The following is a 72,089-nucleotide window of genomic DNA, read 5'->3' as shown; positions in this document are numbered from 1 at the left end:
GTCCTCTTGTTTCCATCTCCAATTTCTGGAAAATTCTTTGTATGATTCCATATTTGCTCTCTCTCTCTCTTTTTTTTCTTCTTAAAAAATCCATCAATCCTACTCCTGTTAAATACCCAAACTCCTCAATCTAGCATTGGGGACCTTTAAAAGTGGATCCCAATAAGAAACAGTTCAAAACTACCTCCTTCACCTTGTAGGGGAATGTCTCAGTGTGATACCGACCCAGGAATCCCAACTTCCCATGGTGCTTCAGGGGTCTCCATAAGACATTTCCAAAGGAAGTCATGCTGCCTAATAGACACCTCCATGACATCTCCCTCCATGTTCCCAGAATGGTAAGGTTCCATCATGACTCAGAGAAGGCAAGGGAAATTTCCAAATTATCCCCCCCCCCCCAATATTTTAAACCAAATCAACCACTTTTCCCTTAAATATTTTTTTAAAGATTTTATTTATTTGAGAGTTAGAATTATAGACAGTGAGAGGGATAGACAGAAAGAAAGGTCTTCCTTCCATTGGTTCACTCCTCAAATGGCCGCAATGGCCGGAGCTGCACCAATCCAAAGCCAGGAGCTAGAAGATTCTTCCCAGTCTCCCACGTGGGTGCAGGGGCCCAAGCACTTGGGCCATCTTATACTGCTTTCCCAGGCCATAGCAAAGAGCTGGATTGGAAGAGGAGCAGCTGGGAGTAGAACTGGCGCCCATATGGGATGCCGGCACCGCAGGTGGAGGATTAGTCTACTGCACCACAGCTCTGGCCCCCCTTAAATATTTTTTAACCTTTTCTTCTGATGATGGAACTTGTGCACAACCAAGAAATTCTGATTTTTTTGGTTGGACTCAGAGAACAAGCATCTGTATGTGTCCCTCAAAGCCATCATACACTAGGGGGTTCAGCTGGCACAGTAGAGTTCAGTGATGGGCAGTGTTTCCAACTTTGGTCCTGTTGCCTGTAGGGCCAACATAATTCCATGTTGTGGGGATGGTGCTGTGCAATGCAGGATATTTGGTCACATCTCTGGCCTGCACCTAGGGAATGCCAGTAGCAGCCTTCACTTGTGATCAACAAAGAAACCACCGGACGTGGCCAAATATTTACTGAGGAAGCATAATCTCCCTCCCCCTACCACCTCCACCCCTACTGTGAACCACTGAGCAAGCTGAATGAATCAGGGTGACTGAATAATGAATGAAGACAAACTGAGATACAAATTCTTGTTCTGTATTTCACTGCCTGTGTGGTCTTCTTCTTAGACTTAATTCTTGTGAATCTCGGTTTCCTTTTGTGTACAATGGGATCAGTGATGTTGTTGCCAGGGACTGGGGGAAACCAACTAGGACGTCCATAGGTAAGCTTGTGATGTCAAGTTCAAGGCAGCCATGGTTCTCATTTGGGTCCACATGTCAAGTACCTCCTCCTGAATGAGCCTGTGGGGGTTCAGGACATGGACAGGGTGTTCTCATTTCCCCATTGGGAAGGATAGAGAGTTGAAATTCTCTTCCAGCTACACATCATATTATTAATGCCAGGCAACTCTTTCCTAATAAAACCCCAAACAATGTAAACACTAGTATAGCTTTCAATTTGTAGTCAGATTAGATGCCAGGGGCGTGTGGTTCCATTTTATTTTATTTTATTTTTAAAGTTAAATCTTCACAGTGGATTTGAAAGCAAGCTATTTTTTGCCTCTCTGGAGAAGTGTAAGTTTTGGAAAGCAAGTTTCCCTGGAATGCTTCAGTTTCAATCAGTGTAAATGGAAGAGGAAAAACACACATTCACACACACACACACCAAACAAACAAAAAAAGGTGGTTAAGTCACATGGTAGAGTTTCTGGAGCTGGATTCATTCTCTCATGTAGAAAGTGCCCTACAGAGTGAAGGATGCATGGAAAGGAGACCTCCAGTCAGTTATTCCAAAAGTGATTTTATGTCCTCGGAAAGGCAGATGGGTGTTTATATTCAGAGTCTTTCTTTTATTTTTTTTTAAGATTTATTTATTTATTTGAGCAGTAGAGTTACAGACAGAGAGTGAGAGACAGATAGAGAGATCTTTCGTCTGCTGATTCACTCCCCAAATGGCTGCAATGGCCGGAGCTGGGCTCATCCAAAGCCAGGAGCCAGGAGCTTTTTCCACCTCTCCCACATGGGTGCAGGGGCTCAAGCACTTATGTTCCACTGCCTTCCCAGGCTGTTAGCAGGGAGCCCGGTAGGAAGTGGGCTTGAAATGGCGCCCATATGGGATGCTGGTACCACAAGCAGAGGATTAACCTGCTACGCCAGTGCCAGCCCCTATATTCAGGCTCTTTGAGCATTATGTTTTAACATCACACACTGCCAATGTTGCATCTCCAAAGTCACTCCAGGAAAAAGTCCTACTGAGGAGGAAGACATAATACTGCCCCAGCCTCCCTTGCTGTGAGGTGCAGAATTGACAGCAGAGAGCTCCCCCCATACCCACTGAGTGTCTCCTCTTGGACCCTAGGGCTCTGGAATTAAATAGTCAAGTTTTCTATCCCTGGGGGACCACAGCCTGCCAGGGAGAGAACCCAAGCCTGCTCTTCCGCTTTCCTGTGATGAGGAATTCGGGCTGCTCGGAGTGGGGAAGTGGCTCTCCTTCCTGTCTCTGGGGACAGCCGAGCTCTGAGCTCTACCAGGGCCCAGGGACCTGACCCAGGGGAGCCTGAAGCCAAATTCTGTGTCTGTAAATCGGAGAAGCTGAAAGAGGGGATGGGGGGCCAGGGCGTGAGCTGACAATGGTTTACAGCTATTGTCACTGTCCAGGGAAAGGTGCTAACATAAGGGGTGGCCCAGGGGAATAGACTGCCCCAAGGCTGGTCTCACCAACAGTGCCGAAACAGCAGCCTGGAGGACTTTGGCTTCCCTTGAAAGCTCACCTGTCATCCAAGGACATGCACTTCAGTCACTACTTCCCAGACACCTGTCGAGCACTGTTCTATGTGTGGACTGAAGGCTTCTTTCCAGTCTTCATTCTCCCTGGCCCTACTGAGACCTTGAATTCTTCGATCTCCCTGACCATCTTGTGCAGAGGACTCCTTCAACCTGCGTCATTCAGCCAAGACCTCCCATGGGGCAGTTGGCAGCCCCCAGCTCCCAGGAAATCTCTGTTTGGAACCCCACCTCCCATCATCCTGCCCCTGAGCACTTTTCCTGTGCTGTCTACACTTGGAAGCCCCTGATTCTCCAGCAGACAGTGGTGCCTCGGCTTCCCCTCCCACTGTGCACCCTTCTTACACTGTTGCCAGGTTGACCTATGGTTTTCCTGTTCCAGCGTGTCTCCATGAGACTAGGAGCACCTGGAGGCAGGGGCTGTGATGGACCCAGCAAAGCAAGTGCTTGGTGAACGATTTTCACTGATTAGGGGTCTGGAAGGAAGAATTGTGCCATGAGGAGGGCATCTTATACTTGCCAATGAGCACATGCCAGTGTATGAACTTGCAGATTTGTGAAATTGATGTTGTTGCATGCAAACTCTGACAACTCCGAGCTGCTTTTTGGTGACAAGGAGGCCCATACAAAGGTGGCCAGCATCCCCTCCCTCTCTCTCATCCTTGTGAAATGCCACTGGAGCATTCACCAAGCCCATGGTTAACAGCTTGCCACTCACCAACAGGAATTGGTGAGTGACAGAGAGAGCAAAAAGGAAAGGGTCAGCTAGGGAAAACAGCCCCAGGCTAAGAGGAGCCCTCTCTGCTGTCCCATAGCAAGGATGGGAAAATTGATTGATCAGCTGAGAGTCCCAGGGCAGCCAGCTGGGAGGTTGACAACAAGTGGAGTCATGTGCTGGCAATGCCTGCCAATGGTGCTCGACCCAGAGGTGGAATCCACTGGGCAGGAGGAAAGAAGAGGTCTTTTCATCCACGCCTTGGCAGAACATTCAGAGAAATTGATTGGGGGAAGCTCATTGGTTCCGCTTGCACTGAACGCCAACCAAGAAGGACAAGAATCAGCTTTTGCAAGGCAGACTTCTTCAGAGAGGTTTGCTGCCCCCTCAGTGCCACGCCTCTGCGTGCATTGGACAATGCTTATTTATGACAGTTCTTAGATGTGAGGCTGGAGAAAGTCTCTAGCTAGCACAAAGAAGGCACACAGATGTTTTCTGGATTCACCACATGGTATGAAAATGAAAGATGCTTATCCACAGCTAACACCTATGTATCATTTGGTATGTGTCAAGCAATCTACTAAGTGCTTTGCATTATCAACTCATTTAATCTCATCAAAAGAAAAATTACAGCAAATTTAGTTTAAAGATCTTAATTGTATTTCTTTGTGATCCCAGAATTGAGTAATAGTTCATTTTGTAAAATGGAATGTTCCAATGAGCTGAGCAGAGGAAGCTGGTTTTACAGACAGGGAAGAACTGAAGAAAACAGAAACAAAGAAGAAAAAGTCATTTCAAAATTAATTTCCTTGTATGGTAAGTACAGAGAGATAGAACAACAGAAAAATAATGATTAACATCAAGTGGCTTTTTTTGTGAAGATTAAAGCAGAGGAAGACCTCATTATCATAAAACTGACCCATTTGGGAAACTTGGCTGTTATCGCTCTCTCCTAATATCTTGGAAGGTCAGATGACAACTTAGTTTTAGTTTGGTTATGTAGAACATTGGCATGAGTGACTCCATTTTGAATTTTAGCCTGGTCTTTTGGGGTTCAGGGCAAGAGCTTGGTCCAAAAGAATGACCACCTACAATTTTGATTCAAGAAGATTCAAAATATCTCCATGATATTTTGATATCAATATATCTCAATAACTCAGTCTTCAAAACAGACACTATCTTGCAGGTGAGGAAATGGTGGCATAGTGCATTTGCGTTCACCTAGCCCGCCAGTGGAAGAATCAGGATTTGAACCCAAGAAATCTGCCGCAGATTCCACACAGTCACTGCCCCGTGCTTTCTCATGTGCACGATAGAAATAAGGCTATAATTTTAAAAACTGGGGATCAGGTACTATTTTCCAAATTCCTCCTCAGGAAAGGCTTGATCAAGTGACTGTCAGGTGAGCCCATGTTCAGGATTGATACAGCTTGTGAGTGTGTTTCCCTCTTTGAGGGTAAAATTGGTTCCCCTTTTCCGTGGACCTTCTCACTCCTATCACCTGGAGTCAACACTGCCTTTGTGTTAGGGTCTTTATTATTAACTTTTGAAAATTGGCAGCCTGCTAATGCATTTGTTCATAATTCACTCTAAACACCAGATCATTTATGAGAAGTATTTGTCTCAGTTCACTTGGCCTCTCCTAAAATAGAAGGTCACAGACTGGCTGGTGTATAAACAACAGAAATTTATTTCATAAAGTTCTGGAGATTGGAAGTTTCAGTCCAAACACCAGCAGATCTGATGTCTGGGGATGGGGTGTTTCCTGATCATCTTCTTGCTGCTTCCTTGTGTGATGCAAGACAGGAAGGCTCTCTCTGAGCCGAGCCTCCTTTATAAGGATATTAATTCCATTCATGAAAATTCCACTCTCGTAACCCAGTCACTCCCAAAGTGATTTCATGGCATCATATTAGAATTAAGATTTCAACTTAATGGAGCCAGCATTGTTGCACAGAGTGTTAAGCCACTGTCTGCATTACCAGCGTCCCACATGAGCACTGGTTCACTACCCGGATGCTCCTCTTCTGATCCAGCTCCCTGCTAATGCACCTGGGAAGGCAGCAGAAAATGGCCCAAGTGCTTGGGCCCCTGCAACCATGTGGGAGATCTAGATGGTGCTCTAGATGCCTGGCTTAGGCTTTGCCCAGACCCTGCCATTGTAGGCATTTTGTGAGTGAACCAGCAGATGGACAATCTCCCTCCCTCCCTCCCTCCCTTTCTCTCTCTCTATCTCTGTGACTCTTCCTTTCAAATAAATAAATTAAGCTTAATAAACACAAAGACTTCAACATATGAATTTTGGGTGACATAAACATTCAGCCTACAGCAGTATTCCTCCATTCTGTTTTTACCAGGAGCTCTGGAAAAGATCTACTGAGTGCCCCATGCTAATAAAGACTGCCTTTTCTCACATGTTTTCATTGCCTTGGATTCATGCCTTTTTTTCTTCTGTCATGACTTTCCATGTTCCCTGGCTGGCTGCCTGTGTCTTACGTGTGCTGTGGGTGATGTGGCCGTTGCCTCCGTGCAGGCACCACCTCTGTGAGTCTGCAGCCCAACACCTGCAGTGAGCCGGGGGCAGCGTGTGCGGAAGAGGCAGCGGCTGAGCCAAGGAGAGCGAGAATGAGTGGGGACCCAGGAAGGGGGACCCTTCTTTGCCTATCTCATCATGAGTGACTCCTGAAAGTGATAGCTGCAACTTCACCTGCGCCTTCCACCTCCCATGCAAGTTCCTCTTTTGGCCAAGTTGCTCCTAGAACCACATAGTGAAAGGGATTCTGGGGCATCTAGTGCCAGCAGCTTTCCTAGGCTGGCGCAACAGAATGAGTGAGATACACTGTTGTGTCTCAGTTAGATTTTTCTGTCAGCCACGTTGGTGACTGCTGCTGTGGAATATGGTGACACAAAAGCAAATAATCAGAAGTCTACTTCTTGGGTGTGACACAGGAGCAAGGGCAATGGGATGGATAATTGGATGACTTTGAGACCCACTCTTCAGTTAAGACATCTTGCCGCAGTCTCCTGCCCTCACTCCTGGTGTGGCTAGCCCTAAGAGTAGAGGCACAGGCCTTGAGTTCTACGGGTTAGAATGCCCTGTTCCCAGGAGAGTGCTAGAATGAGCTCTACCAGGGCCTGCCTCTATGCCAGAGAGTAAATGAGAGTTTATTTGGTCTTCAGAGTTTGCAGTCAATGCTTTCATCAAGTGATCCATACAGTTATTTCCCTCTGAAAGGAAAATCCCAGTTCTTACTTAGTCATGAGCTCTGATTCAAATGAAGTAGTAAAAACAAAGACTTGTCCAATGGATAACGCTCAGTGTTTCAGTTACACACGCCAAGTCCACTAACCTGGGCCTCTTCTCAGTGCTTCTGTGAGATAAGTCAAGTATGGCTCTTGGTTCTATGAGATAAGTCAAGTATGGCTCTTGGTTCTCTGTGTTGAGCAGATAACAGGCAACAGGTACCTCTAGATCTTAAAACCAGGGGCCATATATACAGAACATGCTAAGAGACTGCAGCCATTGGAGACCTCAGTCAGTAAGAGTGGCTTCAAGGATGTCCCATGGAGGGCTCAATGTATTTCCCTTCAGCATGAGGCTGGTTCCCATATGAGTGTTGGTTCGAGTCCTGATTATTCCATTTCTGACCCAGTTCCCTGCTAACACACTGTGGAAAGCAGTAAAAGATGACTCAAGTGTTTGGGGCCCTGCCACCCATGTGGGAGACGCAGACAGAGTTCCAGGATCCTGGCTTTGACCTGGTCCAGACCCAGCCATAGTGGGCATTTGGGGAGTGAACCTGTGACGGAAAGAGCTCTCTTGCACACTCTCTCTCTCTCTCTCCCTCTCTCTCTCTCTCTCCATCTGTCTTTCTTTCTCTCTCTCTCCCTGTCACTCTGCCCTTCAAATAAATGAATAAGCAAATCTTTTTTTTTTTTTTAAGGGAAAAGACAAGACAAAACTCGGTGATCAGCAGTGCATGTTATTTTGACTAAAGGGCAATAAACACCTCAGGTGCAATTTACCAAATTACCCTCTTCCCATGGCTTGTCTGTAATGCTTTCCTTGTCAGGGTTTGAGTTTCAATGGAGCAGTTAAGAGCATTGGTGGACAGTGATGAGAAGTGAGATCCTAGGAGAATCCATTTACACCTGCCTCTGTGGCAGGTCCACCCAGTCCACAGGAAAAGCCAGGCTTCCAAGGCAAGGTGGGTGGGCAGACTGAGACGGGGCCCCTGCAGTGTAAGGTTCGCACTGGTTCCAGTCATCGGCAGGATGCTTGGGAGGAGAGGGGTGGCATGGTGATGAGTATCAGCTGTGAATTCCAGCTGCCTGGTCTAAGTCTCCGGTGTGTCATGTGGCTCTGAACAAGGGTCTCGGCATCCCAGTGCCTCGCTTTCTCTGCCCCATGTAGAATGTGAGGCAGTGAGACCGCATGTGGGAACTGTACTCAGTAGTAGCCCTTCTCTTTCCGTCTTCACTCCACATGTTCTGCAGCTCTTCCCTTTATCTGCCAGAGCCCTGGATTTCTTGATCTGGGCTCCCCTTTTCTCAAGTTCCGTGCTTCACTCTGCCAACGTGGTTCCTTGGTGCCAGTCTTTGGTTGGCCGTCTTCTTTTGCCTCTTCTGTTCTCAGGACAGGAGGGGAGCCAGGCTCAGGGTCCATCAGCCTACCAGAGAGAGCAGAGTTGTCCTGGGGATCCCATGACTCCGTGTCCCTCTTTATCCATTCTGACTGGAACACGGTCTGCTGAATGGCGATGATGGCTTCTCCTGGGCACTCGGTCAATGAGCTGACACACAAACAAGAGGAAAAAACTTATCTTAAAAGCAAAAACAGAGCGTCAACATCTCCATACCCCAGGATAGAAAAAAGTGATCTGCACATTTTGCCCTCTCCTTCTCTCTCTCTTTTTCTGACTCTCCCATCCCCTCAGCTTCCAGGGTCCAGCTGATGTCCTCTTGAAAGAATGGGCTTTGTTTTGAGTGCAAGCCAAGAGACTGGTCATTTAGGGAAGCTGGTGACCAGGAGTATTATCCTTTGTCTGATACTTGAAATAAACACTGATCACACTTCACCTTCATCAGTGTGTGTTCAGATAAGGAGAGAAGTGAGGGCTTCTTACTGGCCAGCTGGCTAGGCAAGAGCTAGGTGTTGTGAGGATGAAAAGTGATGACATAGGATGAAAGTTTGGCATATTACCTGGCACAGAGGAGAGCTTCAGAAGTGCTAGTTTCCTTTCCTTTAAATGGTAGCAATAAAGAGGAATCACAACTTCTAAGCTCACGGCGTCTTCAAGGTGGAAAGGGCCTCTTACCTAACGTAGAAATCACCCCCTCTGGAGTGACCATCTCAAGTGCACTGAATCAGCTCTTAAATGATTTGGTTTCTTGACCCTTCGCTTTCCTGTTGTCCGAAAAAGAGGATAACGCAACGGAGACGTGAAACAGAATTGTGTGGAGGAACAGGCAATGAGTCTGGCTATGTTGCTTCTCAGTGTGCATCTCAGTTTTTTCATCAATATAATGGGACTATCCATGAGAAGAGCCGAGTGTTAAACACAGTGCTTGTCCCATAATAAGTCACTTGTTCCGGCTGTGTGGATGGATCATGCTGTTCTGGACGTGGAGGATTAGCTCACGTCACTTCAAAGCAGGGTTTGGAAGTGTCAGCGGCCACCCCAGGAAGCCTGGGCTTTGCAGACATCATTTGTCTTCCTCATTTTGGCTATTCTATTCCAACTAGCACATGTGATCTTTGAACCTTCTGTGTAAATAAAAATTTCTCTTTTGTTCACATCAAGTTTGTTTACCTCAGAACAGAATATTCCAAGCACAGTTTGCACCCACCATTCCCTTGTTCCTTCCTGAAGCAGCTGGGGTAGGGTGGGGGAAATGACCACTGTTTCTATGGAGCCAGGGTTCCAAGATAAGCGACTGGGTCATGTAATATGGTCAGCACACAAGAGGAAAAAAAAAATACAGCCATGAATGAATGAAAGAACGGCCAAGAGCAACATGACCATCTTTTTCCGAGTTTTCCTTCCATACTCCGTTAGTAGAGACTTATTTCATGCTCATTTGGTAGAGATTCATTAGTAGAGGCTTATTTGTCACCTGTACATGTTTGCCAGGTGACAGCACCTGTCATCGATTTCAGAAAGAGAGCATCACCAAAAAATGCAGCATCAAGGAGACTCGACTCCTTGACTTCCTGTTCCTGAAAGTAGAGAGAAGACATGAGTGATTCAGCTACAGCTCCTGAATATCTTGGTTCCCCTGAGGAATGCCAGTTCTCTGGAATAAATCAGCTGTGGTGGGAATATTGACACCATGGAAATGGGCAAACACCGTGAAACAATACTTTTTCTCTTTGAGTGTTGCTGAGAGGTGAATATCTAATGCGTCTTTTTGACTTTGGTTGTCCTTAGGGTATAAACATTCATGTTTGGTTTCACATAGATTTTTGGAGATCCCAACTTGAAAAGGAATAGGGAAGTTGTGAGGGAAAGGCCATTTCTTTCAGACACAGCCTAGTGTAGAGAGTGTAGAGGAACAAGTACAGATTTGGGACTAACACAGATCTTGTTTCAAATATTGCTTCCATAAAACTTCCTACTTTGGCATCAGAGGCAAGTTGCTAATCTGCTCTAAATCTCAGTTTCTTCAACTGAAAATGAGGAAATTCATAGTTACCTCAGTGGATTGTTGGACAAATTAAAAATGTATTGAGAGGGGCCAGTGCCGTGGCCCAGTAGGTTAATCCTTTGCCTGCGGTGCCAGCATCCCATAAGGGCGCTGGTTCTAGTCCTGGTTGCTCCTCTTCCAATACAGCTCTCTGCTGTGCTGGGAAAGCAGTAGAAGATGGCCCAAATCCTTGGGCCCCTGCACGAACGTGGGCAACTGGGAAGAAGCACCTGGCTCCTGGCTTTGGATCAGCACAGATCCAGTCATTGCAGCCATCTGGGGAGTGAACCAATGAATAGAAGACTTTCTCTCTGTCTCTCCCTCTCACTGTCTGTAACTCTACCTCTCAAATAAATAAATAAAATCTTTATAAAAATATACTTAGAGAAATTATGCAAAGGTATAAAAATAGTAGCTATAATTTATGATAAGTATGAATCTCTCAAGTAGTTGACAGCACACTGCTATTTCGACTAAGTAAATGGCTGTATTATATTTTAGCACCCCTAAAACACTGCTATTTCTACTCTACACTTGAGCTGCATTTGCAATGTCCAGAGAAGTACATTAACTAAGAGTAAGGCTCCTGATACCCATTCTCTTGCTCTAAATTCTCAGAGATGTATAAACCGAACAGCAGGATGCCTGCCTAATTTGCATCAAGACCCTATACTATTTGAGATACTATTTGAGTCACTGTTCTATGTTTCACCAGCAGCCATCTAGCTGACAAGTATTTGTTGAGCTGCTATCTTTTGAGTAGTAGCAATCACCCCTTTCACTTGTGTGGCATTTCAGAGTTTACCAAGCAGGTTCTTGCCCATGACTTCTCTTAAAACCTCATAACAATGAGACGAGTTAGATATTGCTATTCCAGTTTTAGAGCTGAGGAGGCTGGGGCTCAGAGAAGAGAAGCCACTTTCCCAATGTAGCCCAGCTTGTAAAAAAAGCTGGAGGTTAATTGTTTCTCCCCAATGAGTAAAAACAAGGATGGCTGTCCACCACGTGAAAACAAAGACACTTGAATGATTAAACTAATTGTGTCATTAATTTGTAATAATGCTTTGTGCTTGTCCAGCATGGTTACTGCTCACAAGGAGTCCACTTAAAAAAAAAAAAAAACACCTATGAGCTGGAAGAAGAAGGAAATATGTGACTAAGAGGGAAGAAAGAGGACAACATCAGTTGAGCATCTACTATATCCCCAGGCCTAGGTCTCATCCTTCTAACTTGGATTTCCTAGAAGATTGAATCTGAGCAAAAGTCCAGATGCTGTTGTTTCATTGGGAAGTGCAATCCTAGGGAAGCAAAAGCAAGGGGAAAAAAAGGAAATGAGACATAAAAAGGGGAAAAGCCAATATAAGATGGCAATTTGTTGAGCTGGCCACAACTTCTCAAAAAGACATAGTAGATTGTTTGATCATTTGCGAAGCTCAGGAAGACCCGAGACTTCTCACTTGGGACCTGATTGACTCTTTGCATTCTCCTGACCCTAATAAATGTTAAAAGAACACTGGAGCGTTCTTTGGCAGTTTTAAAAAATCAAGTTAAACATGCTTTCATGCATTTAACGTCCAGCTCAGAAGTTTCACTCCCAGATATTTATCCGAAAGAAGTGAAAACATACTCTTTACCTCATACTTTAAATGAATGCTCATAGCAATTTTATTCACAAGACTCCCAAATTGGAAACTGTACAAATGTCAATCAACTGGTGACTGAATAAACAAACTGTGGTATATCCATACAGTGGAATTCTACCCAGTACATTAAAACAAAACAAAACAAAACAAAAAACTACAAATGCAACCAAGAATATGGATGAATCTCAAAAATATGCCAAGTGAAAGAAATCTCACACAACGGAATATCTGCCATGTCATTCCATTTACCTGACACTCCAGAGCCAAAAAAGGTGAACTCTATCAACTGAAAGCAGCAGTTGCTTGGGGCTGGGTCTAGAAGAGAAAGTGATTGCAAAGGGGCACAAGGGAACTCTGAGTTGATCTTGATTGGAGTCGTAGACTTGTGGTGTGTACATTTTGTAAAATCTCATCCAACGTTTACTTAAAATGGATGTAGTGTATCTTAATATATGTACATTAAATCTCAGAAGCAGACAGACAGAGCGAGACCTTCCATCCTCTGGTGCACTCCCCAAATGTACACAATAGCCAGAGCTGGGCCAGGCATAAACCAGGAGCAAGGAACTCCTCTCCGATGTGGCTGATAGGGACCCGAGTACTTGGACTGCTGCCTCTCGAAGTGTTCATTAGTAAGAAGCTGGGCCAAAAGCAGAGTAGCTGGGCCTGGAACCAGGCAGCCTGATGTGGGAAGTGGGGGTTCCAAGCTGTGACTTAACTGCTGCGGATGCCTGCCCCTGGCTTGGAGATAATCAGGAAAAAAGAGGGGGGTTATTTATCATGCATAATTTAAGATGCATTGCCACAGAAAACGCATGGGCCAGAACACTACAGCCTGTAGACCAAACCTAGGACATCTGTTTTGTTTTGTTTTGTTTTTGTTTTTGTTTTTTTTAAAAGAGGGTAAACTTTTTTGTATGTGAATTATATTTCAATTTGAAAAAAAAACTCTAAATAAATTAGAAGTGAGTAACTAATATTAGATCAATAGCTATTAGGTTCTAGAAAAGGAAATTTCCTCAGGTTCTAAACTTTTACAGCTTACACATTTTTATTGTAAATTTTTTTTATTTATATAAAGTGAGCCTAGGAGCTAAGAATGGTTTTCCCAATTTTTAAAGGATTTTAAAAGTCAAAAGAAGACTATTTCATGACAGGTGAAAATTATTTGTAATTCAAATTTCAGCGTTCATTAATAAACTTCTTGGGAACACACCTTGCCTGTTCATTTCCACGTTGTCAGTTGTTGCTGTCACCTTGCAGTGAGGGAGTTCAGGAGCTGGAACAAAGACCACTGCACTGGAGGAGCCTAAAATAGCTACTGTCTGAGCCGCGCAGAAAACGTTTGCCCACTCTGCCCTAGAAATAGCTCCTGGGATTTGAAAGTCGTCAGAATCAAAGTGTTGCATCAAATCTTGTCTCGGGGAGCGGGTATTCAGCCTAGTACTTGAGATGCCGCATCTTACATGGGTCTGAAGCCTGGCTCTGACTCTTGACTCCAGCGTCCTTCCAATGCGGATCTGGGAGGCAGCAGTGGCGGCTCAGTTAGTTGAGTTCCTGCTACCCCTGTGGGAGACCCGGACTGAGTTCCCTCCTCCCAGTTTTGGCTCTGATCCAGCCCTGGCCATGGCAAGCATCTGGGGGAGTGAACCCGTGGACAGAAGCGAGCGATCCCTCTTGTCTCTGTCTCTCATTCAAATAAATAAGCACAATTTAAAAAAAAAAAAAAAAAACTGTCTTCAAAGACCTAGACTCATACCATGAGCTCTGTCCTGGTTAGGTCCACCTATAGGGCCTGCCACTGCAGGGTTCAGTGCTTTCCCATGGGAGTTCCATGGCTGCCGACCGCCGGTGCCTTGGCTCAACCCTGTGTCCCTGGGGAAACCTGCCTGCTGCATTTGTTGTTCTGGCATTGCCATTCACGTTTTCACCAGGCCTGACCCTGCCTGGCTTGTAAAATCTGATGGGATCCCTGCCCAAGGAGGGATGGCCAGAGGCAGGTGGAAGTGCCACTCAAAACAGGTGGTATCATCCGAGTAGAGGGCAGACTGCAGGTGGATGGGCGGCGCCTGGCTCCCGCACACCCTGGCTGTGAGCACTGCGATGGCAGAGCTCCTGCGTTTGCCGTATTCAGCGCACCACAAAAGGCTTAACCCAACTCCTTAGCTGCCTGGTGAGAGTTAACAGTTCAAGAGTGCGGTGTTTCCCTAGGAAGGAATTTACAGGGAAGAGGGTGGGACTGGGCGTCAGAGACTTCTCTGCGTGAGCATGAACGTTGCACGGGTACCTTGGCAGGAGCTGAGCTGGATAAACACTCATTGCACGTCAGCCACAGGAGGGGGAGTGAGGAGATGCCAGGGCTGGGCTTTTGGTTTTGGGTGCTCGCCCGATCCTCGGGCCAGTTTGGAGGTGGCTGAGATACACAGTGCTTGATGCCAGAGGAATATGTCATTTACCAGCCGCGTCATCTGGATCAATTCACACAGCCTCTCTGAGCCTCCTCAATGAAGCATCTCACCCAAGGGGGCAGCTGACCGCATCAAATCCAATTGAGCAAGCGGAGGGCTCGGTCCGCTGCGGAGCCCAGGGTCAAGGTACATCACGCCTTGTGGTGCCCTGTGTTGATGAGAGAGTAACTCGAGGATTAGGATCAGGGTTAGGATCAATGAAGTTCTCTGCCTAAAAGGACGAAAATTATTTGAGGTCTGTCTTTAAGTTAGCTCTTCCCTCCCACCCCACTCCTGCACCTGCACCTGCATCTGTACCCTTCCCAGCCGCCTGGCCAGAGTCTCCTCACATCTTCCGGGGTTGAGGAGCTCACTTTTTGCAAAGGCAGTCCTTTTTTTTTTTTTTTTTTGCCTGGCTCAGGTCTTTGGGAAATTCTTATTAGACTGAAATCCACTTGTTGGCCTTTTACCTCTGGGTCCTGTTACTAACCTTTGTGCCCACTCACAACACCACCAATATTTATAAATTGTATGTACTCCCTTTGTAAGTAGCATGTACTTGCATAATTCTTTACCTTTTTATTTCCCCCAAACTAGCAATTATCAAGTTTAATAGTCTCTGACCTCCTTTATCCTCTCAAAAAAATAGTGAAGGCCCCAGATATTTTTGTTTTATGTGGATAACAAAGGGTTTTTGAACAGCTGCGGCAAATATGTGTTATGAAAAAGCTATGCATGGGTTTCAAACTTTTTCACCAAAATAAACTTATTTTATTTTTCCACCTGAAATATTCTTTTATGGCTGTCAATAGGTACCTTATTAGAAATGAAAACCAAGGGGTTTAGAAAATTAATAATTCACTGAAGAATAAAAATAGTAAGTGCTGTGTATGTTAACATAAATTTTTTATGTAAAATAACCATGGAGTCAAAACAATGTCCAGTGCAATGAATGACTTTGTTTTATGTATTTTTGCAACTCTCTTTAATACCTGATTTAATAGAAGACAGTGGGATTTTCACGCAGATGTAGAATGGGAAAAGGGGGAAGTATTTTAATAATAGCCTTCTTAGATAATTATGAGTAATATCATGGGACCTCTGGAAACCACTGTAGACACATGAGCACATTTCACAAAGCAAATAATACCTAAGTATTATTTTTGCAAATTGCTTTGAACTCCCAGAAGAGGTCTCAGGACCTTGGGGCTCCAGATCAGGCTCTGAGTCTTACAGCGCCAGGCTGGTTCCAGGAGTAACCTTTCAGAAGTGGATGCAGGACTTCCTCCCGGCCTGCCCCACGCACAGCCTTCTGCTCGTTCCCTCTGTGTACCATTACAGAGCACATGTCAAGCCAGCACGTGACTCTCAGCCTGATGTCTTCCAGGTAGAGACTGAACTGATTCTACTAGACTTTTCTACAGCTGGCCTTCTGTCTTCTGGTAGGATACAACTGTGGGTACCCGAGAAGAACAAGTCAATGACTGCAATCCACCATGCAGGAAAATCATATAGAGCCGACAGAATGAAGTCCCATCTTGTGTGAGCTTCAATGGTGGTGGTGGTGGGGTATCTGAAACACAGGAGGCTGGCCTTATTTGCTCAGCAATGACTCTAGCTTGTGCGCATCCCGGCATCTCGGAATGAGGCAGGAAGGGCAGGGGCTATGCTAGCCTCCAAAGCGACAGTTCTCTTGGTTCACCTTCCAGGATGGCCAAGACCCCAAACCTGCTTTGTGGACTTTGCTGAGCAGAGTGTCTGTGGTGTAGTCGAAGCCCACCCCTCCACCCCCTCCAGGTATGTTCCCTTGGGTACAGATCTCCCTGCCTGGATCCACCAGGGGTTAGAGGATCTACTGTCTGTTCATTTCTTGTCTTTAACCCCTTACCACGTCCACCTAGGATTGTGATCCTCTTTGTGTTGCCCAGTTGCCAGGGAGCTGATCTTTCATGGCCAAGGTGTCACTGCCAACAGTGTGCTGGTCCTCTAGCCTGCCAGCATGCTTCCTTTCAGTACAGAAGCCACATTTTCATGTTCACATCCCGACCTTGCAGCCGCCACACCAGTCCAAGTGTCTGTCTGTGACGCCAGCATCCCATGAGTCCCAGCTCCCTGCTAATGTGCCTGGGAAAGCAGCAGCAGATGGTCCAAGTGCTTGGGCCCCTGCCACCCACATAGGAGATCCAGATGGAATTCTGTGTTCCTGGCTTTGCCTGGCCCAGCCCTAGCTGTTGTGGCCATTTGGGGAGTGAACCAGCAAATGAGCTCTCTCTATGTCTGTATCTCTTCCTCTCTCTATAACTCTGCCTTACAAATAAAAAAAAATCTTAAAAATAAACAGAAAAAATTTCTGGGAGATATACAGTCAGTGTAAGCCTTGGCATTTATTTCCAAACATTCATCCCAGAGTGTTCTGGTTATAAGTCCAGAGTGGGTGGAAGACCTCAGCCAAATGGCCTCTATTTTTTTGTTGTTGTTGTTTTGTTTTTTTGAACATGGTTGATAAAATTCCCAGAAAGCTCTCTGCTGGGCAGGATACATTTGCCCAATTACATTTTGCCATATGGTTCTGTCCTGAGGAGATGGGAAATTGGAGAGGGCTATTGTTTATTTGTTGAGTATATCCTATATGCCACGGTGCCCCACTCCCATCGAATGTAATCCTCATCACACAGGCAAAAATGGGCTTTCTATCCCCGTTTTACAAATAAAACACACTCAGAGAAATGAATAGGGTTGCCAGATAAAATACAGGACGTGCAGTTACATTTGAATTTCAGATAAAGAATACTTTTTATTTTTTAAGAGTTATTTTACTTATTTGAAAGGCAGAGTTACAGAGAGAAAGGGAGAGGCAGAGGGAGAAACGAGAAAGAGACTGAGATCTTCCATCTGCTGGTTCACTCCCCAAATGGCCACAACAGCCAGTGTTGTGCCATGCTGAAGCCAGGAGCCTAGAACTCCATCCAGGTCTCCCACGTGGGGATTGGGGGTAGGGATCTAAGTACTCAGGCTGTCATCTGCTGCTTTCCCAGGCACATTGGCAGGAAGCTGGGTCAGAAGTGGAGCAGCCTGGACTTAAACTGGTGCTCATATGTGTTGCCCAAGTGGCAGGCTATGGCTTAACCCACTGTGTCACAACACCGGCCCCATGAATAATTTTTGCTATATGCTGCATGAGCTCTTTGAGAGATACTGATACTAAAAGCAATTATTCAGTTTGTTTGAAATTCAATTTTGAGTGGATGCCAGGCATTTGTTTCTGCTAAATCTGGCATCTCTAGAAGTGAAGTCACCAACCCAAGGCTGCACAGCTAATCCTTGCCAGGGATGGCAGGGCCCGCTCCTAGAGGCCCTCCACCCTGACCTGGAACTCTGACATCAAAAGCTCATGCCGAATGGAAGAATGTTTCTCAGAACCCAGAAAGCTGCTCGTGTGAGCGCCAGGCTAGAGGAGGAGAAAGACTTTTTCTTAAGCACTTGTGGATTTCTATTTTTACCAAATTTTAAGATTCTCAAAGGAAGTGACTGTGTCTAACGCACTCTGTATTCTTGGTGTAAAACCTTGAGCCCGAAGACACCCTGCAGAAGATTGCTCCGCTGGACTGAGAAGGCAGCCTTTGAACTGTTCCACGGAGGACGCTGACTTCGGTGGCGGTGGCCAGCAGCTCTTCTCACCTCTTCCATCTTTGGTGTTCATGCTAATCTGATTTGGAGGATGAACCGGAGAATTCTCCGTGTGGACACCCGTGTTTTTCAGCCATGAGAGATTGGCATGGGCTTAGACATGGCAACTACCTCTGGTCCTCCTTGGCTGGCAAATCTGATCCCCAGATTCAGCCCTTGATAGAGGAGAGAGTCGGATCAGATGAGCCCTACCATTCTATAAGCTCTGCCATTGCACAGTTTAACAAGTTCAAACAGCTTTGAAGGGCTAATGGGCATTGGGTATGTGCCGGGGGCAGCATTGCTGTGAAAATCTATTTAACAGGCCCATTGAGACAGCATAGCTCTTTGTGCAGAGGAAGAATGAGATAGGCCGCATTAATTCTGGTACACAAGCATCCTAGCAGGTGGATCTCACCGGTAATAATAATAATTTTTTTTTTTTTTGGGTAGGCAGAGTGGATAGTGAGAGAGAGAGAGAGACAGAGAGAAAGGTCTTCCTTTTTGCCATTGGTTCACCCTCCAATGGCCACCGTGGCCAGCGCGCTGCGGCCGGCACATCACGCTGATCCGAAGCCAAGAGCCAGGTGCTTCTCCTGGTTTCCCATGGGGTGCAGGGCCCAAGCATTTGGGCCATCCTCCACTGCACTCCCGGGCCACAACAGAGAGCTCGCCTGGAAGAGGGGCAACCGGGACAGAATCTGGTGCCCCGACCAGGACTAGAACTCGGTGTGCCAGCGCCACAGGCGGAGGATTAGCCTAGTGAGCTGTGGCGCCGGCTGAAATTTTTAACATTATTTGTACCACTATAAGTAATAGCTAAATATGCAAGCGTGCGCAGCCATGTCCTAGAAACTTAGACACTCATGCTAGACTCATTGTTACTCTGCAGCTTCCAGCACTTCCCACTGGGGAGGCCCAAGCCTCCTCTGAAGGTCAAATATGAGAGATGTAAACAAAGTATCTGCTCTGGGCCATGAACACTCCAAGTGGATTGATTGCTTGGCGGTTTGCTGCAGAGATAAAACAGGAATGTCCTCATCTCCTCTGTTTTGCTGTTTCTCACACAGACTTGCATTCCCTTGCGCAAGCATGGCCCAGTGTGGCTGGGCTAGGCAGGCTCAGATAGCAGCCACCCCATGGCCCCAGGGTTTCTTTTCATTGTGGGGGCCCTGTTTGTGTCCAGCACCTGCCCCACACTTCTGTGCTTGGATTACTGATGCTCTTGTGTTGTTTCAACAGATCTTTCTGGAATGATGGAAAGAGGCTCTATCTGGGCTGTCCACAGGGGGAGCCACTAGCCCCTGGTGGTCCGTGGATGCTTGAAATATGGCTAGTTTGAGAGCAGAAATGGATTTTCAAATTTTAGTTACTTTTAACAGAAAAAGAGCCACACGTGGCTGGTACTGCGTGTTGAGTGCATATGGTCCAGATGTAGCTGATCTACATGACTGAACAAACTCCATCTATTGACCTAGTTTCCCCTTCTCTCTTCCCACTGTTTGAAATGCCTGGGTCACCTTGGTAACAGGTGGCAAGGATCCTGACGTGGAATTCCGAAGCTTGAGCTTTCCTTGCATGGGTGCCTCCAATCGAACCCCTTCTCTGGTGTGTGGCAGCTCTCTTTTGTCTGTTAAGGAGTATGGTTATTGGGGAATCCACCAGTGGGTAGTTCTGCACTCCCAACCCGCTTCTGATCCTTACGTTCCTGCTCAGAGAGAATTTCTGCTGGTTAGTATCAGATGAGGACTCGGGCAGTCTTCCCACCCTCTGAGCTGTATTTCTCTTGCAGCATCTCCCCTCCCACATTTAAAAATGTGTCTCCTTTTAAACTGAAAGTAACTTCTCTTCCTGAAGTGTCACGAGGGCTAGCCCGGAAAGGTCCACTCTTCCCCAAGGTCTTGTCCCTTTCCTGCATTGGCCAGGCAGGGTCAGTCCGCTGTGGGCTTCTGCTCTGGAACCAGGCACGAGGCTGTCCATTTCTGCTTTTGTCAAAACAAACATCAGTCTTGAACTGTTTTGTTCCTTCTGGTGTGGTGTTGCTTTGGTAAAGTCCACAATCACACCGTGACAACGTGCCTTTACCAAAATGACTGTGATCTGACCAGTGAGAAACAAGAGATAAAAAGATCACTCACAGGGTGGCATAGCAGGTTAAGCCACTGCCTGTGATGTCGGCACCCCTTATGGGTGCTGGTTCGAGTCCTAGCTGCTCCACTTCTAATCCAGCTCTCTGACAATGAGCCCTGGGAAGCAGCAGAGGATAGGCCAAGTTCCTTCGGGCCCCTGCACCTCTGACTCCTGGCTCCTGGCTTCAGCCTGACCCAGCCCTGGACATTGCAGCTATCTGGGGAGTGAACCAGCAGATGGAAATCTCTGTCTTTCCTTCTCTCTTTGCAACTCTACCTTTTGAATGAATAAAATAATTTTTTTTTATTTGGCAGAGTTAGACCAGGAGAGAGAGAAACAGAGGGAAAAGTCTTCCTTCCACTGGTTCACCCCCCCAAATGGCTGCTATGGCCAGAGCTACACCGATCCGAAGCCAGGAGCCAGGTGCTTCCTCCTGGTCTCCCATGCAGGTGCAGGGGCTCAAGCACTCGGTGCATCCCCCACTGCCTTCCTGGGCCACAGCAGAGAGCTGTACTGGAAGAGGAGCAACCAGGACTAGAACCCAGAGCCCATATGGGATGCCGGCGCCTCAGGCGAAGGATTAACCAAGTGAGCCATGGTGCCAGCCCCAAAATAAATCTTTTTAAAAAAGATCACTCATGGGGCCAGCACTATGGCATAGTGGGTAAAGCCGCTGCCTCCAGTCCGGCATCCCATATGAGTGCTGGTTTGAGTCCCGGCTGCTCCTCTTCCGATCCAGCTCTCTGCCTTGGCCTGGGAAAGCTGTGGAAGATGGCCCAAGTACTTGGGACCCTGACCTGCATGGGAGACCTGGAAGAAGCTCCTGGCTCTTGGCTTTGGATCAACACAGCTCCAGCCATTGTGGCAAATTGGGGATTGAACCAGTGGATGGAAGACCTCTCTCTCTCTCTCTCTCTCTCTCTCTCTCTCTCTCTCTCTCTCTCTAACTTGGACTTTCAAATAAATAAATAAATCTTTAATAAAAAAAAAGATCACCCACATCTAAATGAACACCTATTTTACTTCGAGGCCTGTTTGTTTTACAGAGGGCAGGATAGACTCAGAGAACTTAGGTGCCTCTTCTGGGAAAAGGCCCCAAGTGCCACTGTGGAGTTAAACACTTGGATTGGAGGCTTCTGAAATCAATCCATTCTCTTTTAATTCTTGTAAGTCAAATTCATGGCAGCAAGCCACTCAGTATGGTGCAAACTCTGGCTCAAAGATCGTCCCCATCCCCTTCCACACACATACACACTGGGAAAAGCATGTGCTGAGTCAAGTACACCAGCTTCAAATCGACTTCACCTGCAATTTGTCGGAGGACCCAGTAATGAGTATCGTCTGTGTCGTCCAAGAGTGAGAAGGGTGGAGACATCTGGCAGGGGAGAGGGATGCTTCCAATTTGCTAGTCATTCTGCCGATGATTGCTCACGGGGAAGCAAGAGCAGAAATGCAACTACAAGCATGAGTTTGTTGATTTTAGTTGAAATAGGGAGCTGTGTGTGTGTGCACGCATGTGCGTGTGTGTGCACTTTAAACAGCAGGTAGAAGGACTCTGCTCTTGCCTATGATAATATTTATGCAGCGTATTAGAATCCACAAAGTGCTGTGATTTCACAGTCCAGTTTGGATCCCAGTCCTATGCCACTTCAAGTTTGCCTGCAACATTTCTGAGTTGTGCTGCCTGTATGATGAGTGTATAAGGCAGTGAAATGAGCTGCCTCCAGACGGGGGAAGAGAACAGCCAGGAACCAGCCAAGAAGCGAGACAGAATGAAGTTCAATAGGAAGCAAAGAGAATGTAGCACCATTCCACAGTATGGATGACTCTTAATCATGTAACATTAAATCAAGGTCATTAGATTTCAATTGATTCATTATGGTGTGCCACTGCTTTTGTAAATTTAAAAACAACTAAAATCTCATCGCATACCTTTTAGTAATATTATAGATAAAATAAAATTATGTATCAAGGAAAGCAAGGGAATGAAAGATGTAGGGTTTGAGGTGATTGTGAATGCAGACTTATAAAAAGAAATAACCAAAGAAGTAAACATAAACCATGTTGGGGCCAATATTCAAAATGTGCTGTGAATCACTGGGATTCATTCAGTTCTGTCAACCTGAGCTCCAGTAAGAAGCACACACGCACACACACACACATGAATCTCTGAAAGGCAGTTGTCCCTGGCTTAGCTGAACAGGGCTTATTTCTTACTTATGAAACATTATGAAGGTCTCCAGGCCCTCGTCCATCGTGCAACCACCCCAAATGGATTATGTGTGTGGCAGGGACAGAGGGCGTAGAGGAGATGTTCACTTTTACCTACCTCAGTCTGCAAATGACACCTGTCACTTTCACTCAAACATCATTGGCCAAAACTAGTCACATGGCTCCATACAACTTGCTGGGGAGACTGGCAATGTAGAGGAACAAATGGATATTACTACCTGTCTTTCTCATGCTTCTTTTGTTTCCCTCTTGCTAAAGATAAATGATTCTAGGCACGATTTTATTTTTATCGACCCTTCTGATGAGCTTTAGGTGACAAGATGGATTCATGAAAAGTAACTGGGAGTGGATTCAGACGTAGCCGGGTATGTGTCTTACCTCTCCTGTAACTGACTTGGGTGAATTTAAGCAAGCCATGTCTATTGTCTGAACCTGTTTGCTCATCTGGAAAATTGAGATAATAACCCAAACATTGCAGGATTAGGGTAAGAGTGAAACTGACCAAGGCTTTAAAGTGTCCTCTTAGCTGCTGGAATTTCAGCAATTTCCTAAGTGGTAGTAATTACTACTATGCAGGGTTGCTATGAGATCATTGTTCCAGTTGTCCAAAGTTCAGGGTAGCTTTAAGAACCATTAATTGTATCTTCCTTCGTCATTGCTTTAAAACAAAGCTGCAAAGCCCTTGGAGGTAAGAAGGTATGCATGTGAGCCAGAGGCCTGGTGCAGTTGGAAGAGCTGCCTCTTTCTCGGACCAACAGGACACTTAACCATTGCTATGCCCAGAGAAGCAAGTAAACCCTTTGCTTCCAGAGTGGTTGCTATAAGACCTATGATCACTTTTTAGAAACTCTTTGCGAAGGAGTCAGGGTACACTAGGTCATGGCACCATAACAAACATCCCCGAAGTGGCTTCATGCCAGAGGTTTGTTCTTGCTCATGAAAGTTCACTAAAGATCTTGGAGACTTTCTAAGACACGGGTTCTCCATGTAGTGACTCAGTCACCCATCTATGAGACTCCATTTTCCTGTGGCTACACTACAGGAAAAATGCAAACTCTTCCGTTGACATGGCAGGGGAAGAGGTGCTAGAGATTCTGAATTGGCAATCAATTTGGTCCAAGAGTGACACTTACTACTTCTGCACACATTGGCTGGAATGACTCTAATGGCCTTGCCTGGCTACAGAGGTGATGTGGAACTAGAGTCCTCCATTGCACCCAGAAGAAAGAGAAAATCAAATATGGGCTGGCTCCAGAAGTGTCTGCCATACCCTGGCTCTCTGCAAAACCTGGGCTGTCGTAGAGGGACAAGGGCACGGAGTGGTCAAGTGTATATAAGGTGCGACATGTGGTACACATACATTAAACTCCTTACTCTTTGAAATCCTCCCACTGTTCTGCCACTGTGTCTTTGTTTATATCCTTCCTGGGCTGCATTTTGCTCCCACTCTGCACTTCCAGAGTTAACCCATTTTTCAAGAGTCCATCTTAGATGCTGTCTCCTTCCTCATCTCCTCCAGGGTTTCATTTTTCCATCTATTCTCGGAGAGTGCGTTATTCCCCTCTTGAGATCCTCTGCATGTTTGTTGTTTTACCACTCAGATTTTTTTGTGCAAACACATGAGTGAGCCAGATGCAGAGTACTGAAGGGAACATGTGGAACTTGGAATCACAGTCCGAATCTTCAGCGAGGGGCAGGAAGTACAGTTGTGTTCTGTCCGTGAACAAACTTTGACCTGGCCTTTGAATGCATCACGTGTCTGAAATTGACAAGGGTGTGAGCAGAGAATCGAGCAGAGCTTCCCCAAACTTCCTCAAGACGAGCTGGCCCCGGAACGAAGGTTGCATCCTTTACACAGGTCAGTCAATTATTCCTGCTTGGTGTCTGCTCCATGCCTAGGACAGAGGACAACTGGCAGCCAGCTGTCACTGACCGGAAGGGCCAGTTAAGACTGTTCCAGGTCGAAGAGCCACTCCTGACAATGGGGAAATTCACTTCGAAAAGGCCATTACTTGATCATCACTCAGGATCTGAATATTTGTTGTCCTCTAGCCCTAAATTCAGAGGTTGAAATCTAACTCCAGGTGTGATGGTTTTAGGCTCTGGGGCCTTCGGGGGAGGCTGCTGGATCTTGAGTGTGGGGCACTCATGAATGGGGCTAGAATTCTGCAGGGAACACGTTCACTCTTGCTGCCATGTGAAGACAGGAGGGTCCTACTTGGAAGCAGGAAACAGGCCTCACCTAACCTGACCATGCTAGCACCCTCGTCTTGGGCTTCTCAGACTCCAGAACCATAGGAAATTAAATTTCTCTTGCTTCTAAGCTGTCCGATCTGTAGCGTTTTGTTATAGCCGCCTGAATGGGGTAAGACACCATCCATCTGGAACTGAGCTATTCCAGCCAGACCTGGCATCCAAGCAGGCTGCTAACGAGGGCAGCCTTCTGGGGTCTCTTCTGTCTTGGCAGGGGGAGGGGGACAGATGCAGAAGGCCTACTAGGGATTCCTCTCTTAATGCTTTTCTTACAGGCAGACATTCTTTTCAGTGGAATGGAGGATGATGGAGACTTTCCCAAAAGTCTACACATGGGAAGTTAAGCTGTCCATGCCCTGTGCCATTGTGGAATCCTGCCATAAGACCAGCTGCTGCATAAATGTGTGTAAACCTAACCAAGCTCACAAGACTACCGCATGAAGGGACAAACACCCACAAAATGCCCCTGACCTGTTGGACACTGTGCCAATGGGCTCGCATGCTTTCTCTTAATTTCTATGACAGCTGTGAAAGGTAGTGATTACTAGCACTCTCTTAAAGAAGAGACTGAGGTTCAAAGAGCTAGTGCCTCAAATAACACGAGCTGGAAGTTTCCCTAGCCAGACAGATGTATGAACCATATACATCAGAGCTTGTGTGATCCCAGCGAACCGTTACATTCCAGACCCAAAGTTGTTCTCTACTGGAAAAGTAGATGTGGCCAGGCTGGACCCCAGTAACTGACAGATTGGTCATTGCCACCTGTTCTTCACCAGGTGTAAATGGAGTGCCTGTCTCTTTCAGAAGATGACTAAGAGGGTCTGAGGAAAGAGCTTCCAGTGTTTTCTGTTGCTGAAACAACAGTCTGCACAGGTGTTGAGTGCTTCTCAAGGTACAGAGAATGCAAGCCCATTAGCTCAGAGAAAACCCATAAGCACATTACACACAGACAAAAGTTCAGTACGAGGAAGCTGTGGCTCAGAATAGGTTAATGCGAGAATTCAAGTGCACACAGCTGTTTAGGGTGGTGCTGGTATTCAAACCATCTTTCTCCTCTCTTGGGGGTCCTTGGTGAATAGCCACATAGTGATAAAAGCCAGAACAGATAATGTGGACCCATCAGCACAATTCTTGGAAGGGCCTCTCCAAGAGGGTGGTACTTTCTCCTCTACCTTCCAGCTATGAAATGGGAATAACTCTAGCATTTCAGGATGGATGTAAAGTTGAAACAGAGATACCATGTGAGTGCCCAGGCCCAACTCCGGACATGCAGGAGAGACCTGCATTAACACGGACCTGAATATTAGCCAACTGTCACCAGATGGACAGCCCAGTGGTTTTTGGAAACTGGAAAGAGACTGCTTCAGGCTCTACCCTCTGGTGCCCTGCGGCAGGGATGGAGGAGGAGCAAGCAAGCCAGGAAGCATGGAGAAGGAGCAGGCACCCCTCTCAGGGATGTCCCTTGCTTCCCACTAATTTCCTCCACGTGCCGTGGTGAGCAGAGCAGTCAGGGAGCGAGAGGAGAATTCATTCATGACTTTGTCAGCTTTCTTCTCGGGTCTGGAGAGGGGTGGGCTGTACCAGAGCCTCTGGGAAGCAGAACCGCTGGGTTCTCTGAGTTTGAGCACTCTCTGGCTTTTCACAGCCAGCTGACTGATAAAAAGGATCTTGACAATGAACCCACCCCAGCAGCGGGTAGTTAATGGCACTTTCGGCTGAGCTCATTTCTGGCACGAGCAACAGAGGATCATAAAGCAGAACTCTAACCTCAAGATGGATTCGATTTTCCAGATAGGGATCGTGGTTTCTGAGCCTTGAGCCATGTTGCAGCGTCCTGTTTCCAGGAGAAGTTTTGCTCAGCGTGCTGCTTCGCTGTTTGCAGAGCAGGCTCCCTGGCATAAACACTTTGATCCTCCTGACAGTTCTGCAAGGTAGATAAGCTTGTCCGAGATTATCGCCCTCTCTTCCAAGAGGAAACTGAGGCTCAGCGAGGGTGAGCGGTTTGCTCAAGCCTGCACAGTGGGATCTGACCTTGCACCTTTCCAATCCTGGACTAGAATTTCTTCCCCATCGTGATTTTGTTGATAGAGTTATGATTCCAGGAGGTTTTTCTCACCTTTAATCAGTCCTTTCTGGGCCCTGGGAATCTAAAATGGGAAACTGAGGCTTTAGAGAGATGACGTTTCCAGCTCCTATTCACACAGCTCATAAATGGTAAAACCAGCATTGGAATTTTGATTTCTGCATCTGGGTCTTAATTGCTGTGCCCGTGTTTCTCAAACAAGGATTCGTTCACAGTTCACGCTCAAGGAGCCAATGGAGACTGTTTCAAACATTTTACCTTTTTTTCCTGTTGGTGATGACCTTTAAAGTTATCACAGTTTTGTCCATTATATCGGAACAACTATTCTTTAAAATGTTAGCGTGCATGAGAAATGAAAAGATCCCTTTTGAATGTGTGAAGGAGAACATTCCTTGCTTCAGTGTGTGGATCTGCATCCTGCATCTGAAGTCACTTTCTAAGGGTTTTATGAGGATTTTTTTTCCATATGAAAGAGTTTATACATTACACAAGTTTCAAGAATTCTGAGCTGTGATTCACAGCTTCCCTGTTGAGTTGTAGAAACATTTCCGCATTCTCTCCTTGAAGTCCCTGAGTGAGTGATTATAGCAATCACTTTGCTGATGAAGACTCTGCAGAGGGACTGACATTTGTGCCCAAGCTCACTCCCAGGGACTCACAGCTTCTGGCTTCAAACCATGCCCTCTACGACCAAATCCCTCCAGGCTCTCTCCTAAGGAAATGAACCATTCAGTTTTTTAGCCACGGGGTGACAGAACGACTCTGATTTCTCTCTAAGAGACCTAGAGGGGCGGAGTCCAAGTGGGTGGGATCAGAGATGAAGAATGTGACAAAAGAGATCCCTCTAGAAGGAGTGTGAAATGAGGTTTATCCCTTTCTCTGTGGCCGTTCACCTGTCTGAACGCAGAGCCGTCTTTATCTCAAGGCTGCCACAAGGTGATGATTCTTAAATTCCACTGCAGTGTTTACAGTTCTGCCGCCAAACACTCCTCATACTTCAGCTTTAAGCAAAGAATTGCAAATGTTTGCATCCATTTTCTTATCTGGACCGGTTCTCCCACGTCTCCTACATGTGGTTTTCATATGGTTTATGAATGCACAAGGTCTGTTCCAGCTTGTTCTAATGTTGCAGTGTTTTAACTGCCATAACACAGTGGTATCAACAGATAAATCAACTAGATACGCTGAAAAAATTACGGGCAAGAATCCTGTTCTCCTCACCCGGCCTAATTCATCCCCAGGAAGAATCTGTCTTGGGAGTTGCAGAGAGAAGAGATATGTGGAGCACAGAGCAGGCAGATAAGCCAGTCCGAGGATCCTATTATTCCTAAACTTCTGGACTGTTTTCACTTAAATCAATGGCCGTTTTCTCTAGAGCTGCCCCCTCTCTGAACCTGGCCATTCCTCTTTTAGAGCGTTTGCCGAGCTGCTTCTAACGGGACTTTCTGCTGTGAATCACGGCAGTTCAGGCTGCCGACTCATAATATTTTTCTATCACTAAGGATGTCGTGGTACAGCCCTCAGACACCCTCTTTTCATTTACCAGAAGGAGAGAGTTGTGCAAAGACTGTCAGAGAGCACACACCACAAAAGGCCTCCCTTCCACATTCCAGCATCCCGTGCTTTCCTTTCTCGCTCCCTCTCAGCATCTCATTTAGGGCCCAATGAGGAAAGCTGGGGGAATATTTGCTTTGGGAAATAGGCTCTGTAATCCTTGGTCCCTGAAGTGATTTTCAATAGGAAATCTGAATTCCTGTTTCATGCAAAATGGGTCTCAGATGCTGAGAAATTAGTATTTGAGGATAATTTATGATTTGCTTTCCATAAATCAGTGCTATGTTACCTACAAATCATCTTGAGAAATGCATATGACTTTATAATATATGAGTCAGAGCAGGGAATACTGATTGGGAACTGAGGGTTATATGTGGGTTCCTGCGCCTGTCACCACCCAGTTGCGTGACTTTGGCAAGTTGCCCCAATTTCACAAGGGGTTATAAAACTATTAAATTACATTCTCAATGACTCATTGATTAGTTCACCAAATATTTATTGCCTGCCAGTTCTCTGCTAGGCACCAGGCTATCCTTTCCCAGTTCTTACTCGTTATAGGAATCAAAGCCTATGACTTGCTATTTTCTTAGAGGATGGGTTGGATAGAAAGGAGCTACAATTCTAGGATCGAGACAGATCATTTTATTTGATCTTTGCACAAGCTCTGTAAAGTGGGAAGTCCATGTAGAAAGGAGGAAATGGAGGCTCATGGAGGCTGACCAAGATGAGCAAGGTTACAGATCTTCTCCATGGTAGAGCCTGGCCTAAAATTCAAGTCTAGATTGTTTCTCTAAAACTCACTGATTCCTTAAGACAACCAATCTTTCATGTCCATTGTCAGAATTTTTAGGTGTTCCCCAAAATGCGGGACTCAACTTTGTTTTTAGACAAAAGTAAAGGAGATTGAGCTGCTCTTGGACTTAACTGCTTTCTCTTACTAAGACAGACTCCTTCCCATACCCAGAAGAAGCACTGTGCCCAGTCCTGTGCATAGACAGAGCTGGGTGGTTGGTGGGGCTCCTGGGATGTGGGCTCAGATTCTCCTGACTGCTAATCTGTCTGGGACACGTGCACTTGGGATAGCCCCTGAAGACTGGAGTCCATCACTGTTTCCGCTCTGCCTTGAAACAGGACAACCTAGTATAACTGTTAGAATGGCAGAGAGAGAACCAGTTCACAGATCAGGAGGGCAGGCCTCAGGGAATTCAGCAAGAGCAGAGGCTGCTCTATATCCTGAAGATCTGTATCTTCTTCTCAGTGTTCTTTGGACTCATGTTCAAGTAGGAGTCACTGGCAAGTCAATGGCTTTGACTTCTCAAAGTGAGGAATTTAAAATGGTGAGCTTAAGAGGACAAAGGTTCACATCACTCAGTATAAGTGTAGGAAAAGAAATTGCTCTGGGTATTTGGAGCAGGAAAGGATTTAATATAAATAACTGCACGCTTACAAAATAGGTAGAAAGGCTGAAGGAGAAGGGTCTAGGTGAGGCTTCTTGGATACTTTTCAAGCAATACACAACTGATCCCCAGGGAGTTAGCTCTTCTGAAAGTGCCATGCAGTAGGTAGATGTTGAGTGAGAGCCACCACCATAAGTGCTGACCGTAAAGAAGCTGGAGGATAGGCAGCCAAAGCATCCACCCATGAATCAGACATCAGACCAAGAAGCCACACCACCACCAGTCTGTCAATACCTAAAACCTGGAAAATAAACAGCGTGTGCTGTGCAAGGAAACCACAAGCTTCCTAAGCAGTAGTGACAGCCCAAAGGCAAGATAGACTCTGTCTTTTTCTTTTTAAAATCCTAAGTGCATCAAATTGACTTTTCAGCTTCTTAAGAAAGATGAAATGGAGATCGAGAGTGTGAATGCAATTTCTGTACTATAGTGTGGAGGAAGGTCATTTTTCACAGAGGTGCTGCTATAGTACTACTTAAAACTCCAAGGGTCTAAAAATTTTATCCAAAAAAAGTAAAGCAAAACACAGCCAATTACATATTAAGCTTTTACTCCTTTAGGACTAGAAGCCATGCCAATCAAGAATGGAGATCTCCTCTTAACATTGATGTTCTCTTTGTCCCTTTCAGGAAAGACCAAGCCAACTGTGCCCAGAACTCATTTCCCTGCTTGAGCCCCACTCAGTTGTTTTCCAATACCACTGTTTCCACTAGGAAATTTTCTCAGAGAAAGATGGATTCAATGGCAAAAGTGGTAGCCCTATCTCCTTACTAGAACAATAGAGGACAGTTTATGTTGCACTTCATTTGCAATGGATCCTCAGCACCCATTCTGTTTCAGATCCTGAGCTAGTCACTAGGCATACAGAGGCAAATGAGATACTGTCAAGTAGGAGAGACAGATGAGTAAGTAGAGGGTTACAAAAATGCTGATAGAAGTAAGCCAGAGAGGGTAAAAGCATATATGTAACCCTGCAAATTGCGGCAAATAACATTGGAAGAACCAGATCCCATAATTCTTCTTTGTGCAGCCAATCTGTTCTAGTTGCTACACTATCCATACCTTGACCCAAAGGGGGTATATTTCCCCCAGTGGTCGTGGTGCTGAAGGTCAATGTGCCCGGTTAACTCCCTGTGGAAGGCAATTTCTACAATGCCTCCCAATGGTCCTCACTTTCTGATAATAGTGCCTTGTGTAAACCCTTCCCCTGGAGAGTAGGTTGGACTTAGCGACTTCTTCTAACTAATAAAATACGGGAAACATGAGATTCTGAGGGTAGGTTGTAGGCCAAAATGTTAAGTGTACCAAGGTTGAGAGATCCAGGGTTAGACTTTAGTCTTCCTTCCCTTGCTATACCCTTGGTCCCCCTGTTTGATCAGATTTCAAATCCTTCTGACTTTTCTGCCTCCACCCACAAGCACATCCTACTTTTAGATGCCCCCCACCCCCACCAAAATGCACATAGCACTCTCGCTGTAGACTGGATATTTGTGTCCTCCAAGATTCCTATGTCGAAGCTTAATCCCCAGTGTGATGGCTTTTAGGTGATTAGACCTGGGGCTAAATGGTTGGGATTTGTGACCTTATAAAAGAGACTTTGAGAACTCCCTTGACCCTTTAGGCCTTATTCCTCTCACCCAGTGAGATTATTCTGTCTATGAACCAGGAAGCAGGCCCTCTCTAGACTCCAAATCTGTGTGTGTCTTGATCTTGGTCTTCCCAGCTTCCAGAACTGTGAGACATAAATTCCTGTTGTTTATAAGCTGCCTAGTCTATGGTTACAGACTATATTTATTAAAGCAGCCTGAGTGGACAAAGCCAGCCCCTACCAGACAGCATAGTTCCAACAGAGCATCATCTTTCACCCATGCTCCCTGACGTTGCCTATTCAGGGTGGACCTGCATGCAGTCACCTCTCCTCCTCAGCTTCTCCCAGGGCCTGAGGGCGGGGCACAAGGTGATGGAAGGTGAGCCTCAGTCTGTGAATCAGCCCATCAAAGGTCAGTTCCATGCCTGAAGGCTGGTTTCCATTTATCCGCACACATGTTGGCACCAACTCAGATCCATTGAGAACCCTGTTGACAGTTTTGGGTAAGGTCAAATGCATTTTCCAGAGGAACATGATGTAGGCAGGCTTTCTGGAGACACCAGAAAGACAAATATTAAAATGTAAAAAAATAAAATAGAGAAGCACACAGCACTCAAAGCAACCTTTCTGTTTCTGTTTCCAGAAAAGCAGAGACCTCATTGTTATTTTCTTATTTTATTTATTTTTAAATTAAAAAATAATTTTCTTCTGGAAGAATCAACCCTAAGAATGGCTTTTGCTGACAACCACCCAGCTGGGAGACTGAAACAACATGCTCTGCAGTGTACCCAGAGTGATCTGGAGGGAGGAAGGGAGCAATGGACACAAACCAAAGGCTCTGGAAGGAAGCCCTCCTCATTGACACTGAGAGCTATGCTTTGCTATAGGGCTGCTTTCCAATGGTGTTGAGTGGGAAGCCTTGTTTTTATAGTCCCTTCATGAGAGTAAATGAAACCAACACCATGCATCTGAGTAAATGTCTAATCTGGGCTCTGTGTCATCTCAGGTCGTTCCTCCACATCTGAGGCCAACTTCCCAGTGTTTGAGCATCACCTGTCAAGCCCAGGATTCAAGAAGTGGATCACAGAGAATGTTCCTCCCAAAGGCAAGGTCTCTGTACTGATGCATCCACACTACTTTCCCTACTCTGGGAAGACAGAGCAGGAACCCGGACGCTTCTAGAAACACTTGTTGGATTTATTCATCTTTTTACTAACAAACATAGAAACCCTAACACCTGTTAGGCTTCTTGCTCAGTGACAGAGGTTTGGAGATTGGCCACATGAAGTCTTAAGCTTAGAAAGTTCATGGTCTTGGGATGTGGTGAGGGTATGGGTGAGGAGTGGTAGACAATGAGCAATGACAGTACGGGGAATGGGGTGAGGAAGTCAGGGTGGCCTCCCAGAGTAGGTAACTGTGACTAGAGATGCTAGACTCCTGTTTCCTATGCTTGCCTATTCTTCTTAAATTCTTGAGAAATAGTTACACTATGATTGCATTCTGGTTACTTTATTAAACATACCATACTTGCATATTTCCTAAACCAAGAAACCAAGCTTTCCTGGGAATTCATAGTGTAGGGGAAAAAGCAACACTAATGCATAGTGGCATAAATGTACAGATGTATTCTGCAGCATGGTTTATAACAACAAAAGCCTGGAAAATGAAAGAATTCCAAATTACTTTTAGGAAGTATTTTGAAACTACTTACAATAAAAAAATGAAGAATGAATAGAACGCTCTCCAAGATGATCTGGAGGATTTGTCTGGGATATTGTTGAGTTAGCAAAGCAAGGTGAGTCATAGTATGTGCAATATGCTGCTATGTTTTTGTGTGTGTGTGTTAAACAATGATAAAAATCTCATTTATGATATATACAAATATACAGCTACCCAGAGATGTCCATGGAAGAATGCACGTGGGTGCATGTTCCATTTGCCTCTCAGATCCACTCCTTGTTCTTCCCCAACCAGTAGCACCACTGAGCCTGATCTTTACGGGCTGAATCTGTAGCTCAGAGTAATAGCCTTTGGCTTCCAGTTGGCTTGGCCAATGTGATGGGAAGTAGGGAGCGTTGGGCGGACAGAGCACTTTTCTACCAACGGTGGCAGTGGTGGGAGCAACTGGTGGCTGTCCACAGCTCCTGGTGGGGGCCTCCATACAGTCTCCACTCTCTGCTTGTTTTAGAATTTAAATCTTTGGCTTTTTAGGCCTAGAGGGCTATCTGCTGTTGCTTCATCATCTTTTGCTCATTTTTCTTAATGCTCTTCACACTTTGACAAGTGTCCCCTTATTAAAATCTCCTAGAACACTCAGTATGCAGGCACCATCTACTTCCACAAGAGCCCTGCCAACTATGTTTGATACCATGAGGGCTTTGTAGGGAGAGACTGTGGAAGGGAGACACAATGATGGAAGAGAGAAAAAGAGGAAGCCAAGTTTCAAAAGAAAAAGAAAAAAAATCCACTTATGGAGTCAAATTAATTTATGAATATGCACGGGTAGATGAAAGGACTTCACAAAGTTTGTGGATAAATGGAATTAAATGACAAGTTTGTTTTGGTGCAAAAATGCTCTAAAATCTGTGTGGTTTTTTTCACAATAATAATTTTCAATAGTCTTTTTAAAAATTCCTCATATAGACAATTTCAAATATTTTTCACCAAAGTAAACTTTCAATTCCATTTTTTTCACAGACTGTTTGAAATATCCTCATTTATGGAATGAGGCTAAATAAAACAATGAAAGGAAAGAATTTTTTAAAAAGACCCAATTCCTGTGTCCCCACCTCTTATTCACAACAATGACACTAGAAGATGCTTCACTGTCTGTGCTGACTCCACATTTTTGCACCGAGTGCCTTCCTCGAAGTCTGGAAGAAGAAGCTTCTATGGGCTCCCTTCTTTGTGCTCCCTTCACCGGAACCAGGCCAGGCCACAGTGAGTACATCTAGGGCAGGGCAGGACATCACATCCCTGGAGGTGCCCCCGCCACCACCAGGCAGTCTCCCTTATTTCACACTCTCAGTCCTTTTGTATCCATAGGTTTTGTTCATGCTGGTTAAGTTTGCTGGTCATTCTACTAGGTCTTTCAAAGTCCAGTTGACATATTACTCTACCTCCCCCCCAAATCTTCCTAGACTTCTTCCTCTATACCCTTTGGATGATGTTAGCCACTCTTTTCTCCTCATTTCTTACAATTTTTATGTACTATTGTCATCTTTTTTCAACTCTTAAGTCATTGCTTGGTCTCATTCAGGCATTGGATTGGAAGCTCTTTGAGGGCAGGCACTGAGTTTACAGCCTCTGCATGCCTCCACCACCTCTCCAGGGCCTAGCACTCAAGAAATACTCACTGACAATGCACTGGATTGTTTGGTTGCTAGGTTACAGAGATCCCTCCATGCATTGGATCCCTAAGCTGAGTCAGTTCACTTCATTGTCTGATGTATGAAGACGTCTCAACACAGAGAGGTTAAGTTACCTGAGACTCAGAGCCAGTACACGAAAAGCTGGGGCTAGAACCCCTGGCCCAGTACCTGCTTTGAGAATGTGCATGGCTCTCAGTCCTGAACCTCTTGTTCTCTTCTCATTCACCCCTACATCCTCCAGCTATTCTCGGGGGAGAGGCAAGTGCCCAAAGAGGTTCTTTTTCCTGCCATGCTGGGCTCTGTGCACTTTCACTTGGCTCAGAGTGGCTTTTCTATGTCTGATAATCTTTGCCCCAGGATGGCTGCTGTCACCCATCCTACAGGGAGAGATAGTGGCGGGGAGGGTCGCAGCTCCCTGGGCCTTGACATGTTATATTTTCCAGAAACCCAGAGTTAAGCATGTGAGACTGACAGTCCTGTTTTATTTCAGGAGGGAGAAGGGCTAAGCACTCTCCATGAATAACCAGAGAAGAGATGCTTACTCATCTTTTTCTGGCTTCTAGAAAATTTACATTCTTTCCAACCCAAGTCCTGCTACAAACATCTCCCTCCAGAGATGATGACCCTGGTGATTAATGGCCCCAAGCTGACTCTCATCCAAAGGGATTTTGAGACTCTGGGCCTGCAAAATCAGTTTGTGGCACACACACATACAGAGATACACATTACTTTTCTCTCTCAGTAAAACTTAGCCACGAGATCTCCTTATTAGACTGCAGTCCTGCTGGGGTCCATGATACCAGTATGGCATTGGAATTTACCTCACTTGGAAACTATTGTCATGGGTATTCTGGCCTCATGAATAAGAGTCATTTTCGGTTGCTCCTCTAGCAAGGTATAGCTGGATGCTGCACATAAAAGATGCACGTTACAATACTCCATGGCTCATGGCTTCATTCATCCATCTTCAAAACCAGTAACATTGGGCCAAGTCTCTTACACAATGCCTCCTTCCTGACTTTCTTTTGATCCTTTCTTCCATTCTTAAAAGACACTTGTGATTACATAGAGCTGATTCAGATAATCCAGAATGATCTTCCTCCCTCAAGGTTAGATGATTTAATTCCATCTGCAATCTTAATTCTTCTTTACTATGAAATGTGACATAATGGCAGGTTCTGGGGACTAGGACATGAACATCTTGGGGTAGGAGGCATTATTTTGCCCAATATAGCTTCTGTATTAGTTTAGACTATGCTCTATAGCCTATCAACCTATAATCTCCATCTCAGTATTTTAACAGTGTAAGAAGAGTGCTGTTGGGCTGGATGACTCTCCAGGGTAGCTTTCTTCCATGGACTGACACAATGATGTGATGTGGTGTTGCCATTTCAACATATAACTTCAGAATCACTGCAAAGAGAAAAATAGAAGCACAAAGAACTCACACCAATAATTCAGTAGTTTTCATCTGCTTCACTAGGAACATAACTAAGTATCTTCTATTTGCCACCCATTGGCCCAAGCTAATCATATAAGCTCAATTTAATTGAAGAGGATCTTGGGAAATGTAGTCTTTCTATATACTAGGAAGAGGAAGGTAAAATAAAATTGATAATCAGATAGTATCATAACTTTCTCAGTTTCTCAGAGAAGGTAATAACTGAACCAAAAAGTAAAAAATAGTTAAAAAGAGGGATGGTGTATGGGGGGGGGTATTCAGGCAACTTGAAGGAAGACATGCATAATTAAACATGCTAAGTTTCTTCAGAAAACCCCATGTAGAGTTAAAGTGTCAGATGGGTAGTGATGACTGGGGAAATGGAGGATATGGAACAGACAGAAGTGTACATAGAAGGCCTTGCCTGATATATTAGAAAACTTGAATTATGTTCCAAAATTGATAGAAGCCACTGAAGGGTATTGCATGGCCAAGTTTTCTCTCTAGATAGATCCATAAAACATAGATTAGTGAAAACTGGGACATTCTCCTCTCTCTCTTTCTCTGTGTGTGTGTGTGTGTGAGTGTGTTTCTTGACTACTATGACTGCTATTTTCCTAGTACTTATAAAAATAGCAATCCCATACATAGTATGTGTTGAAAAGATATATGGATCCTTGAACTACTCTAAATGTTGTGTGAATAATAGGGTTGAAGTTAGCAGAAGATAGGATCAAGTTTTCATTTGTGAGGTTATATTGATATAGCCAACATTGATGTGGGGTTGAACCATGGTAGGGACATATGTAAAATGGAAGAGGGAACAGATTATAGACACATTTAATGGGAAAAGTGTGGAGTACTCAACAATTTATTGGATGTGACAGTAGAAAAAGCACTGAGGGAAACAAGAGGTATCAAAAAGGATTCCCACACGAGAGACCTTGATGGAGTTCCTAAGTTCCTGGCTTCTGCCTGACCTAGCCCCAGCTGTTGTAGCCATTTGGGGAGTGAACCAGCAGATGGAAAATATCCCTCTCCCTCTCCCTCTCCCTCTCCATCATCACAGCCTTTCAAATAAATAAATCTTTAAAAATCTATTCCTGGAGCTAAGACTTGGGAAAGTGGTTGGATGGATTGGATACATGCAGAGCAAGATCACAGCACAAAGAACAGGTCTTGAGCAGTCATGAGGAATTTAATACGAGGTCTAAAGGTAGAGGTAACTCTGAGGGTATCTGGAGCTCATGAGAGAGGTTCAGGAAGTAGATAAATATCTGTAAGTCCTCAGCAGATGAGCAGCGAGTGTAGCTTATAGAAGGCATGAGATAGCTCCATGAGATTAGGTAGAAGCAAGATGCAAGAGTGAGCAGGATGAAGTGCGTGTAAGGGGTCACCACAGAAAGAAGAGATTAAAAATCAAATGAGGAAGGTGGGAGAACCAGGAGAGTATTCAATAGAGAACTGGTGGGAGAGAAGCTAATGAAAGAGGGGGTTCAAGGTACATCAGCAATATATTAATGTAGCAGAACAGACCAGAAGATAGCAATAAAAGGGGTCAATTGAATTTGTCAACCAATAAAGTAATTTCAGGTTTTCTGGTGACCTTGGAGAGGGTTAGGTTGGTAGAGTGATTAGATCTGAGGCTAGACTTTGATGCCCAGAAGAGCAAACAGGCAGTAGAAAAATGGAGATTACATTAGCAAAAATATGGTAGAAGGGAAGAGAAGGGCATAAAAGAAGACTTAGTGGCAAAAGAGCTTTGATGGATTTATGAAACATGAAAATCCTTAAAGAAACATCCAGGAACTAAACCTTAGCTCTACATTTCTGGAGCCCACCAAAATGTCAGTTAGTCACGGAGTTCAACCGGTCCTGGTTCCAGTCCTTCAAATTCCAAAGACAGGACTTAGTCATCTGGCCAGCCAAAGGTCCTTCTTCCCTGAAGGCTTATGTGCCAGTGAACTCAGCCCCCTTGCCTGTCAGGATGCGGCTGGATTTAACCAGCAGGTGAATGTGTGAACTCAACAGGCAACTCTGGCTTCACCGATGAACCCCAGATCCTATTTGAAAAGGTGAGACCTGTTACTGGAACCTGGAGAGCAGTGGCACTCTCAGCATTGTGTTGGAGACATCAACTCACCAAATCCTCAGGTCTGTGATGGCTTAGATAAGAGAGTGACCTCCACCTCATGGAGCTATTGACACCAGGAAATGAGCCAACAGATTAAAAGTGCTCAGCCCCAGATCCAGTCTACAAAAGGTGCTCAGAAAACAGTGGTTCACTTCTGTGACGGAGTTGCTTTATTGTCTTCCTCCTAAAGTCAACTTTGGGGAGCCGTCAATGATGTGACATCTCTATGGGAGACATGAGATGCAGCAGGGTGCTACAGAGACAAGGATCAGACACTTTGGTTCTGATGGTGGTTCTTACCCTTTAGAAGACAACTTTTGAAATATATTTATTTGTTTTATTTCATAGGCAGAGTGACAGAGATAGAGAGAGGCCAAATGGCTGCAACAACTAGATCTAGGCCATGCCAAAGCCAAGAGCCAGGAATTCCATCCTGTTCTCTCGTGTGGGTGGCAGAATTCCAAGTAGTTGGGCCACCCTCTGCTACTGCTCAGGCATATTAACAGAAGCAGAGCACACGGGACTTGAACCAGGACTCTGATATTGGATGCTGACATCGCCAGTTGTGGTTTAACCTGCTGTGCCACAGTGACTCTTACAAGGACTATAAATGCTCTTTCAATTCTGCCACTCCATCCGCCCCTGAATTCTAGCTACAATTTCATGGTTGTATGATTTTGGATGTGTCCTTTCACCTCTTTCCTCCTCACTTTTTTGTAAAATAAGATTATTGTGAGAGATGTGAAAGGACTTTGAAAAACTATAAAGCACTGTACAAATAGAAGATATTAATTATGGTTAGGAGAATAATATAGGTAATTTGGGTGGGAAATTTTTCTTGCCTCTATTGCATAATTTAGGAGAAAACATGTTTGACTTGAATTACCCAGTGGATTTATTACTTTAGTCCTCTGACTCCATTGTGCTGATACAACTTTTGGAATCTGGAAAGGAGTTGTTCCCTGAACACCAAGTTGAACACTTTTTTGTGGATGTAACTGTTTTCAGTGTCCTTCAATAACTCTTCACTCTCTTCAGCTTGACCTATGCTTTCCTAGGACAGGAGTTCTCAATTGGCCAAAGGCAAATTCCACCTCCCATTTCTCAGTAGTGCCTCTTGCTAACCCAACCACGTTCCTCTCTGCAGCTACTGTCGGCGGCACACAACACCCTTAAAAACAGGGTGGTACCTGCCTTTATGCACTAGGTAAAAAAGAGAGTTATCTGCTGGGCAGCATGACAAAGTTACATTGTGATTGCTGGGTCTCCAAAGAGGAAGAGAGAACACAGTTCCTCCTCGAGAACTCTTTAGTTTGGCAGTTGGGGTTGTTTGAACTGTGATAAAGGCTAATATTTATCTACCCAGCTTCCCAAATCTGACCTGCTATTTGGAATCTGCTCAGTGGTGACCAAGTATTAGTTATGTCCCTGCCCTGTGTGTTATCACAGCCAAGAACCGAGACTGGTATCAAATACCAGTATATCATCCCTTGAGGACTGGCTTGTTGAGTCATGTTGTCAGACCCGGAGGGAGATTTTCAGGTTAATTTATTCTAGTTTGTAGAAAGATAATGCACAGAATAATGAAATCTGGGGGTTGGTTGGGGTTTAAAGGTCAGGCAATAGTCCTGACACATTACAGGTGAATGATCAGAGGTCCAGAGAAGAGTAGTCATATACCTAGGTCACTTGGCTGTCTAGTTGCAGTCATAGCTAGAGTTGTAATGGCTACAGTTACCATTTTTTAAAAAAAGACTTATTTATTTAAAATGCAGAGTGACACATACACACACACACACAGAGAGAGAGAGAGAGAGAGAGAGAGAGAGAGAGAGAGAGTAAAGGAGAGAGAATCTTTCATTCACTGGTTCACTCCCCAGATGGCTACAACAGCTAGGGCTGGGTAAGGCTGAACTCCATTCAAGTTTCTCTCGTGAGGATGTCAGAGACCCAGGTACTTGAGCTATCATTTCTAGGTGCATTATTGGACTGAGGAACAGAAGTGGAGCAGCTGGGACTCAAACCAACACACCAATATTGGATACAGGTGTCCCAAGCAGTGGCTTAACCTGCTGTACAACAACACCTCCTCATTTATTTTTAAAACTTTTTATTTATTATATTTATTTATTTTAGAGGGAGAGAGAAAGGGGGGATAATGCTTCCATCAGCGTGTTCCTCCCCAAATACCTGGAACCAGGAACTAAACTCAGGTTTCCTTAATAGGTGACAGGGACCCAACTACTTGACCTATCACTTACCGACTCCCAGGATGTGTACTAGCAGGAGGCTGGAATAAAGAACAGGGCTTGGTCTCCAACCCATGCACTCCCATATGGGATGTGGGTGTCCCAAGCAGCATCAGAACCACTGTTGGCATTTATTGAATGATGGCTGTGTGCCAAGCATTGGGCACTTTCCGTGTATCACTTTAATTCTCACAATCTCACTCATTGGTGAATCTGGTTGTTCATTGATGTAGGAAATGAAGTTAGAGAGATGAAGTAAACTTTCCCAACGCTGTACATATAGGAAATGTGATAAGAAATTCTAGTGTGTACTTGTATCTATCAGAATGTTTTGCATTGCAAATAATGTGGAAAATCCCCTTTCAAATTACTTAGTTCATAAAGGAAATATATAAGGCTAGCTTCAAGATTTGACTCAAGGAATTAGACTGGAACTGGGCTTCTCTTCTTTCTCAGCCCTTCATCTTTGGCGATAGCTCTCTCCAAAGTCTTTTTCATTGTGGTATCAAGGTCACTGTCCATCACTTGTGGGAGTTCAGACTCTGCTTTGCATAGAGCTCCCAGGTCCCAGCTGGGTTTTGCACCTATTGCTGAACAAACCCCAAGCACTCTACTGTCCACATTCACCTGACTTTACAATTGGGCCAGGCTCACCAATATAACTTTAGTATTCATTCCTCTGAGTTCATCAACAGTTTTATTTTCCAAAGAGCTCTTGCTCAGCAATATAAAAATTTCAGGTTCCTTTATTGTTCAATTCCTCCATGATCCTTACTTGGATAAACATTAAAGTTAGAATGTTCAATATGTATCAAATGATTGTCTATTTTCATTGAAAAGTCACCTTAGACCAGACTCCAAATCTTTTAAGTATCCCAACTTGGTTCTGATAATCTACTGTGGTAGTATTCCCCTTTACTTTGGTAAGAATTTACTCAGCTCTGTCTCATCAACTTGTTATTCTGAGGATATTTTCAGAGTTGGCGTTTCAGGATTAATTCCACTAAAACACCTTACTGGGAAAGTCCAAGTAAAACTAGGAATAGAGGAATGAGTATGCATGATGGGGATTCCCCTCAAATGTCTGTACACACTGGGAGAGTGAGCTCCACCTTTACAACCTACTTGGGCAAGTCCCTGAGGAAAGAGACCTTGAAGATGAGGCATTTGACATTGCTTATTTGACATTTTTTTCTGGAAGAGAATCCAAGAGAAGCCAGATGAGCACCTGGGCAATGGAAGGCTACATGGACTCAAACCAGGAAGATGTGATTGCACGGTCTCAGGGCTGGTGCTGTGGCTCAGCGGGTTAAAGCCCCAGCCTGCAGCGCTGGCATCCCATATGGGCACCGGTTCATGTCTGGCTGCTCCTCTTCTGGTCCAGCACTCTGCTATGGCCTGGGAAAGCAGTAGAAGATGGCCCAAGTCCTTTACTTGCCAGTTTCATGGTCCAGGAAGTCACAGAACACTCTTTCTCTGAGTCTCAGTTTCCTTATATGTAGAATGAGGATGGTGAAACCCATCCCACCCTATTTTTGAGGTTCAAAGCAAATAAATATGGAAGGAAATTTAAAATACTGAGATAGCATATACACATGAGAAATGATCAGTGTGTTAGTTATTCACAAATTCTTACTTGTTATTGTGACTAGTCTGCCTAAATTCTAGAAGGATACATATCTTAGGGAACTGGAACAGAGAAAAGCAAATTTCTCAAACCAGATCTACAGCCCTGACCACAATGGTGTATTCTCTTGACACTACACAATTTTCCAATTTGTAGGTGGCCTAATTTTCAGGTTGGTCGCTGGAAGGAGCACAGTACTTAGAATAAGGCAGACGAGGTCTAAGGTTTCAGGTAGGACATTTTCTGCATGTCTGGTTTTGGACAAGTAATGTAGACTGTCAGAGCCTTAAATTACTTTTCTGAAGAATAGAAAATGCAGCCAATTCACATGGTTGCTGTAAGGATTGTATATGAATATGTTATAGATAGGACTAGATTTTAACTTGATATTTAGGTCATGTTTTGTGTTACGGTTTTGCAACAAAGTTATACTTTAAGATTATTGCATCTAAATGAAGTGTACCAGTGACCCTGGAGAAAGGAAACACATGAGACAATGTACCCATGTCCCTGTGTGACTAGTGGATTGCAATAAAATCTTTTGTAATCCTGATGATGGAACATCCAGTGACTTTTGCAGGGATAATTACTGTCCCTTATAATTGCAGGTACTTCTGAACACGACCTTTTCTGGTATTCTGGAATTCTCACCAAATGCTAGTTGTTGAGATACCTTTTGTTCTTTGTATTTCATGGTATACTTTGGGCAACAAGGGTCTCACAATGATACATATTTCTTTCTCCCACATAAGAACCTCGTAAACAAATATCTCCTCATTTCACGACTGTAGATTTTATTTTCTCTCAAAAGACTGCTCAAGGATGCACTTGAGTGATTCTTAATGTTGGAAGCAGTATGATTCTGTGTGAACAATAAATAGTGTGGTTTTGTCTGTATGGTTGCTTGCTTGTGTGGGTTATTTAATTAACACAGTAGCTTAGGTTTTATGATGAACAAAGTGAAAATTGCATTCAGAATAAGAATTTAGGAATTGCAGAGAAAAAATTCACTTTCCTGAGAGCTCTGTGATCTTCATTTTATGGAGAAAGAAAGAATATTGGGAACATGGAGCTTGTATACCTCCTGTTATTTAAGATCAGTTCCACATGGCCTATGTGGACTGCTGGTCAAGAAGTAGAATGGGCCGGCACCGCGGCTCAATAGGCTAATCCTCCGCCTAGCGGCGCCGGCACACCGGGTTCTAGTCCCGGTCAGGGCACCGATCCTGTCCCGGTTGCCCCTCTTCCAGGCCAGCTCTCTGCTGTGGCCAGGGAGTGCAGTGGAGGATGGCCCAAGTGCTTGGGCCCTGCACCCCATGGGAGACCAGGATAAACACCTGGCTCCTGCCATCGGATCAGCGCGGTGCGCCGGCGGCAGCGCGCTACCGCGGCGGCCATTGGAGGGTGAACCAACGGCAAAAGGAAGACCTTTCTCTCTGTCTCTGTCTCTCACTGTCCACTCTGCCTGTCAAAAAAAAAAAAAAGAAAAAAAAAAAGAAAAAAAAAAAAAAGAAGTAGAATGTGTTGGTCCAAGAGTGAAGGCAAAAATGAAGGGATGAAAATATCTGGACATTCAGAGAATCAGGTGGGGAAAAGAGGAAGAAAATGGGAGAAGAAGAAGAGGGAATAATATCTAGAGAGAGTTTTTAAATTTTGTTGGATTCGTCCAAATACTGCATTGATTCCTTTTTAAAAATTTACAGTACAAGTCTTTATAAATTCTCAAGGATTTTAGAGGCCATAGCTGTTACTGAATATAACTTGCAAAATAATTGGCCCACATAAAGTCACATCCAATGTTTTGGTTATAATAGAATTAAGAATTTGCTATACATTGGTGTTTTATTTATTTATTTGTGAGACCAGCCTTGAAGGCTAACAAATGTCAGTTAAATAAACTGTTGAAGTACCACATTGGTTTACCAAGCTTGAGGAATTAACAAAAAGGGTCTTAGAGGACAGGGCATAATACTTAAATTGGATTTCTCTTTATGAACCAGTAGAGGCTGAGTTGACTAGTTTGTGTGTGTGTGCACGTGTGTGTGTTTCCTTGTTTTCTTCTTCAGAAAATAATGCAAATCCATCCTTGTGTTTTCCTTTATGTTTTGGACAGATTTGACTCTTGATGTAATAAAATATATGACTGTGAAACCCTCTGGAAACTTGAATAATAACCATGGCTGCCATGTCATGACCATCCCCTATGTGTCAATTAGATGCTACACACTTTACAACTAAGATCTCCAATCTTCACATAATTCCTCCACTTTAAAATCACTGTTTCCTAATCTTTCCTTCATATTGTCATATCCTTTGATTCTGTGGGTTGCTTTCTGAATGATGTCCTCAGAGACATTTTCCAGTTCACTAATTCTTTCTTCAACTCTGTTCAATTAATGTTTAACTCATACATTCAATATCTAATTTCTATTACTCTGCTTTTTATTTCAAGAAGGTCTATGTTTTTTTCTTCTATAATTTCCTGGCCAATTTGTTTTTTTTCTTGTTGTTTCACTATAATCCCCTAAATCCTTTTTTTTTCCTGAAGAAGTTTTTATAAAACCCATTTTACTTTTTTTATTGAAATGTAGTATGTGAGCATAACTGAAAAAAATTAAGGACTACTAAAAAGATAATTAAATATGAACTTACAAATATAGCAATATTTTACTTTCACATATCCCTAACAGATTTTCCTGTGGTGTATAGATATAAAACACTATGTAATGCTCTTTATATATCAAGTATTATAATTGCATCATATGTTAGTTTATCTAATAAAGCACATAGTTTGAAAGTTATACATGGTATCTATTAGAAATTTTAACATTTACAATTAAGTTTTCAAATTACAAAGTTAATCATTATCTTTAATTTCATTCCAATTAGCACAAAGACCTTAAATCTTCTTTAGTTACAATCCCTATAACTTTTATTTTTATGTTTTATTGCCATTTATTTTCACCTCTGTTGATTTTATTTTTATCGCTATAAAACGTTATGATTTATTTGTTCCAATTTTTGTTCTTTTTCATTTATTCTAAAATTTCAGTCCTTTTATTGGGAGCCTTTTTTTTTCTCTAGAGACAATAGGCCTAGCAGTTAACACTTATGCAAACTTTATCACATGCTAGACATTAGTCTAAGGGCTTTAAGCTATTTAATCTTACAACATAGCCAAGAATTAGATGTAATTATTCTTTGCAGTTTGCAGTGAAGAAACTTAGGCACAGAGAGTTTATTTAAGTAACCTGTTTAGGTCACATACCTAAAAGCATCCTTTAGAATCTCCTTTAGTGAGAATTTACTAACAAACTCTCTCCCTGTTTGTTTGGAAATTTCTTTATTTCCCCTCCATTCTTGAAAAGATATCTTTTTAAGATGAAGGTGATTTTTTCCCCTGTTTGTTGAAAGAACTCATCTCACTATGTGCTTCTTAAGCGTGGCTGTCAGGGAGTCAGGGAGCACTCGGTGGGCTGCTGCTCTTCCCTCTCTGGCTACTTTGAAGTTCTCGTCTTTGTCTATGGGGTTCTGCAGTTTCACTGTTACATACTCTTGAATGGTGGACTTGTGGGGTTTTGTTTTGTTCTCTCTTTTATCAGTGTCTCAGTAAAATTTACCACAATTATTTCTTCTAATATTCTCTTTGTTGTTTTCTCTTTCACTTTGTGGAAATTCAATTAGTTATAAATTAGATTTTCTCATTTTAACTTTCAGATATCTTAAACCTCAATTGTGCATTTTTCATTGCAATGTTTTTCTGGGATCTAGTTTGAGTAACTTATTCAGACCAGCTTTTCACTTCACGAATTCCATTTTAAACTGTTGTTAACTCTTTATTAAACCCATTCATTAATTTTTTAAATGCAATTATTATTTTGTCATTGTATATTAACATATATAGTTCATAACAGTGTATTATGTATTTATTGCATATAATGCAATCTAAAATACTATTATAAAGTGAAATAATTGAACTATTTATACATTATATAAAATATAAAATACTGAAGTTATAGAGCATATGTACTCCAATATATAATGCATATAACATATGACAAAAATATGTTGCATTACTATACATTTTATTTGTAGAAATTATGTTTGAGTCTTTAAAATATTCTCATTTTTGGGGCCCACTGCTGTGGCATAGTGGGTAAAGCCACTGCCTGCAGCGCTGGCATCCCATATGGGCACCGATTCGAGTTCTGGCTGCTCCACTTCCAATCCAGCTCTCTGCTATGGCCCGGGAAAGCAGTAGAGGATGGCCCAGGAACTTGGGCTCCTGCACTCACGTGGGAGAGTGTACTATAGTTTTGCAAGGTGTTGCTGTTGAGGGGAACCAGCAAAAATGTACACAATACATTCGATTTCTCTGTATTATTTCTTACAACCTCATATGAATCTTAAATTAACTACAAAGGAAAAATTTAATTTAAAATAGTAGATCAATTCAAATCCCCAAGCCCATGTGGTGGAAGGCTGGACCCCACTGCTGCTGGATGGCTGGTACACGGCCTGAGTTGGCAGTGCCAGCAGATGTCATTTGTGCAGCCTGTTTGGTAATTACACCTCATGGGTGCCACAGTAATTACAGTGGGACTCACACTGTATTTTCCATGCCGGAAACCACCACATTCTCTTTGTAATTACTCAGGGCCAAACACCTTCGGCAGTGGACAACTTACAACTGACAGCTGACAAACCATCAAGAAATAAAGAAATGAGCAGAATTTGCAGGGCAGTGGGCTGCAGTTCCTTTATGTGTGTTCTGATCATTAATAAGATGTCTGGGGAAAGTGTGAGGAGTATCCAATGCTAAGTGTGTAGTTTGCATTCAAGGGTGAGGTTTTCAAAATAGTGTTTAATTTCCCTATTTAGTGCGGAAAAAACGAACAAAGAAAAACCCTCAGGAAGGACATGATGACAATTTCTTGGCACACGGTCATTGTCTGTCTTCACTTGTCTCCCAAAAGGGAACCTTGGCAGGAACGCATAGCCCAGGGTTCTCAGAAGAAAGGCACTCTTCGCTTGTGTTGACTGCCCACTATGTGCAGGGCATCTCATAATTTTTCTTCCACGAATCTCCACAATACAGAGATGACCATTATCAGAAGGAAAATGTAAGGTTCCAGGGAAGTAAAGCAACTTCCTTGAGGTTGCAGGTGGTGTTAATTACAGCTGAACTTTGAACCTGAGTCATTCCAGCCAGCCACAAAATTCTGTCTCCATTTTGCCCTACAGTAGCAGGTGTTGCTCCAAGTTGTCCAAGACTCTGATTTCAGAGCTGAGAATAACAGCAGGTCTCTGAGCCACAGCAGCATACGTGGGAGGAGGAAGGGTCTGGTATCAGGAAAAGAACATTAGATTTTGAGACCTAAATCATGGATTCTTGCACCACCTTCAGCTCTGAGGTTTTTGCAGAAGATTTTACGCTTTTGTGAACTTCAGAATCTTCACCTGTGAAATAGTCAGTTATGGGGCCGGCGACGTGGTGCACTAGGTTAATCCTCCACCTGCAGCACCAGCATCTCATGTGGGCACCGGTTCTAGTCCCAGTTGCTCCTCTTCCAGTCCAGCTCTCTACTGTGGCCTGGAAGGGCAGTAGAGGATGGCCCAAGTGCTTGAGCACCTGCACCCCCATGGGAGATCAGGAGGAGGCACCTGGCTGTCTCTCCCTCTCACTGTCTGTAACTCTACCTGTCAGATAAATAAATAAAATCTTAAAAAAAGAGAAAGAAAGAAATAGTTGGTTTAATAATTATATTAGATGTTGAACCAAAAATATTTAGCATAGGACTTGGCCCACTGTTCGATGCCTGATGACTGTGGTTGCTGTTAGTGATTTCTTGAGCTTAGGATGGGGCAGGGTGGACACTCTGTCTCTAGTGAGTCATTGCCTGTAGGCTACCTGCTTCTCGGGGATCCTTTTCAGGTCTGGGTAGAACAGAAGCCTTCTCCTAGGCCCTTTAGAGGTTGTAGGCCCAAAGGTTAGTTTTGCACTCCCATATCCTGTCAACTCATGTCCTCCAAATGTTGCCTTCTGCAGAAGTCTCTTAGAGCTGTTGTCTATCCCCTGCTCATCCCTCTGTCTCCCCAAGCCAACTTCTTGTGGCTTTCATCATGATTGTCTGTGTCTCTGTCTCCCTAGCATAACATGGGTCCCCCGAGAGCAGTAATCTGAACCAGTACTGTGCGCACTCAATCTGTGGCATAACAATAAATTAAGCAACAGACAAGCCCATGCATGACATTTTGAAGTCTGGTCTGACTCTTGCCGTAGAGTGATCAGTGCTCCGTACTCAGTGCCCAGGCAGTGTTTATTGTCAAAGGGGGCAAGGATGTGTGAGTGACCCAACCATAGACAATTTATGTGGATGAATAGGAACCTTTCCAGCAGAGCTGATCCTATCTGATGACACCTGCAATGTTCAAATTTGTCACTAAGGATGTAGAAGGAGGCTTTCATAGGAGAGACTCAAAATAATCTGACTCCTGGGTTCATTTTCATGCATCCTCATGTATCATTAGCATTTCTCTCTCTCTTTTTTTATTTCTTTCTTCAGAAACAATTCAGTAGCCAAGCACCCATGAGAAAAGATTATTCATTTTTCAACTCAGCAAGTCTTTATGGCCTGCTGACTACATGTCAGACACTTCTATAAGGGACAGGAATATATGAGGGAACACATACAACAACACTCTGCCCCCGTGGTTTTTCCATTCTTAGGAGAGAGACAAGTGACACATGAAGAATTAATTACACAGTGTATTAGAATGTAATAAGTGCTATTGGAGGAATTATGGCCATGCAGGGGTGCCCAGTGCTGAGGGGTTATGCAGTGTTAAATTCAGTGGTTGGCAGACCCTCCTTCAGAAGATGACCTTGAACCAAGGGCTGGACATTGATAAGGAAGAACGCTATTGGATGCCTATGGGATAGTATCCCAGTCAGACGGAAGAGCAAGCACAAAGCCTTGGAACTGACGTTGATGGAACTGATACCTGCATGTGAATGTGTAATTATGCATTTAAAATAACTAAAAATAAAAAGATACCACTGAGGAGGCCCAGGTTCAAGTAATAAAAGAGCCAAGCTCCAGGAGCAAGGGGACAAGCAATGGAGGTAGGGGGCAGAATGTGTGGGAGCTGCCAGCCACTCTAAAGCCTCAGTGTGTCTTCTGAATGAAACGGGAAGTTGTACAAGCTTTCCTGCAGAGGAGAGAAGCCATATGGTTTGAATTTGAAGAACCCTCTCATTGCTGCATTGACCGGGGTGGCAGGTTGATAAAGAAGCAGAGGCCACTTAGCCAGCGAGTGTTGGAAATAATCCATGTGAATGTCTAGAATAATGCTTAAAAGGGATATCGGCAGATGTAAGATATCAATACGTGTTAGTATCACTACTCTAAGGCTAGCAAGAGATCAATGCTTGATGTGTGTGGCCAATGTGATGGACATAGTCAACCATCCTTTCACCTTAGCCACATAAACTAGAAACGCTCATTAGGGGAACAGTCTCTTTTGCAAGTAAGGCAAAGTAGGAAAACAAACCTATGATTTGTGTAGTTAGATGAGTCTGTATCCAAGTCCTGGCTCCAAAACTTTTCTATCACTTGGCAAAATTCTTTCATATCCCTGCCCCCTAGCCCAAGCTTCAGTCTGCTCACTGCAAAGTGAATAAACATTGTCCCCTCTATGTAGGGCTGTTGGGAGCACTTAGTATAATCACACATATAAAGTGTCTGGCACACAGTGTGGGCTCCAAATGCTAGCTCAGTCACCATCCCTCATGCTCGTTCATGCTGTATTTATAGTCTATATTTCTCTAAATGATGTTCATTTCTTTTCATTGTTTTCTGATTCAGAGTGTTTCTGAAATAAAAGTCTTTAATGTTTAGTAAATTTCATGTTTTAGACAGAGTCTCTTTAATTTTAAGAGAACAAATGCTGGACGCATGCACTAATTGCTCTTGGCCAAATGCCTGTGGGAAGGAAGCTTGTGCTGATTGTAAAGCTGACCCAGCACCTAACCAAGTGCTGGACACATGTTAGGTGTTCAATAAACATTTGTTGAATGAATATGTGTGAGACTGTAATCAAGGATCCACTAGTCATATAATGATGGTATCTTCTCCTCATGAGAGACAAAAGGCACTTAAGGGTTAATTATAATAATGATATGTATAATGCTTTACATCTCTAGAGGTTTCAATGTGCTAACTGGAAAGATGCTTGCACAGTTTGAAAAATTCGTATTTTAAAATATTTCCTGTTATGCAATTTTACAAGCTTAACACGAAAAGTACTAGATTGATTCCAAAGCTCTGGGCTGCCGTTTGGATTTCTTTCTCAGTGCCTGCTGTGTGGCCTTAAACATGTGACCTAAAGTCTATGGAAAGCCAGAATTAAAATATAATTACCCCTACCTGCCAGCGACTATGAGTGTATCCCAGACATGTACAGACTGTGCTAGCTGTGGACTTCCCAACCATCCTGAGCAGTCCATGGGTGAAGATGATCTTTAGAGCACAGAATATTCTTTTTCACTTTTTTTCATTGAGGTGAAGAGTTTGTCTTTGGGTAAAAGCATTATTTATTATTATTTTCTCCACCTGATGGCTGCAAATTATGAAAATGACATGTTTATCATAACAAGATCAATGATGCAAAAATATATAATTCAAAAGCTCTCTTTCTCTATCCTACTCCTTCTCTTCTCTACCACATAGTCAAGGTCAACCTATCGATGTGAATGCTTCCACCATTTTTTCCTACTTCATACACTCATAGTCAAGTATAAATGCACACACGTTGGTTTTTATTTTCACTGAAGTAGAATTAGACTATGCATATTACTTTGTAATAATTCAGGATGTAAGTATATACTCACATAGATAATAGAGTTACTTCATTGGCGAACACTTGTCTCACTGATACATACATCTGTCTGTATCTGGTTTTATCATTCAGCATTACCCTAGAAATTTCTTCCTGGAGGTGGTCATTTAGCTAAGCACTTAAGAAGCCAGCTAAGATGCCAACATCCCACACTGGAGCACCTGGATTCAACTAATTCCAGCTACATGGAAGACCTGAATTGAGTTTCCAGGCTCTTGCTTTCACCAGAGCCCAGTCCCAACAGTGAACCAGTGGATGGGAACTCTTTCTTTTTCTGTCTCTCTGCCTCTCGAGTGAGTACTTTTTAAAGAAAAGAAAAGAGATAAAATTCTTTCTGCATCAATTGATAGAGTTGGAATATATTCCTTGTGATGGTTACTAGTTGATAGCAAAGAAAAACTGTAATTTACTCAATCACTTCTTACAGGTTGGCATTCTTTTAGGTTCTAGTTGCAAGCAACTTTATTCACTTGTTTAAGCCATTTCTTCTTTCACATCAGAGGGTACTAATGAAGCCTCTTTAATAGGGCTGTAATAAGGATTCAATTAAAATAGTCATCTAAATCAATAGAAATCCTGGCCCGTTCTAACTACTCAATAAATATTTGATACCATTATTGTTTTCCTTAAAATACCAGTGTGGGAAATCATTTTATAGGTTAAAAATGCTAAGACCATGACCTTGTTGCTCTCTTAAACTTTTCGTATTTAATTACACATTTCTTTGCCCTTTCCTTTAAATCTTTAAACGAAACTCCACTAAAGTCTTTCTCTGTGCTATTATCTCCTTTTCCTGTCATTTTGCTTCTACCTGGAACATGACAGATCTTAAGTTTGAAACTTTGTGGGTGCATTTGTTGAGGGAAGTTACTGTGGGAAAGAAGATGTTTCATGGGAAGGGCGCACGCCCAGGCAGCCAAGCTTCCTAGGTAGAGGAAATAAGTAAATGAGCCCATGGTCTGAAGGGGTTGTATGGTCTCTAGCAGGTGAGGAAGGGAGGATGTGTGTACAAATGATGCTTCACTGAATGGAGCCACAGTAGCCCTTGGAGCAGGCAATGACAACATCACTTGAACGATTCCCGGGCCCCAAGCAAAAATCCCAACTGCTACTGAGCCTATGCAGAACAAGTGCAGCTTCTGGAATGAAATTCTAACAAGGGCAAGGTAGAGGGGGAAGACCCCCACAGCAGGTTAGAGCACAGTGGTAGTAGAGAAACAGCATACTCAGCAAGGAAACCGAGCTAGGAAGCCAGTCATGGGGTCTGCATTCAGATGAGAAGGATGAGAGGAGACTGGTGGGCGGTAGCCCCGGGGAGTCTGTGCTCTTCCTCTGGGTTCTCTGAGGCCAGTTCTGAAATAGCATGCTTTCCTTTTCTTGGGATGGGCTTGAGATAGATGGCATAGGGGACTCTAGCTGAATGGGTCAAATGAAGAAAGAAAATAATGCTGTTGTCTTAACCAAACATTCCATAAGGTTTCCTGTTGCCAAGCAGCATCCTGCAGACAGGTACATAAATAATGACATCCACATTGGCACTTTCTGTAATAAACTACAAAGGATTGTGGGGAAGAGGTGCAGAGTTTATACTTGGACCCTCAAAATCGCTTTGCAGATTAACTATTGAATGAAGTCTCCGTACTTTAGGAACAAACAATATCGGGCCTCTGCTTTTCTCTGGAGGAATGAGGAACTCTAGAAATCTAGAATAATTAAGATTGAATAAATCTAATGGTAAAAAAGAAAAGGGAATTTTATTTTATTGTATTTTATTCATTTAAGAGAGAATGGGAGAGAGAGATAGAGAGGACTCCCACACCCCATTCTCTAGTTTACTTCCCAAATATCCACAATGGCTGAGGCTGAGCTGTGGCTGGGCTGGGGTCAGAGCCAGGAGTTGGGAATGCAATGCAGGTCTTCCACATGCAAGGCAAGAACCCAATTACTTGAGCCATCACTGCTGCCGCAGTCTGCATTAGCAGGAATCTAGATTCAGTAGCCAGAGCTGGGAATTGAACGCAGGCACTCTGATGGATGCATCTTAACCAGAGGACTGAAAAGCCTGCCTTGAAATAGGAATTTTATCCAGAGGGATTTGTGCTCATGGTTAGAGAGGTAAGAAGGAGAAAGTGTATTTGGAAAAGGTCAAAGAGTTGATGTGTTTGGAGGAAAAGGAGTATTTAAACTGAGAAACAGGAAACAGAGCTATAGAAGCTAAGGATGTGTAAATCTTGGGGCAAAGGATATAGAGAGTCAAGAGAAGACGGTAAGAAGGTCAACGATATAGTCAAGTACATCAAGATATGGATTTCTGAGAAGTTGCATGTATGTCTCCACATCATGGTGGTACAATGTTTTTATCTTAATGGGTACTTACTAATTTGGCTCTAATGCATTAGTTTTCATGTCTTGGTCCTTTGCTACCCTCAAACGATACCAAAATATCACGGTCATCATGATTTACTGGTAATAAGACCATCAGAAACTAAGAAAAGACTGTCAGATAGATACAGAATTTGTAATCAGGGGTGTTCTGTCACTGTAGCTGGGAACCCTGAAGAGTGTAGCACAGGAGATGTTGGTTGGTTGTTTGCAGTCTATGGAAAATGAGCTCCTTAAGGAACGTATTTGGTCAGAAGGAAGGAGAATGTTAATACTGGCTAGGGAATCTAGGAACTCGACTTTTCATCCTGCTTTACATAATCCAAGACTAACACAGATCTTCGATGCCATGTGTTCAGAAGCAAACATTTGGCAGTTTACTGAATTCTACAAGTTTCTGGAAAAGGTGTGGAGAGTTTGCCTGTTTGCTGATGAACAGTGGTGCCTGCCTAGAGGAAGAGTGGTCCAGGAGATGTCTAGCGTAGAGTGGAGCTGTTCTATCAGATGACGCTGTAGGCTTCCGGTTACAACTCACTTCTGTGCACTGGGTAATCTGTGAAGAAGTTGCTGTAGGTTTTTCTTTCATGTGCTAAGCTCTTGGAGGTCTCTTCTTCCCTTTTTGTTTTTTTTGTTGATTTGTATTTGATCTCAAAAGAGGTACATGTTCATTATTGAAAAAAAAAAAACAAAACAAAATGGAAAGTAATAAAAGTAGAACAACATGAAATACACAACGTTCTTACATTGGCAATCCCAAACCAAACTATGGTTGACATTTTGGAATATTTTTCTTCCTGTACCTTTTCTATGTAATTTATTTGTAGTGGAGCAAAAAAAAAAACATACCTACAAGGAACAAGCTTAGTGTAAGAAAACAATTGATCAATAGCACATGCTTTAAAAATTATGTAGACATGGAAATCAAGGTAACAGTGAGTCTATTCTATAGAAACAATAACACGTGTTTTCCTTTCTTTTATCGATAGAAATATACTTATTTAGCATTAATTTTCTCAGAGCTGGGGACAACTGTGAAATAGGTACCGTGGCTGTAATTTCCCATGTGAGGCTTGGTGACATTGCTGTGATATTATGGTTACTTAGAAGACCAAACAGCTGAGAGGAGCAGAGCTGGCCGTTTTGACTCACCACTCTTTTTCTTCTCTACCTGCTATGGTTTGAATATGCTGCCCTACAGTTCATGTGTTAGAAACTTAACCCCTAATGCGAAAGTGATGGGAGGCAGAGCCCGCAGAGAGGTGATGAGGTCTTGAGAATGCTACCGTTGTCGTGCGAGTGGGTTAGTTATTGCTATAGTAGGTTTCCTACAAAAAAAGGGTTCAGCCCCTTCTTGCTCTCGTCTTCTCTTATTCTTCCTCCTTCTGCCATCGGATGACACAGAAAAAAACCCTCATCAGATGCCCGCACCATGCTATTAAACGTCCCAGCTTCCAGAACCATGAACCAAATACATTTTTATTATAAATTACTCAGTCTTAGGTCTGTTCTAACAGCTTAAGGCTCTAGCTGAGTGGTTTTTTTACTTCCAGTATTTAAAATAAAGATCCTTTTAGGAGGACTGTCAGGAGTCCATTCTATTAAGTTTCATCCTGAAATTCTCTACTATGTTTTACTCATGGATGTTGGCTGTGTTTGTGACTGCTCATCCTCTGTGATTAGTCTTTCTCTGGGGACATCCCCCTGATTCCCAGTAACACAGTGGTCAGAAAAATAGCCGGTGCTCCTCAGAATTATTCATGCGGTTGGGTGCAGGGTGTTGACCTGGAAGTGAACATTTTGAGGCAATGTTCTCCTGGTAGCTGCAGAGATGTGGTTGCTCAGCTGAGTCCTGGGGTGGAGGGAGCCTCTGAGATGTGATAGTGTAGACTGCAGGAAAGATAAGTTCTTGGCATTTCCTGTTTAGTGGTAATGATCCTTTTCTCATCTGCCTTTCCGTGGTGTGCTTCATTTTTTTTTCTTAATGTCCTTGTTAAGGCATTCATATACCACACAATACACCAATTTCAGGTGTCTAATTCTATGTTTTTTTCATAGAGTTCTGCACCTATCACTGAATTCTCAATGAGTTTTGGAACAGTTTCATTCCCCCTTCCCTAAAAAAAAGAAGTACCTTTTAGTTGTGACTTCTCAACTTCTCCTCTCCCACCCCTAGCTCTAAGCAACTACAAATCGGCTTTCTGTGTATTTGCCTAATTTAGAGATTTCATATAAGTGGATCAGACAGCACCCAGTCCTAAGTGACTGGCTGCTTTCTCCTAGCAGGGTGTTTTCAAGGTTAATCCACATATGCAGCGTGAATCAATATTTCATTTTTTTTCTGCTGCTGAATAATGATCTATGGAGCTGTGGTGTGAACACTGTTCTTGGAAGCACAGCCTCAAGTTTGTTTCTTTAGCTTTCCTAAGGAGTCTCTGATAACCTTTCTAATGTCTTTTAATACATCCATTTTCTGCTTAAATTAGCCAGCATGAATGCTGTTCTTGTCCTACTGACCCATATGGGCATACAAAGCTTGTTGGTTTACAAAAGCTGCTAACAAACACCAAGCCAAGCATGAACTAGAGACTCCCTAAACAGCCATTGAAACTCTAATCTTCCAGGAGTGCGTACACTTGCAGAAAGAAACTGTCAGGCCGATGCCAAAGACTGCCCAGAATGACAGGTGATCTGAGGAACCCCTGCGGTAGTTCTTTTCAATTCTTTTCCGATTCAGATCCAGCAGGGGTAGGGATAAGAATCCTCCTTGGGTCCGGTGCTGTGGCATAACAGGTAAAGCCGCAGCCTGCAGTGCCAGCATCCCATATGGGTGCTGGTTCGAGCCCCGGCCACTACACTTCCAATCCAGCTCTCTACTATGGCTGAGAAAGGCAGTAGAAGATAACTCAAGTCCTTGGGCTCCTGCACCCACATGGGAGACCTGGCAGAAGCTCCTGGCTCCTGGCTTTGGATTGGCACAGTTCCGGCCATTGAGGCAAACTGGAGAGTGAACCATTGGATGGAAGTCCTATCTCTCTCTCTCTCTCTCTCTCTGCCTCTCTTTCTCTCTGTGTAACTCTGACTTTCAGATAAAGAAATAAATCTTTAAAAAAAATCCTCCTTTCCATTTGGCTGATTCCTTGCTGTTCTACTCTTCCCTGGGAGATCACGTTCTCTACTCACCTCCCTGAGAGGCCCCCAGTTCCCTCACCTCTAGCCAGACCTCTCTTTTCAGCTCCAGCCTCAGATACCCAACTCCTCAGCCTTTCTCGTCCTTACTGTAAAATCCTCCTTAGCCAGAGAGGAAACGCCTCACCTTTCCTGCCAACCAGCTCCCTCTCTGTGCAGCCTCATTTTCCTTGGCCCTCTGCTCACTAAAGTGCTGAATGAAAGACTTTTCAGGTCTAAATCTGATCCACGGCCTTTCTTCTGTGAAATGGGTTCTTTATATTCACTCCTCTTTATTCTTCCATAAACCACTATGTTCTATTCAGACCACCATCAACTCCCTCAGAAGCCTTGAAGAATATTCAAATGAGATTCTGCATCTAGTTTCTTCTGCTAATGCAGTGAGAAGCCTCCAAACAAGGGGTCATGTGTTCAGTTAAAAAAAAAAAAAGAATTTGCATACATGCAAATACAGTTTCTTTCACTTAGTTTTATGTACTTAGTTATTAAGTACATAAATATATTACTGTAAAATACATTATTTACCTTTAAAATATATGCACAAAGGGGTCAGTATTATGGCACAGTGGATTAAGCCACTGCCCAAGATATTGGCATCCCATATGAGCACTAATTTGGGTCTCAGCTGCTTCACTTTCAAACCAGCCCTCTGCTAGTACACCTGGAAAAGAAGCAAAAGACGGCCCAGGTACTTGGGGCCCTGTTACTCCCATGGAAGACCTGGCTGGAGTTCCCGGCTCCTGGATTCAGCCTGGTTCAGCCCAGGCCATTGCAGTCAGGTGGGGTGTGAACCAGTAGATGGAAGAGCGAGGTCTCCTATATATAACTCTACATTTCAAATAAATAAGTCTTTTAAAACATATACATACACAAATAAATTTTAAAAGAATAACACTGAGGGCAGCACATGGAGTCTGTGGTTCACACGCATACATCCCATGTTGGAGTACATGTGTTTAACACCCAGCTCTGGCTCCTGGCCCCAGCTCCCTCCCAATGCACACCCTGGAAGGCAGTGGTGATGGCTCAGGTAACTGGATTTCTTCCTCCCATATGGTATATCTGGATTGAGTTTCCAGCTCGCAGCTTTGGCCTGGCTCAGTGCTGGCCAGTGTGGACATTTGTGGAGGTTTTCTCTCTTTCATATACGAAAAGAAAAATTAAAAAAAAAAGAATGCACTTTAGAAAATATCTTAGTAGATGTTATAACTTTTTCCTCACACACCACAGAAGATTATCTCACCCACTGGTTGCCAAGACTCTTGTGGTCATTGGTTCTCTATGTGGAGCCAGACTGACCTTCACACTACAGATCTGACCGGATGGTTCCCTGCTCACATCTTTGAAGACTCCCAGGTAAAATGTGGTCCAAATATCTTTCCCAGGTCATGGGATCTGAGCCCTTTCTCAGCTTTATCTTAAGACAACTGGACTCTGGCTGGCCAGTTGGTTGCTCAAGAACAAGCCCATTGTAGTACAATCTCTACAGCTTAGTTCCTGTGCCCATTCTTCTTTCTGGGAAGCCATCTCCAGTTGTGTCCTCCCTCCCACTCTAGCTATGAGCTCAGGGCATTGAGCTTCAGGCCCCCAGAATATTGTAGCGTGAGGTGGTTGGTAGGTATCCTTACCCCCCTTTCAAAGGGGAAACTGAACGTCACAGAAGCAGAAGGACTTGCTCAAGGCCATACAGTTGTGGAGGCCCAACTCAGCTGCTTCTAGCTTCAGCTGCATCGGTTGCTCTGCTCTCTGCTCCTCTGGCAGAATGATGAGGAGAAAGCAGTGACAGTGTAGCTTCTTACCTGGGGCCTCTTCACCTTGAGCTCATTACCTATGGGAGCTCCTTTCCCCTCAAATCCAAGGCTCCCAAGTGGGGATAAGATATTCACACCTACCCACTTCACAAGGCTCTGGTAGGATTAAAGAGTTAATGTTTGCAAAACACCTTGAGCTTCAAGAAAAGACAGGCACCACAGATCTACAAAGGGTTATTAAGACAGCAGACTTTAAATCCCCTTAACAAGCTCCCTCTTCTTACAGCTAATCTGACTCGGATCCTTCTTTTCCTTCTGCAAGCCCGGGATAGCTGCTCACCATCGAGTATTGAGAATGAGGGTGGTGGCCTTGTCCTGCTTCTTCCACTTCTGTGACTTTCACTCCTTGTAGATACTGGCCACAGGTGTTTTACTATGGCTTTGTGGAGCCCTTAGAATATTTAGAGTCCTAACAAAGCTAGAGCCCTTGAAGAGCATCCCGTCCAACTCCTTACAGCGTGGCTGAGGACACAAGGCTCAGGAGAAGAAGGCACATGCCCAGTGCCCAGTGGCCAGGTCACAGAGTGGCCAGGAGGCCAACGTTGCACACCAGGCTGGTGCTGGGGGATACATAACCAGGTCCTCCCTCCTCCTCCAAAGTTGACTCCATCAGTGTGAGTTGGGACTGGATCTAGGATGATGGGATCCTCAGATGCATTTAGTAGTCTCAATCCAGGGCCAGATGCCCAGATGCGAAAAGCAGCTTGGGGGGATGGCTGGAGTCTGGAGCTGGGTCTATCTGCTTGAATTCCATGCACAGCTCCAAATCTTCGTAACTGTGTGATCTCGGGCTGGGTTTGACCATGTGCTCCTTTGCTGACTCTATTCTAAAGGTCAGATCTGAGCGTGTTACCTCCATGCTTAATGGCACAGCCTGCAGACACCAGACCCTTGTCCATATGGGTGCCATCTGCCTCATCTCTTGATGTTGGTGTCACTGCCAATCCCTGCAAGTCTCTACTCTTGTCATGTTTTCCTCATCCCTACCCCTTGTCTTGTCGTATGCAGTTCATTTCACCCCCAAGATGCCATTCTTCCCCCAGAACTGGCTTGAAGTCTTCTTTTACTCAATTCAAATTTGAAAGTCACCTTTTCCCTTCCCGCTCTTTGAGAGTCCACCATGTGTCTAGAAGTTAATTGCACAAACATATGCTGTGTGCCTACCAATGCCCTGACTCCAGGCAAGCAGGAGCGAGGGGATACGGCTGTCTTCCCAGAGCAGATGCATAGTGAGATAAGTGTACGGGGCTCAGGGCAGAGGAGCGAACAGAATGCTGGGGTGATCAGTATAGGGTGGGTGCCCGCGATGGTCAGCAGGAGAGGGGAAGGTGCATTGCCTTCCATCAGGTAGAGAGTGGGGAACGGGAGACAATGTGATTCCGTCAAAGCAAGATTTTCAAGTCTTTAAGTTTCTGTTCTCTGTACTGTACTGCTTTTCTCTCTCCCCTACTAGGCTGTGGGAGTCTCCATGCTAACAATTCTTCTTATTCATGAAGGGAGATATGGCATCGCTTAGGACGGTGGTCAATGAACAATGGCCTATAGGACAAATTTTCAGCCCAATGCGTCCTTTTGTATGACCTGTAATATACAAATGGTTTCACATTTTTTAGCAATTGGAAAAAAAATCAGCAGAAGAATATTTCATGAAACGTAAATATTCTCTGCAATTCAGATTTCAGATCCTCTGGATTTATCGGAATGCAGCCATGCCTGTTTGCTTACGCCTGTGGTTGCTTTTGAGGTACAACAGCAGAGCTGAGAAGTTACAACAGAGGCATCTGGTCCCTGAATCTTACACTATTTACAGTCTGGCTCTTTATAGAAAGTTGGTTGATCCCAACAACTTCGGTTATGGAATCTAATCTTCCTCCTACCTGTATAACACTGGACAAAACACCTGACTTCTCTGTGTCACTGATTGTGGATCAGAAGATTAAAAACAGGCTGGATGAAAACTGAGTTAACAGGTTATAAACTGGTAAATGCTTAGAAGAGTGGCTTGCACATAGCAAGGTCTTGATGGAGCTGTTTCCTATTACCATTGACACTGAAGAACCCAGTGCAAGCTTGGCACAGGTTATTACCCAGAGGGTGTTTAGGGAAAGAATGAGTGAGCCACTAAGTGGATGGGCATGTGCTTCAAAGACCCTCACCTGACTCTGCACTGCCTTTCACTAAGGCAAAGGAGGCAACACTGCCCTCACAACGCCTGTTCTACTTGCCTGTCTCTCGCCAGCACGGCTGGAGCATCTGCTAGCAATCTGGGTCTTGCGGCATTTTTCTTCTGGTGCTGTTCATTTTTAAATGAATTTTCAGGCTGTGGAGGATGCAAGGAGAAGCCCAGGGAGGGGGAAGGGATCTGCCCTGGGAGGACGGCGGGAAGCCAGGACTGCGGACTTCAGGCTCCAGAGATCACATTTCCAGAGAGCAGGGGACTCCACTCCCAACAGAAACAATTTCTCTAAGAGAAGGAGAAGTCACCAATTCTCAGAGTCCCACAGGAGTCCCATAGGGAGAAGGTCCTCGTTAGCATTTGGGGCTTGTCCCAGGCTCCCTGAGAAGCAGTGAGCAGACCGTGGAACAGAAGGGCAGGCTTACTCATTTGTAAGCTGAGTATTTTGTGTGGCTGAAAGACTCCCTTGTGGCTTGGAATAAGATTCCTGTTCCTGGTGAGGCATTTCTTCCTTATTTATTTTTTTAAGATTTATTTATTTATTTGAAAGGCAGAGTAACAAAGAGAGGGAAAGAAAAGCAGAGAAAGAGGGAGCCGGAGAGAGGGAGGGTAGAGACAGAGAGAGAGAGAGAGAGAGAGAGATCTTCCATCCACTGTGTCACTCCCCAGATGGCTGCAGCAACCAGAGCTAAGCCAGGTTAAAGCCAAGATCCAGGAACAAGGAAGTCCATCTGGGGCCCACGTGGGTAGCAGGAACCCAGCACTTGGGGCATCATCCATTGCTTCCCAGGCACATTAGCAGGGAGCTAGGTTAAAAGCTAGGACTCCAACCCGGCCCCCCAGTTTGGGATTTGGAAGTCTCAAAGGGAGGCTTAACTCCCTCTGGATTCTGCCCTTTAAAAGCCAACCCAGAGCACCAGGAACCTCTGAACTCATTCATCATGGGATATTTTATCTAGAAATCACCAGGGAGCCCAAAGACTAGGAGACAAGCTTTGTACCAGGTCACGGTCACTGGTTTTAGCTCCCTTATTCACCCCACCATTAGTGTGGGAGCCCCTCAAAGGGAAGAGTGTGTGGATTTACATCTGCCTTATCTATGTTTTCCTACAACTTAGCAGAGACCGGAAGAGTAGGCAGCAGGAACTACCTTTCCAGTTAGGGGGAGGGAGGAGGAAAAAAAAAAAACCAAAAAATGAAAAGCGCAAGGCAGCCACTAGAGGACTGCTTTCAATGTACTAGATCCCCCGAGGCTCGGCTGCCTCGGGATCACGCTCTGTTTACTTCCACCCTGTCCTTGTTTTCAGCCCCAAGCCTATCCTGAGATGGGAAAGGGTGCAACGTGTGACTCTTATTCACTTACCTCCCAGTACATCCAGTACACCGAAAACTGGAATCTCACTTCAATAGTAATTACTGTGATTATAAGTCCCTGTGGAACTCGTAGAGTGAGCTCCAAAAACAATTCCTCAAGCTTGTCAAACCACTGCGTCGATTTGCTTATGAAAGGCAGTTCTAATCAAAAGGGGTAATTACAATATTAAGTGCCAAGCCTTGGTGTGCAAGCTCTCTTGAGTCATAAGATATTAAGCTTAATTGAACTCCATTGAAGGAGGCATGCAGCATCATGCACTTGGCGTTCTGAGTGGAGGCCAGCTCAAGCTGAAAACTTCACTCCAGGAAAGCGGACAAATTACCTGATCTATTAGCCATTCCGTGATCACAGTGTAGACAAGCCGGTGCACCTGCCATAGGAAACTGTTTCCTCTCAGAAGCTTTGATGTTTTAGGGGTTCCTGGGCAAGATACCACCCTGCCTTACAAAGTTCTCAGTCCTTTTTTGTTGTCACCATACCGATGACTGGCCTCGAATCTGAATCTGTTTATTCCTGTACTTATTCCTATCCATTCATTCAATACACTTAGAGATTTCTTTTTTCAATGAGCCACATCCTGGGAATGTTGCGGATGCTGAGATAAAGAAGTAAAACATGCTCTAAATCTATAAGAAATTCACTGTTGGCTTGGGAAGTTAGACTCTCAAACAGGTATTAATCTCCAATGTGAAAAAGTATAACAATAACAATAATAATAATAATAATAATAATAAAATGTTCTGAAGGAGAAGATAAAGGAGTGTGCCAGCCTACCTTGGAAGGTAGATGAAGCACAGAGGGGAGGAGTCACCTGAACTGATTCTAAAGAGATAAGTAGGTGAGAAACTGTTGGCTGTCCCAGGCAGAGGGACCCACGTGTGCCGAGGTGTGACCCAGTGAAAGAATGCTACATATTTCAGGAAGTTCTAAGCACCTCCATGTGGTTTTAAAATGGCATAAACATGGAAGGGGGTGTTTCAAAAAGTGCATGGAAAATGGAATTGAAGGGTGAGTTTATTTTGCCCCCGCCCCTCCAAATTTGAAACCCATGCCTATGAGGCTCCCTCCAAAAGTTTATGGAAATGTGTTTTACAAAAAAGCTCTGCATGGATTTTTTAAGTTTTTTCACCAAAATACATTCCATTTTCCATGAATTTTTTGAAGTCCTTCCACACACATAAACAGACATATACACCACCAAGTGGGTAGGAGTTATGAGCAGGCCTAGAGACGAGAACTAAAAACCGAAAGAACCTCGTGAGTCATGTTAGGATCATCCCAAATTGCTTCCACCAGAGTCAGGACCCAAGGGACTGCGTTTTGAGGAATTGACACGCAAATGTGGAGGCCACGAAGAGGACTGCACAAACACAGAGCCCCCACTGCTCCCCACAGAGCACACAGGTGCTCCTCAGGGTGTGGCAGCACCACATGGAATCGTAGCCTTTTACACAGACAGAAAATGACCCGGGTGCCCTCAGGGACACACCCTCAGCTCACAGCACAAGTCCGATCTGGGGCTCATTAGCAGCAAAGGCAGTTTTCCCATAAAGCCAAGCAGAGTGATCAATCACCCGAGCTGATGGCTTGCCTGGCCGATGGACGTGCCCTACTGCTTACAAGCGCATGCTCCCATCCCCACTGACCCGTCCTTCAGCCCGGCCAACGTGCTACAAAGAAAGAGAGGCACACGTTTGAATCCATTCAGCTCACAACCTTTGCTATTTTTAACAAATACAAAACCAAAACTTCCAAGAGTGGAACAAAAGAAACATTGCATCCATACTCTAGACTTTCTCGGCTCTTTGTAATTTTTTAAAGATAATTTTCAGAGCAATGATTGGGGTGGGGAAATTATTGATTCTCCTTTGAAAGATGAAGACTTGGAGGCTCAGGGGAGCTAACGACTAATCAAGTCACCCACAGTGTAGACCAAAGACTGAGACCCAGAACGATCTGACTCCCAAACTTGGTTTTTGGCATTTAAAAAAAAAAAGAGGAAAAAAAAACCCTAGTAAGAAGGGAGAGGGGCCGGCTCACTAGGCTAATCCTCTGCCTGCGGTACTGGCACCCTGGGTTCTAGTCCTGGTTGGGGCACCAGATTCTGTCCCGGTTGCTCTTCTTCCAGTCCAGCTCTCTGCTGTGGCCAGGGAGTGCAGTGGAGGATGACCCAAGTGCTTGGGCCCTGCACCCGCATGGGAGACCAGGAGAAGCACCTGGCTCCTGGCTTCAGATCAGTGTAGTGCGTCGGCTGCAGCGGCCATTGGGGGGTGAACCAAAGGTAAAGGAAGACCTTTCTCTCTGTCTCTCTCTCTCACTGTCCACTCTGCCTGTCAAAAAAGAAAAAAAAAAAAAAGAGAGGGACAATTCTTTATTCATCATCAGGTAAATCATTCAATATTTAATCAAATTAACCATGTATTTGTTTCTATCAAATAAATCAACTGCAGGCCTTGTTCAGACAGGGCCCACAGCAATTGAGGAATAGTGGGTGTGTTCCTGCCTCCCTTGCAGAAGAACCCAAGTAAGAGGTGTTTGCTGAGCCAAGGTATCTGTCACTAGTCCAGAATCATACTTCTCACTGCATTGAGGGGTACGTGGTGCCCTTTTGAAGTGAGACCCACGGTGAATCTCCAGCAACGGATGCTCTCAGGCCGATGAAGCCAAGTTCACAAGCCTGATGGTCTCCTAACCCATTGAACTTCACCATATTCTTGCCAGCTTTCAACAGAGAGGCTGGAGACAAAGGACCCTGTTGCGCACTGCTCCATCCATCGTCAGAATAATCACTCTGAGCTTGGGATCATTGATGAAGATATCCACACCCCGCAGAGGTAGAAGACGGAGAGATCACCTGGCCAGTCCTCAATGCTCCAGATTTTCAGATTTTAGATTGGAAAAGTAAGAGTTTTCTTTAAACTCTTTGGATGAATAAAAATAATTGCTCAGATATAGTTTTTCTTTTTTTTATTTTGTTTCTGAATGAACAGTCCAACTAGGGTTTTGTTTCTTACTTCCTCAAATCAGGAGCAATGCTAAGCTCCCTACTTCTTGTGAACCACTTCTATCCCCATGCAATGTGGAAAAACCAGGGGCTTTCATTTGACTTCTCTCCATTTCAACCCGAAGTGAGTAGGAATACAAGGAGTATATGTTCTTGCAATGTATGACTCCACAGTTTCAAAGCCTAACAAATAGAATTCTATCCCAGACACAAACTGGTATTGTTGAATTTCCCTTGGGAGGCTGTGAGAGATATGGTAACAAGGTTACACGAGGTCACAGCATTCAGACCTTTCTGATAGCAGATTTCCTGGGAGGCTGGTGTCTTCGCTTGGCCCGTCATTTCCAAGCTTCAATAAATAGCATGGGAACACATTGGGAGAAGGTTAGACAAGGGATGTCCTCTGCTTGCCAACTCAGTCACCTTAGTTCATTCATATCCACTCTCTAAATCTCAGTTTTCTTTTCTATAAAGCAGAAGAGTTGGTCAGAGTGCTCCCTGCGGATATGGCCTTGTAAGTTTAGGAAGCAGTAAATATTTACTGAATGAGCACCTGTTATGTTTGGGACGTGGAGCTAAATGCTGCAGATCAAAAGGTGACTCACAGATGATGTCACCTGAGTTTTCAAGATCTGGAGGATCTGGAAATGTAGAGTTAGCACAACGTGCATGCTGGGTCAGAAATTCACACGATCTGCCCTTCCGTGAGGTGTTCCCTTTAACATCCACATACATGGACAAACTGGCTTCTGAGTCCATAGAGCAAAAGGAAGCTTCTTTGCAGGGCTCTTTGGGACCAGATTTGGAGAAACTCATTCAGTGCCCGATGTTACTGTTGAGGCTTCAGCATCAAGGCAGTGGCAAGGTATGCAAATAGAAGCTCTGTCAACAAGCCTGTTATTAATCATTATCATAATGATCTGAACTAACCTGCTGAGCTTTTTGATGTTTGCTCAGCTCCGTGGATTAAGATGAAAATCTGGGTGTGATCTCTATCATTGCTGCATTAGGATCCGGGCCCATTAATCTTGGCCTACAAATGACCAGTGGTAACCTCGGGTGGACACATGGCATTCCATCTCCCACCTGGGAAGCTCTAGGCACCACCTTGTGCCCCCTGCCCTTGCTCCCACAAAACTTGGAGGAAGGGTTTCTGGATGAAATCCAGCCAGAATGGTGTACTTTCCCTCGATTCCAGAGTCATCAAAAATGTTTTCCAAGTGTTTCCCTTCAAGTCAAATCCCCAGTGGCCATGGGAGCTTGCCAAACAAGATACTTTCCAAGAGTAATATCTTAACAACAAAATCTGTAGAAGATGAAAGAAAAGGATGGGGGAGGGTGCTCAAACATCAAAACTCCAGGCATGAACCCAAGATCTAAACACACAGAAAAAGGGTGTCAGGGGAATGCCCTGGTCAGCTGTGGGGTTAGAACTCGACCTGGGTTCTAATATCTAATTTCTGCTCTTGCTTCCTGGAGAACCTGGATGGTGGGAGCGATAGGGCCATGGGCTTTAGAAGCAGGTACCTACAGCTTCTGTTAAGAGCTCTGTGAACTTGCTCATGTAAGCTGACTTTTCTGTGTCCCATCTGTAAAATGAGAATATGGACATATGTCTCCCTGTAGCATGGTTGAGACAACGATTTCTCTGTCACCACTGAGTATAAACTGGAAGGAAGGTTTGTTACTTCTGTCTATTCTTCTGGATCTCAGGAGGTCTCAGTAGGAAATTTCTCCTCCCTAGACCCTTTCGTCTTGTTCCCCTGGCTTTGCTGATGAGCTAACCAAGGGGACATGGTCTAGCCTGGGGTTTGGGGTTCTCAGGGCAAGTAATCCTTGAGGAAGTACTCCAACAATCTTTCTCAGTGCGTTCTCTAGATCAAACTCATCCTATGCCTACACCAGAGCCTCCATTTGAAGTGTCTCTGCCGGCTTCTACTCTCTCTTAGGCCTGGCATCAGGTGGCAGCCGGCGGGCATAAGCAATTCCTCAAAGATCCTGGAATAACCACCTTTCGTCTAGACCACAATGACACATTTCTATATTAGATCTTTGCTTTTTTGAGGCAGATATAAGGCTCAGAAACAAACAAGAGTAACTCTGTAAGGGCTAGTAGGATAGCAGCCAAAACAATTACATGAGGAAATAGAGGGAAATAGAAGGGCACTTCACATCAGAAATGAAAGGCCCTTTCCACCTCTTAATGCACAGGTGGGAGCTGTGTCAACTACCAAGTGTCACTGGTGGCTCATGTGCCATCGTGAGGCAGGCACTCTCGGTCTTTGTATTTTGGTAGCCTGAATGACTGTGCTTCTTAGGAAAACCTTGACATTCTGATGGACAGCTTGATTTCAAGTCATAACTAGTTGAAGGAAGATGACTCAACCTGGATAAACAAAAGAGAGGTCCCCAATGAGTTTCATCTTTTAGAAAAAAATCTATTTCACAGACCTCACAACAGACCTGACACAAAGATGGAAACTTGTAAATTAAGAATTTTAACTTGTAAATTAAGAATTTTACTTTAGTTTATATCATCTTATTGGACACTTCCTAATGATCACTCAGATTCCACTTGTGTTCCTCCTCTCCCACTACCCACCCTTAAATACACTTCTTGTGATCACTTCCAACAGAGCAGCACAGTAGGTCACTTTTGAGAAACATGGAGCATACAATCCATGAGATGCGTAGTGATTTCTTTAAGTCAATCAGAAATTGATTCTCGTGGGCTGATCCCTTAACTCTAACTCTCCTAATATCCCCAGGCTGTGTGTGTGAACACACGCTCAGGTCCCCACAGTTGATAGAAATGACACAGAATTATTTTGCAACAAAGGAAGGGCTCTGGATGTTTCTTGGAGGTGTGGCAGAGTATCAGCATCCAGGCAAACCAGTCAAATGGGTGCGTCACCAAGCAGCCAACAGCCTGTTCTGGAAAGAGCCTCGATCCAAAACTAGAATGATCCATGATGACAGAAGATCCTAAGCGTCTCTACCTATAATCTGGAGTGCTGGATTCTTCAAAACAGAAAATGCTGCCATATTTAAGGAGGCTCTAAGTCATTAGACGGTCCGTGACTCACCAGGCCGAGAGCCACTCATGCCTTCCCACTTAGATTCTCTTGACCACAGAGCCCTTCATGGGGCTTTCAGTGCAGTGGTTTGGGGGCTTCTCCCTAAGAAGTTCTAAAGATGCAGGAGCCAGGAGATGGGGCTGGTGAGTCCCTTGCTTCAAAAACAGCGGCTCTGACTTCATTCTTCTTTGTATCTTCTGGCTTCTTTTGAAAATATGCATTTTATGGAATGAGTAGTTCTGCTTTAAAAAGTGTTTTAAAACAATTCCTCTTTTTGAAAATAGACAATCGGGATTCAAGAGATGAGGAGTGAAACTGATCTCTCCAAGGTCACAAAAGACTTCCTTGGTGCCAAATTCAACCCACTTTCTGGTTGATCTCTTGGCAGCCTTTAACCCAGTTTTACCTTTCTCTCCATTCTGAGTCCCTTTCTTCTCTTGGCTTCTATGGCAACAAACTCTTCTAGAGTTTTCCCTTCAATACTGGCTGCATCCACTTGGCCTCTTTTGCTCTTGTCCAATACTCTCCCTTTCAATTCTGGTCTTTCCAGGGCTCTGCTCTGGGATTCCATCTCATCGTCAACCATACTCTTCTTTGGCAATCACTAATGTTCCCATAGCTTCAACTGCTATCCAAATGCTGGTGATTCCTACCTGCATAGCCGTAGTTCTGACCTTCCCCCTCAAGACCCAAGACTTCCATACCTAACTTCCTATCTTTTTCACTTGGATACCTACCAGGCATCTCATACTCATACTCATACTCATACTCATACATCTTGAAGAGAGAAGTTTGATCTTCCACCTCCAGTCTGTACCTTGCTCAGCTCTTCCCATCCAGGAACTGGCAACCTTCCAGGATGCTTGGTATATGGAATACGGTGGAATTCTTAAATATGAAAAGTGTCATCAGCAGGATTGCCTCTTACACTATGGGCAAAACCTTAGGAATTGACTGAGGCTGCCAATCTTTCTTTATTGAGGGATTCATAAATTGAATTTAAGAGTCTATGTTTAGGAAAAAATGTTTTATGGATTTGCGTAATGTCTTCCTTTCCATCGGAGCAAAAAGAGAAATCAAGATCTTTAAGATAATCCCCGAAGTCATAGAAATATTTTATTGCCTAGAAAATAATCTACTTATCCCATAAACATTTACTGAAAGTCTATTACATGGAACTGTTAGGCACTAGGAATATAAGCATGAGTAAGATACTATCCCCACCCCTTCTCTAGACAGAGAGAGAGAGAGAGAGAGAACTAAACAGATGTTGACAGTATTAAAATTTTGGCAAGCATAATAATAACAGATAGTGCTCACTGAGCACATGTGAATGGAGCACTCTTGTGAAGGCTTAAAAAGCTTGATCTTGCAACTCACAGCAATCCTACAAGTATTCCCTATTATTCCCCTCCATTTTACCATTGAGGAAATGGAGTTATAGATTAGGTATTTGCCCAAGGTCAGAAAGAGCTGGCATTTGCAGAACTTGACTTTGAATCCTGGTAGTCTTTCATGAAGCACATTCTCTTAGTACGATGCTCTTCCCTTTGTCATCAAGGTATGCAAAGACACAAGCAGGGAATTATTACCTCTGTCCTTGGGGACAAGGGAGTTCCAGGGACGGATTTTCTGTTGAAATGACATCTGAACTTTTATCTTCTGGGATGAGAAGGGATTCCCCCAAGGGAGATGTTGTGGGAGTGTCTGAGGTAGACAGAATGGCTTGTGCAAAGCCACTGGGTCTGGGGCTGACATTGTGGCGTAGCAGGTGATGCCACTGCCTGCAGTGCCAGTATCCCATATGGGCATCAGCTCCAGTCCTGGCTGCTCCACTTCCTATCCAGCTCCCTGCTAATGGCTTGGGGAAAACAGCAGAGGATGGTCCAAGTATTTGGTCTCCTATCACCCATGTGGGAGACCTAGAAGAAGCTTCAGGCTTGTGGCTTCAGCTTGTCCCAGCCCTGGCCATTGGAGCCATCTGGCGAGTGAATCAACAGATAGAAGATCCTCTCTCTCTATCTGTAATCCCCCCCTCCCAGTCTGTATTCCCCCTCTCTCTCAAATAAATAAATAAATCCAGAAAAAAAGACCACTGGGTGTGAAAGGGCCTAAATGTCTCAGACACCTTGTGGAATTTGGTGTGATTGGTTCATCCTGAGTAGTGGAAAAAGGTTGGGAGTTACAGCTAGAAAGAAATTATAGGGCCAGGAGGACCAGTTTCTTCTATTGTAAATTAAAAATGTGCTTTCTATGCTTGGCAACGGGCAGCAATGAAGAATTTTAAGTCAAAGAATGACACATTCCTAGCTTGCTTTAGAAAGGGCATGCTCAATGGGACTTGACCAAATGGTAGAGTTAGAAATGTGCCAGGGGATTCCCATCAAGGTGGCATGTACCAATGCCATCTCACTAGTCCAAGTGATCAGTTTCAGTTCACAATTGATCACACTGATAGGTCTAAGAGTCAAAGGGATCACATAAACAAGACTAGTGTCTGCTAATACTAACTGATAGAATTAAAAGGGAGAGAACGATCCAACATGGAAAGTGGGATACACGGCAGACTCATAGAATGGCAGATGTCCTAAACAACACTCTGGCCTCAGAATCAGCCCTTAAGGCATTTAGATATGGCTGAAGAGCCCATGAGCATATTTTAGGCATGGAAAGCCAAGACACTCTGGGAAAAACAAACAAACAAACAAACAAATAAACAAAAAAAAAAAAACCTAAATGAAAGATCTCTGCGAGTGAGATCCCAGTGGAAAGAACGGGCCATCAAAGAAGGAGGTACCTTTCTCTGAAGGGAGGAGAGAACTTCCACTTTGACTATGACCTTGTCTAAATAAGATCAGAGCTAGCAAACTCAAAAGGCTTCCATAGCCTTGGCAACTCATGATAAAAGCCTAGGGAGATTACTGACGCCATAAACAAGAATGTCAATTGTTAAGTCAACAACAGGAGTCACTGTGCACTTACTCCCCATGTAGGATCTCTGCCCTTAACTTGTTGTGCAATGTGAATTAATGCTATAACTAATACTCAAACAGTACTTTACACTTTGTGTTTCTCTGTGTGGGTGGAAACTGATGAAATCTTTACTTAATATATGCTAAATTGATCTTCTGTATATAAAGATAATTAAAAATGAATCTTGATGTGAATGGAATGGAAGAAGGAGCAGGAGATGGGAGGATTGTGGGTGGGAGGGAAGTTATGGGGGCGGGGGGACCACTGTAATCCAAAAACTGTACTTTGGAAATTTATATTCATTAAATAAAAGTTAAAATGAAAAAAAGAAAAATAAATAAATAAACAAAACCATTCAAATATTCAATGCCAAAAAAAAAAGATAGAAAGAAAGAAAGGGCACTGAAGCCATCCAAAGGCTGGATAGACAGGGAGGGCGGTAGAAGGAGAAAATACTGGAAATTCTTGCAAAGTTCCAGGCAGGAGGTGCTGAGGGCCTCTGGGGCATCACGGTCCACATCTCCTGGTGCTGCATGTGGAAGGAGCAGCTCCCTGGGGGAAGTTCAGCATGTTTGCTGCAGGCATGCGTGAGCCACTTCTCCAGTGACCATGAGGTCAGCACAGCCTCCCTGGCTCTCTGCTCAGTTGCTCCACCCTCCAACCCCAGCCAACTGTTGCAAGCACTCTGGGGACAAAGCATCCTCATCAGTGCTGTGGCTGTAGGCCTGGATAGGAAATTGCTGTTGTCCTCTTGGTAATGGCTCTGCCTCAGCCTTGCACAAAAGTGATGTCAAGACATTTCACCCGCCTCTGTGTCAGAGCTGTCTCACAGCAGGCTTTAAAAACACGCCGAGGTCCCAGGAGAGATGGCTAACTGGATTGGTGGATTATTATAATTTTGTCACTCCTGAAACTGGTTGGAGGAGACAAATTCTCTTGGTATTGGACAGAAAGCCATGGAGATTGCCATTGGCTCTCTCCACAGTGGATATGTGGAAATGATCAGTGAAGAGAATA

This window comes from Lepus europaeus, chromosome 12 (assembly GCF_033115175.1).
Source record: "Lepus europaeus isolate LE1 chromosome 12, mLepTim1.pri, whole genome shotgun sequence".
In the NCBI taxonomy this organism is placed as follows: domain Eukaryota; kingdom Metazoa; phylum Chordata; class Mammalia; order Lagomorpha; family Leporidae; genus Lepus; species Lepus europaeus.
This window is presented reverse-complemented; position numbering follows the sequence as displayed.